The sequence below is a fragment of the Mastigoproctus giganteus genome, chromosome 13 (genome assembly GCF_048544385.1).
Source record: "Mastigoproctus giganteus isolate SK-2022 chromosome 13, ASM4854438v1, whole genome shotgun sequence".
Taxonomy (NCBI): domain Eukaryota; kingdom Metazoa; phylum Arthropoda; class Arachnida; order Uropygi; family Thelyphonidae; genus Mastigoproctus; species Mastigoproctus giganteus.
The window spans coordinates 170372176-170444264 of NC_143587.1; the positions used below are offsets into that span (position 1 = coordinate 170372176).

A 72089-nucleotide genomic window follows, 5' to 3' on the forward strand; every position below is an offset into this window, starting at 1 on the left:
AAAAGCTGCACAAAACGTCTTAACAATTTTAAATCTTTTCATCAACAGCATGGGGTAGAGGACAGATTTTCCTTATTAAACATATACAAAGCACTGATTAGATCAAGGTTGGACTATGAAGCCCCAGTGGATTCCACACGGGAAAAAAGCTCTGAAATGGCTGGACCCAGTTCATCACAATGCACTATCTATAACCACTGCCGATCGGGCTAGCCGGGTGGGTAAAGTGGCTGCCTGGCAACCCAAAGGTCGCGGGTTCGAATCCCGCCTCGGGTTTGGATATCACGATGGTGCCGCACTATCCGGTTGGATCTCACGGCCACGATACACGAAGGAAGCAGGAAGAAACTGGTTCCTTCTTGTATTGCTCACATCATACGATAAAAAAAAAAAAAATCTATAACCACTGGCACCAATCATACCTCTCCCATATATAGTCTCTGCCGTAGCCAACGAACCACCCCTAACTCTTAGGCGGCAACAACTGGCGTTGGATTATGCATTTAAAATAAAATCTATTCCTAGATACCCTGCTTGAGAGACCCTCTTTGATCCACTTTGTAGAAATATCTACCAGAATCGTCTACAAGCAAATCGACCTCTGGAGATTAGAATGCAAGACGTTTTAGCAGTACATAACCTTAATATAGACAGTGTAGTGCACTTACCAGTTCACACCCCTCCACCATGAGATTCGCATATCCCAATATCTGACTTCTCCTTTCAGAAATGGGATAAAAAAGCGATACCTGCAACAATCTGTCAATGGTTACAAGCAGCCCATAGACTTCAATTTTCTGACTATATTCCATATACAGAGATGGCTCGAAAACAGATGCTTTAGTGGGAATAGCAGTTCAATTTCCAGAAATTGCTTTAAAGCAATGACTACCGATATACACGCCAGAATTGTACGCAACAAAAATAGCCTTCACTCGTTTAAGAGATAAGTGTTACACGAGAAGAGTAATATATACAGATTCCTTGAGTTCTTTACAAGCCATTAAAAACATAGGTACACCCAAACACACAATCCTTTGGAACAGCGGTTCCCAAACGGTGGTTGGCGAAAGAGTTCCAGGGGGTTCGCACTAAAAATTCTATAATGGCGTCTGCTTAGATTTACATAGGTACATTATTGTAAACTACAAAATATAAGTAATAATAAACAATAAAGTAAAATCAAATTAAATTGCCAAAGAAAGGGCGCCTCCATAGCCAGGTGGGAAGGAGCAGCACTGCGTAGCACGCGCTTCTTGATTAGATCGGGGTTCGAGCCCATCACCACCAAATACGAAGGATGCGGAAAGGTCAGGGAATGACCACCGCATATCCCGGAGCAATATAGCCTTAGTTGCTAATTCTCCTAAAAACCAAAGAAAGAAACCATCCCATAATTCCTTATAATTAGTTTACTATCTTACAGTATATCACGTTAAATAAATATGTTTTCCATACTATTTTTTTTTTCTTTGATTCTCAAGGACGATTGTTAAGTACAGGTACTTTTTTTTTTCTTTTTTTTTTTTTTAGAACCTATAGTACTTAGTACCGTGCATGGGTTGCAGATTGAGAAGATAGGAGAAGATATTTGTTGACATTAAATGTGAACTTCTGTTGATTTTAATTTTCGGGAAATACGTATGAAGGAAGGTTGTTCCAGAAAATGGAAATTGAATGAATAAATGAAGAAGAAGAAAACTTGGTTCTGTGAGTTTCAACTTGGACAGTAAAAGGATGTTGGCTGGTTGCGGCACGTGTTCGGATTGCTTTGAAAGAGAGAGCGGGAATTATAGAAGCCAATTCAGAAGAACAGTGCCCATGGAAGTATCTATACTAAGGTCTATGAGAGAGAGAGAGAGAGAGAGAGAGAGAGTGGAGATATCAGTGGTATCGTCACGGTCCTCCCCACACCTGGTGGAAAAGATCCCTTTCGATAACGCGAAGAATTTTAATGGGCTTTTTTCACTTCGTAGCTGAGTTAGTCAGTTTTAAACACAATCAATATATATGGGGAGATGTAATCATTTACGGATGATCCTAATATCATAATTTTTTTTTTTTTGGTAGAGATGAGACATTAATAATAAGGTTGTAATAAGGATGTAAAAGACTGTATTAAGGATTACAATCTTTAAGGATTTGAATTAACGTTAATCTTAATCATTTTGCAAGCTTTTGTAATTTCCAAGGATTACGTTAAGGATTAAGATAAAGTTTATACGAAAAATATTGCCGAAGTTCGTTTGTAGTAGATAAGCAGAAATCCAAAGGTAAAACTAGTATATGTGCTGTATTTTTTTTTTTTTTTCTTTTTGTAAATTGGAGATACCTGTATCCGCAGTATACAGAAACCATTTGGCATATTTTCTGAGAAGGTTTCAAGGACTTTAAGCAGAGAGTGCGCCTCGATTTTTCATTGCAGTCTTTTACCAAGTTGAAAGGGAATGAAGAAAAGCACAACTTCATGTAAATAGATGAAGCACATTTCAATTATCAGCTGACATGAATAGACAAATTGTTTATTTTTCAGAATCAAACCCACATTCCACTCATGTAAACCCCTTTTATGATGCGAAAAATAGTTTCGTGTCGATTGGCCGTCCTTTTCACCCTCAGTCCATACTTCTTTGAGGACCTAACGGAGCAAGGAAGGAGTTCGTGAATCATCCAGTGACAACGCCATGTAATCGGCTATTTTCACTGGTTATACCCAACGATGGACAATCAGAAAACCTCTAGTCATGCAAGGCGGTACTACATCATACGTTGTTAATCAAATCAAGGAGATTCTTAAAGAACACTTTCCTCTCAGTAATTTCCCGTCACCTTTCATGCACATAGACTTACAGAACTATCTCCAGGATAGGAGTGTTACAGTGAGAAATGCCTATCGACAAGTCTTCAGAAATGTCTACAGAGGCTTCCCCCAGGACTCTATCCTTGGCCCATTCCTATGGAATGTGGTCATGGACGAGTTCCTGAACTTAGACCTGGGCCGTGTTTCCAACCAGGCCATCGCAGACAACTTGACCCTGACAGTCACTGAAAACTCTAGGGCTTCTCTGGAATCGACTACAACACAGGGATAGCAACCAACGTGCTAACTTGTCATAAGATTTCCCCTTAAATGCTTCTACCAAAATCTACAAATAATCGTGTTACTATCTGAATATCAGTTCATCTGCTTGCCTGGTTATCTCATGGAAGGCAACTGGATGTAATAGGACAGCCTCTCGATTATATCAGCCTCCATAGCTCCAGGGATAGCAGAAGCGGCGGAGGTGTTGCGTTGCTCTACTCATCCAGTTATAAGAAATCCAAATTCCAGGTGACAAAATCAGATAACTTCGAAGCCCTATGTACCACATTTAGAAAGGATATCATACAACTACAAAATAATCTGGTTTATTTGTCACCTCCCCAGACCATACAAAAGACTTCCTGAGGGAACTGCTAGCATGGATAGCAGCCAGTCTTGTCCTCAATACCCCGACCTTCATTATAGGCAATTTTAACATGCCTACGCCTATAACTGGATTTCTTATAACTGAAGATCTCAGAACAGTCATTGGCACATTTGGCTTAGTTCACCAAACCACACCTCTTCTTCCACTTTCGCCTAGGTGGAAGAAATCCCACCCAACCTGGGGAGGATTCCTTCCCTTACATCCTCCGTCGCTCTATCTATATTCCGTTTTCCTTTCCTTCCTTTTCTCCAGTACATTCTGTATTCCCTGTACTCTGTCTCCTCTCTCTCTCTCTCTCTCTCTCTCTCTCTCTCTCTCTCTCTCTCTCTCTCTCTCTCTCCTTTTTTTTTTACTTCTCTTTCCAGGAAGCTCAGGCGACCCTGACGGAGACTAGCTAGAGAATTATTAGCAGCCTGGCCATCTCCTAGCGGTGTGTGAAGGCAAAGCGTGGTCCTACCAGGGGTCCTGCAGCCCCGAACACCAGGCCCACAACAGAACTCAACACAATATGGCATGTATAACCCACAACACTTTCTGGCTTTCACAGTGATACTGTTTGTTTCCACAGAGTTCATATGGCATAGGTGAAGGAACCACTGGAGGCGCCTTTCGTCTAACACTATTCACATAGACTTACCAGGTTTGCTTTAAGCGAATTTCTCCTTAAGGGAAATACCTGAAGTCCAGGGTTTATAAAATGTCCCCCACAATAGTACAAAAACTGATAGCTGCTTTAATTAAAGAGATAACAAGCACCCAGTCGAAATGCTTTCATTAGCAGTTTTATTTATTTTATTTTTTTGTGGGGCATTTATTTGTCGTGATAATAGCCAATCCTACATATGACGGAACTCACTCAAACTATTTTCTTTAACAAATCTAATATTGGACGTGTTGAGCCTAATATGCAAATATTCAGCAAACCTCAACCTTTTTTTTCCCCATGATTCCGGCATGCTCTTTGGTTCTGGCCAAGTAGGTGGCGCTCTGTCATAAGATGATGATGGTATCATGTTCCATTAGGACAATCATCAGTGTAGAGTTACAAGTGGGTTTTATGTTGGAATAGTTTATACTAACAGTATGCGGGAATACAGGGGCTGCGACTGAACTCTGATAGCATTAATAATTAGTGCAGTTATACCAGATCAATCTTCGAAAACGATGTACTGAAGAATCTATCCCGTGACGAAAAATCCGTTTTTGTACCTATTAGCAGATTTTTCTCAGGTAAGATTTTATTATCATTTATACGCTCGACTGCTTTAATGTGACATGAGACTCAGGTAGTCAGATTTCAGAACACCCATGAGTGAATTGCATCCATTCTCCTCAAGGTCCGCTAAGGATCGCATAAACTTTTCAAACTGTGGGTTGAAACCCGTCGGCTCAACTTTTCCCGTTGTCTAAACAGCTCTGTTTGATTTATTTCGGCTGATGGGATGAAATGTTATTAGTTTCTACAGGTGGATGTTATTTAGCGAGTATTTTATAATTAATAAATGCATTTGATCAACTGGAATATTTCTTAAATAATAACTGGAAGGGGTGAAACCTGTTACTGCCGAAGTGTCACAATTTGTGATTGACCCCTAAACATTCAATCGGGAAAATAAAATACTTACTTTTTTGAGCATTTATTGTATTTCCTACCTACTGTAGCCCTAAAGGTAAGTCGCACATATTTAATTTGCTAAATAATTGCGCTGAACTCCAGTATTTGGGTACCCCTTGTCTTCGCGTCGTGGGCCTGGTGGTAGAACGGAGTGACTCTACGGTCGCGGTCTGTGATTGGGTGATTAGTACGAATGTGTAATTTCTCGTTTTGATTGGTTGTCGATTTCCTTCTGATTTGGTAGAAAAATGTGAAATTATTATTTTCACTTGTGTTATTCTTGTTAGACGTTGCCATTGTGCTGGTGGTGTTGGATATTTTTCTGTGCTGACATGTGCTATTATTCTTTTGCTTAGAGTGTTATTTGCTGTTCCCATTGCGTTTCTATTCGGTATTTGTGATTGCTGCGATTTCGCGAGGGATTCAGGCAAAAATTGGTCGATGGCCACGGCCAGGACTCATGAGATGAGTTTTCTTTGTATTGAAGTCGCCTTTGTTGTTTAGTGAAAAAAGGTTAAGTTTTTACGCAAAGTTGCGTAAAAACCTAACCTAAAGGGATATTGAAGTAGTTATTTTTGTTTAGTGACAAAACGTTAGGTTTTTCGCAACTTCGGAAGGGATTCAAACAAAAATCCGGTCGTTGGCCATGGCTAGGAATTGAGTTTCATTTGTATTGAATTTGCCGTTTTTGTTTAGTGACAAAAGGTTAGATTTTTACGTGACTTCGGGATTGATTCAAGCAAAAATGGAGTTGCATTTATTATCACGTATTTTAGTTCCGTATTGCCGTTTCTCTTTTCTCTTTATTTAGACTGCGACGTATTTTATTACATTGCAGTGTTATTACATTGCAGTGTCACATGCTAGCAAGGAGGATAGGGTGAAGAGAAAGCAGTGAGTGGCACCTGTCAATCTTCTTCCTGTCTTTTTGTCGAATTAATGAGGCGTACCCAAATACTGGAGTTACACCTATTTCTATAAATGCTTTAATATATTATTTAATCTTTGTCTTTTCATTTTAGAACCTTACATAGTTTACGGAAGCAAACTATATTTATTAAGCGGATACGTGCTTAATAAATATAGTTTGCTTCTGTGCTTTTCACATTGTGACAACCCACAATTGGGTTGTCATAATGCCAATAAAATAACACAAAACTGCTTCTATAGAGAATGGTTAGTTGCTAAGCGAAGGTTTTGCATAGTGAAGGTTTCTGTTATTCATTACGTGAGTTTTGGAAGGTATGATAAAGATGTAGGGAGGAGAGTTGCGATTACCAGACGTTGAGAAAAGTAGTAGTGGTAATGACAAATTATGCAAAAAAGCAAGTTTGTATGTCGTCAGCGAAAGAAAAAAAAAAAAAAAAACTACAGACAGTTCACCCATCGTTACCCTCCAAGAATTTTTCTAGGCCTTGAATAATGGTAAATCCATCCATCTTTCGCACAACTATCCTATAACCATCCTTCTCCTTCTTCAAGTTGAATTTATGCCCCCTAATGGGTGTAGCTCAGCAGTCAGATCTTTAAACACCTCAATCTGATCTCCCCAAAAGTGCCTTGTCTCGAGACGCAGCAAATTGCAGAACTTTCTAGATAACAGCACCCTCTTGTTGCCTTTCTCTGCACCCGTTCCAGCAGATGTACATCCTTCCTAAACTGAGGCCTCCAGACTTGTATGCAGTACTGAGAATGCGGTACTTTGCTAACAGGGATAATCATTTCCTTATCCCTGTTAGCAAAGTTACTGTTTATCATTGACAAAATCCCATGAACCGTCCTGGCAACATGTCTGCACTGTTCACAGAATTTTATATCTGACTGCACTCCTACCCAGGTCTTTCTCAATCTCCACTACCCTAAGTATACCCTCCACTGCACCACACGATTGATAAGTTATTCTAGGTTTCTGCTACCCATGTGCAGTACCTTGGGATTTGTTGATGTTAAACACTAACTGCCATTTCTCAGCCCATGTACGAATTTTTCCTAGATGTTGTTGCAGTAGCTCACCCTAATGACTGTCTTTAACTACCCTGTCAACCTTTGTATCATCTGAAAACTTAAACATTAAAAAACTTAAACCTGATATACCTTCATCAATATCATTGATAAATACATGTATTGAAAACAACAATGGACTCAGCACTGAACACTGGGGAACTCCACCGATAACATTATTCCATGAAGAGCAGTGCCCATTGATAACCATTCTATGTCTTCTTTGCTTAATCATCCATTTATCCATAACAGTAACTTGCCCTTAATGCCACATTGTTCTAATCTGTACAGCAGCCTTTTATGTGCAATAGTGTCAAAAGTCTTTCTGAAATCTAAATACTGTATATGATGTCAACATTTTTTCTGCATCCAGTTCCTTGGTCACTGCATCAAAATAACATATCACTTTGGTTACACAAGACCACAACTTGAATTCGATGCTGTGATTGCAGTATAATTGCATGCCTGTCCAAATGGTTCTGCATTACTTCTTTAAACAGTGATTCCATTATTTTCCTTGGAAGAGACGTTAAGCTAACAAGTCTGTAATTATTCATGACGCCTTTTGATACACATTCTGAATTAGAATTATATTCGCACATTCATAGGCCCTTCCCTGAATCCAAGGATGCTCTCATAATTATTTCTAAGGGTTTGCTTACCTCATTTGCTCCTTTATAGATTTGGATAGATTACATCCATCCCATGTGTTTCTTATGTTCATCCTTAACATTATCTCTTCCACTTCCTTTCAGTTATAAAAAGTCATTTAGCTCCTCGTTTGAGTTTTTAATAAACATCTGGCATTCCCTTCCTTAAAGAATTCTTTTATTCCTTATGTGCGAATGTAGATGCAAAACACCTATTCAATTTGTCAGCAATCTGGGCAGGATCATCAACACTTAACCCATAGACATGAATTAGCCAACTAATGTGGCAACATGTATATGAACACAACAGGCAACTGCTGTGTTCATATACATGTTCAGCGTCTGTATAGTACTTATTGTGTATAGTACTAACTAACTTCTACTATAATAACTAGATTACAGACTGATGTAATGTATAGTACTTATTGTGCTTTTACTATAATAACTATATATATATGACGTAGGTAACTATCCAGTTTACCTCTGAATTTCTTGAAAATGTCGGCCTCAACTATTTGCAAAGGCAACTTGTTCCAGTAATTAACAACTCACTGCCTAAAAGAAAACTTTATAAAATCTATTTTAAACCTCTTCCCCTGTAATTTGAATTTATAGCCCCTAGTTCTTCAATTCATTATAACAGTAAAAATTTAGCTATCGTTCATTTTACTAACTCTTCTCAAAGCCCTATCAACCTCAATCAGGTCCTAAAGTGCCTGTTTGCCAAGCTCTATAGCACACATAATCTAAGTATTTCTTCGTACGGCCGATCTTTTAGAGAGTTGCCCCTCTCTGGACCGTTTCAAGAAGCTCAATGACTTTTTTTTTTTTCAAATGAGGTGTCCATACTTGGATATAGTTTTCCAAATGCAGTCTAACAGTCACCTTATACAGTTGGATTATGACCTTGCTATCTCTACAATATAATACAGCATTATATAAGTGATCGATCGCCACCATGGGCTTTTCTGGCTGCCTGTTTACACTGCTCACCTAACTTCATATCTGCCTGTATCGTAACTCCCAGATCTTTTTCCTCTACAACTTTTAATTCAGTCCCATGAAGTATGTAATTTATTTTGGGGTTGCTGTTCTCTAACTGTAACACTTCTGAGTTCCTTCACTTTGTGTTCTTTTTATTACACCAGATTTGGAACTACCTTTTGCTGCATTACACTGAGCGGACAGAAATCATGGAATACCTACCCAGTAACAGGTAGGCCCACCTTTCACCCGGATAAGGGCAGTCACACGGCGAGGCATCGAGTCCACTATTTCGCGAATGCGTTTCACAGGTATTTCCATTTTGTAATAAAAAGTGTACAATTTATCTGATTCTTTATCAGCCCAGTTTTATGAATATTTGAGCAGTGTATATTTTCAGCGGGGCTTGTGTCATTACAAAATCCATCTTAGAGACTAGGTGGCTAAGGTGTAAATTGTTTTACTTCCATACCGTATGAAAGTGAAGCAATTTACAATTTGTCCCTTGGTTCGAATCCCGTCAAGATAAGTGGATTTTTTTTTTCACTGTGGTGAAGTTATTCTTGAACCAGAAAATAAGAAACAAATTGAACACAGAATACAGAAATTAACAATTCTCTGAATTTTCATTAAAGCCGGAAAAATCAAAGTACTGTACATTGTTTTCTAATCGCCTAGAGAAAGAGTATTATCACCGAATACTACATCCCACCAGGCACAGTCCAGCTGATGGTACCTGTGAAATTATTGGAAGTGACATTTGACTTAGGTCTGTTATTCAATTCACTCAATCGGAGGCTAATTGGTCATTCATTAAAATAGACCCGTGACGTTCTTCGATGGTCAGAATATGTTGCATCAGCAACGACTTTTTTGTGAATCCTATTAGATTGATTATAGGATTTGGAAAGAATCCTGAATCATTACCTGCTAACCATTTAGTGTAAATATTGTGCTTGTAGTATCAATAAAAACTTAATTTGCTTTCCTATTTCAAATAGTATAAATAATGTATTTACTTATATGCAATATACATTGTTTAATCTTAATGGTAACCTAAAAGTTATTCGCTTTAATTTTCTTGACAGGGACAGAGCCATAGTTCTTGTCTATTTGAACTTCACCCCAGTAATCATCAATGTTTGAAATTGTTATATCTTTTGTATTTGTAGGATTCCTCTGGTATTGTATTACTTATCGATTTTTCTTAAATATAAAATATTATTTTAAGTTTTATTTTAAAAAGAATTTCTTTAGAAGTAAATAAGATATAAATAAATAAGGCCTTGAGCAGCGTCTGTAATTGCTGTAAAACTGGCTGAGTCGCCTTCTGACAGACTTAAGCGAAAAATTTTGTCTCCAACTTCGGAGTACATCAAATTGTTTTTGTTTCAGGAGAAGAATTTAGGAAAATACAATTAAATAATGCCAATTTAACTGACAAACGTGATTGGTCAACAAGTGAAATAAAGCGCACATCGAAAAGTTCTTTTTTCAAGGTCCAGAAAATGGACTCTAAAGAATTCAGTTCCCGCTGGTTCTTCCATGGGTTCTTCAATGTCCACAACTAAAGTGATGCAGTTTTCAGACCTGCGAGCACAACTTGGCTCAAATCCGAATTTTGCGAAGATTACGCACTAAAATAACCACTTTGAACATGTGATTTTTCAGAAAGAACAGTCAAAATTAAAATAAGAATTTAAGTACATTTTATTCAGCTGACATTTGCTAATTATAACAAAAATTTCGGGGAACTGCAGTTTGCGAATGACAATATCGAAGAGAGAAGGTGCATCCATTGAATTAATTGTTCAATTTTGTACATTTAGGTGCAAAGAACATTCGTATTCCAAGTTCTGAATTCTGAAAAAATAAAAAAAGATAAATAAATGAAAGAAATTCAATAATAATAATAATTAAAAAAAAACTTTCATTGTGATCCGGAGATCACACTTTTTCCACTCAACGCCACACTATTCATTCTGGTATATATGGTTACAAATTATGTGTGTCAGATAATTCAGATATCTAGGAGATAGAAGACCCTAAAAAAAATTCATAAAACAACTACCAGAAAAAATTTCATATCACTGTCCCTTGCTAATGAATGAAGTGTAAATGATGTTTATTGTCTGCACAATTGTCCATTACAACCTGATCTCCGATATTCAGGGATCAGGTGGTAATTTGCGAAATATGGTGCGTATATATATATATATATATATATATATATATATATATATATAATAAATGCCAATGCAAGTAACATTAAAGGTCACAAGGAAAAGAATAGATTAACTATAGATTAAAGATTGAAGCCAGCATATGGCAACGCGGAGTTACAAACAAGACCATCTAAAGACTGAAAAACAGAAATGGGTGTATTTTAAAGAATAGTATCGCGCAAAACAGCAGATAACTAATTTTTAAATTGATATAAGCTATAAGAGATTATATTAAAGAGTAAAAGCAGATAAAACATCAGAAAATTAAATTAACTGGATATGGCAAATGCACCGAAACTCGCAATGGATGCAAATGTAAATATATGCATATTATAATAAATATGACAAATAAAAATAAAGAAGATGTTAGTTCGAAATATATATATATATACTTACATTACACAGGCAGAGACAGCTAATACATTTTCGAAAATAAATCTAACCCAAGCGTTTTTTTTTTTTATTTTTATAAATCATATACGATTTATCTTCAAAAGGCATACCTTATTTCAAATCTACACACTGAATGACTGGATAGATCTGCTTTGAAAACTTGATGTAAGTTCAAGCTATCTGTATTCATTACATCAAAATATACTAATCTTTAAAATACACCCATTTCTTATTGGGAAATTTATGCTGAATTTCACAAAGAGCTTTGGAAAGAATTTCTAAAAATATTTATATTTATCCTTTGGTACGAGTTAAAGGCGCGGCTAAAACAGGGTTTAGTTATTCTTGGTGAACGATTACGTATTCTCAGACAAACTTAACTCGTTTATCATTTGTAAAGGGGTGACTAAGTTATAACATCTTCATTGATTGAATGCTTTATTTTTATTGAACATAAATTATACATAAATGCTGGGGCGGAAAAAAAAAACAGTTACCTGTTTTAAAAGAGGCGTGATTTCGTATCGGTCGCAATGCGGCGCTGCTGTTTCTTAGGAGAAAATAAAAGATAATAATAATAAGTTACGCCATACATTGCATTTCAATTTAAATTTTCATATGCAAAAATGAAAATAACTCACCAACTTCTTATTCACGATTTCAATTTGTATTTCTGCAATCTATTCCTAGAGAAGGTGACCGATAATCCGGACTTAATCAGTTCGTTTATGGTGACTTTGTCCACTTCCCTTTGAATGAGTATTTAAATAAACAAAACTTTATACACTGGAAAGCCAAGAATCCGCGTCGCCTTCATGAACAATCAAAACGTTACAGCTTGGTGTGGAGTGTTTGCTATTAGCATCATGGGTCCACACTTTTATGGAGATGTTAATGGTTCGGCTGTCGCGGTAACTTCAGCCCTAAATGTAAATATGCAGCAAGAACTTGCAAGAGAGGTTTCTCACCAAAAAGGAGTCAACTTACGAAATGTCTGGTTTCAGTTGGAGGGTGCCAGGGTACATATTGCAAGACACTTCCGGCATGTACCTTGATTTCCTGATCATATTATGTCTCGTTTTGGTAACATAAATTGTTCACCACGATCGCAAAACCTACCTTTTTATGTGGTTTCTTAAAATCCAGTGTCTATGTAAATCATCGGAGGACTCTTGAGCAATTAAAACAAATCATCCATGTTTAAACCTTTTTCATCCATGTTTAAATCATCCATGTTTTAAACCTCCACTGAAACCTTTCCTCCCATGGCGGAAAGGTTTCAGTGGAGACGTCAGACGAAACCCGTTTCAAAAGGTCCACACACGACCTTTTCAACTAAATTGTGATCCAAGAAAGCAACGGGAAACTACTTGGATTATCCTTCCCTTGAAAACTTCAATGATAGCAAGCAAAATAAACCACGGCCCCGAGTTTCGGCGTCCCTTGAATGGGACAGAGGTGCTAAGAATCTCCGAGCTTGCCTCGAAGAATTTTCTGAAACTAGCTACATGGAACGTTAGAAGCCTACTACAACCAGGAAAACTAGCCAATGCTTTACAAGAAATGGAACGCATTAACATCAACATACTTGGGCTAAGTGAAACCAAATGGCCTGGAACAAAGAAGTTTATATCAAACGACCACCACGTCTTCTGTTCCGGAGGAGAAGAGAACACCAAGCAGACTTACGGCGTCGCTTTCGTTGTCCACAAACAACTGGCCAACAAAGTCACCAGTTTCACCAATATCGGAACGAATCGCACTACTACAGTTAGCAGGCAACAAGATCAACCTGAATGTGCTCCAGGTCTACGCACCAACAGCGGACAAAGACGATCAAGAAATTGAATTGTTCTACGACAAGCTAAGCAACACTTTAAAGTCGCTGAAGAAGCACGACATTACGGTCATCCTCGGTGACTTTAATGTCAAAATCGGTCAAGAAAAGCTACAAAACATTGTCGGAGAACATGGCTTGGGGACACGGAATGAACGAGGCGACAGACTCGTCCAGTTCTGCCAAGAAGAAAAATTTAGCATTGCCAACACTTGGTTTAAACTACCACCTCAACGACTATACACCTGGACCTCACCACAAGACTCTGACAACAATATCGTCAGGAACCAAATTGACTACATCTTAATTAACATCAGATATAAGTCAAGTGTCCTCAAGGCAAAAACTTACCCTGGAGCTGACATATCATCAGACCATAACCCAGTAATAGCAACGCGACGTCTCAAACTACGAGCAGTGAAACGCACAAGCACAACAAAAAGAATCGACCTGGAGAAACTGAAGAACAACGCAAACAGGCGACAAGTACAGCTTCATCTCAACACTACAATCAGATCGATCGAAGCAGTAACAACAGATGTGCAAGCGTTCGGGCGTTCACTCAAACAGTGCATCAATGAAACAGCAGAAACCCTGCTAGGACATCAGGCGTCGAAAAAGAAACAACGGTGGATGACCCAGCACATACTAGACCTAATGGATGAACGGAGAACATTCAAAAGCAACAACAACCGAGAAAAATACAAAGAAATACAACAAAAGATCAAACAGGAAATCCGGAAGGCGAAGGAAAAATGGATGGAAGATCAGTGTGCAGAAATCGAAGACCTAATCAAGAAAAATGACAACTATAACCTGCACAAGAAGCTTAAAGAAGCTGGAAACATCTACAAACCGGCTCCTATCCCAAGCTTATATACGGACAACAATCAACCTATACTAAGCAAACAAGCCAAACTCGACACCTGGAAGAGCTATATATACAATCTGTTCGGCACCAACAGAAAACCGGCAGAAACGCAACAACAAACACAGGAAGACAATCTCCACATATTAACATCTGAAGTGGAACATGCCATCCGAATAACAAAGCCAGGCAAGGCCTGTGGACCTGATCAGATTCATGTGGAACTGCTGAAACAACTAGACTACAGCAACATCCAACAACTAACGAAATGGTTCAATCAAATCAACAACAACAACGACATTCCATCCGAATGGCTCCAATCCATCTTCGTGGCCCTACCAAAAAAGGCTACCAGCCGGAAATGCGAAGACTTCAGGCTGATCAGTCTAATGAGCCAGGTGCTAAAAGTCTTCCTCAAGGTGATTCAGCAAAGGATAAGATGTAAGTGCGAAAGTGCACTAGGAAACACTTCGGAAAGTGCACAGTTCGGATTCTGCAGGGGACTAGGCACCAGAGAAGCAATTTTCTGTTTACAAATATTGCTACAAAGGTGATATGAACATCAAAAAGACGTGTATATATGTTTTATTGATTACGAGAAAGCCTTCCATTCAGTAGACCACGACCGTCTAATTGACCGACTGAGAAAACTTGGGCTTGAAAACAACGATATCAACTTTATTACAACTCTCTACTGGAATCAAACAGCTCGGCTTCGCTATGACAACGACCTGACAGACCCAATTCCAATAAAAAAAAGGCGTCCGGCAAGGCTGCCCATTATCTCCCATTCTTTTTAACATCTATTCGGAAATGATCTTCGACCAAACACTGGCTGACAAGAACATCGGCATAAAAGTTAACGGACACTACATCAATAACTTAAGATATGCCGATGACACAGCACTAATAGCGGATTCAGAACAAGATTTACAGACCATCTTGATCGAAGTGGACATAGAAAGCCAAGCATGGGGGCTACGAATCAACAAAAAGAAAACAAAGGTGATGAAGGTCAGCAGGACTGCAAGCAAAATCACGATCAAACTAAACAATGAAAAATTAGAGCAAATACACCGCTTCAAGTATCTCGGAGTACTCATTGATGACCAGCTGAACCATGAGGCCGAAATCAAAAGCAGAATTGAACAAGCCAGGCAGGCATTCACCAAGTGGAAAACCCTCCTCACAGACAGAAGCTTGAACATCATGCTCAAATTACGCACATTGAAATGCTACATCTGGCCAATACTGCTCTACGGTGTAGAAACCTGGACTCTAACATCAGCCACTACAAAAAAGCTCCAGGCCTTCGAAATGTGGCTCTACCGAAGAATGCTGAAAATCCCATGGACAGCCAAGATAACCAACGTAGAGGTCCTGCAGGACATGCACACGGAACGGGACCTGCTCAAAACCATCATCATCAGGAAATGCAAATACCTAGGTCACATCGCTAGGAACCAACAAAAATATCACCTACTACCACTCATCCTGGAGGGAAAGATCGAAGGCAAGAAACGCCCAGGCAAACCGAAAATGGCATGGCTAGATAACATCAACACCTGGCTTCACATGACAACAGCACAAATTCTACACGCAGCGCTAGACAGAGAACAATATCAAAACGAAGTCGCAAACGCCATTCGGCAGCATTAAAAGAAGAAGATCCATGTTTAAATTGGAAGAATACCGCCACAGACATTACACAGAGCAGTGGATAATATGAGAATATGAATGGAGTACTGTGTTTACGATGGTGGTGGCCATGTAAGAGATCAACATTTTCAAACATTGAGTAAGGTAATATAACGTTTTGATGTATATTATTAAACTGTAATAACAGTAAATCTCTTTCCGATTTGCACAGTAATCATTTCATTTTTAAAATGGTTAGTTGTTTTTGTCCGACCCTGTGAGTGTTTTTTTTTTTTTTACTTAAATCAGATTTAGGCGTATTTCTAACCACAGAAATGGCCTGCAAGCCAGGGAGTTGCAGGTAGTTCACAGGTGATGTGAAATAAGTTCACATTTTTTTAAATAACATAAGTTACTGAACTCAACGAATTTCTTTCTTCCTACGTGCCTTGACGTGTGTGGGAATCAGTTCTGCTTTCTCCTAAATATCTAATTATCTCTTCCCCTTCCGTAAAATAGAGACATTTGCTCTGATCATCTATTTGGTCTCCAATAAATTCTAATTAAAATGTTTACTGTTTACAACTGTAAGCACTAAACATGGAAAACAAAATGTACAATTCTGTCGTAAAGGAAACAAAATGATCTGCGCTACAGCACTGTTTCCAATGAAAATGGATTACTCTACAACAGTTCTTTCATTTTAAACAGTTTTGACAAGAATTTTGCCAGCAGAGATTAGGAGATGATAGTTATCATGTTATATAAAGCACATCTTGAGTACTGCATTAACGAGTATGAAAGCCTCACGTTGGGAAGGATGTGGATCTGCTGGGAACTGGTGCAAAGAATGGCGACGAGATTGGTGAGGGGAATAAAAGGGTGGTCTTAACTTCAAGACGAGCTAATCTGATTGAGATGTTTAAGGCTTTCAGTGGATACTAAATTAAATGGTGATGGCATCCTTACAGAATGCTATGGGATGATATAAATTCAAATTGAGGATGGATGGTTGCAGGATGGATGTACGGAAAATTGCCTTCAGCCATTAGGTGGTTCACTGCTGGAACAAACCTCCAGCCGGCTTAATTGCCTCATTTTCCACTGCCAGCCGATACTAATTTTCCTTCAGTTTTCCTAAGTTCGCCAAAAACTTGTAAGTCTCAAGAATCACTGTTAATTCAAACAAATAATGAAATTAGGAATAAAATTATTATCTTTATTTAGAAAAAAAATTACGTATTTATAATTTCATTATAAATAAGTAACGATAATTTTGTATCGAGCAGTTAGTTTCTAGACATTTCGGAAGATCTGGTTTTATAACAGGAATTGAAATCTCAGCTACTGAAATTTGAATTCCCGTTATATATTATCATAAGGAAAATTTTCAATCCAGAAAATACAATAGCATTATATACTGCAGCTATATCACTAGAATAATTACAAAAATAAAAAAAAACTAAAAAAAAAAAACAATTTTATTTTCCATGGTGGGTGTTTTGGTAGGTAAAAATCACTGCTAATTCAAACAAATATATCTTCGGAAGTACTTGTTTAATTTAATAAACCCGTGATCAAGCGAGATAAAAATGATAAGAAAAATCTAAAATTTGGATTAAGAATAAATGATAAACATCCACAAATTTCGGAAATATGATTACTTAAAATGATCATTAAAATTAAAATAACATTATGTATAACTTTTACAGAACATCAGAGTAAAATTGAGAACATCTCAATATTACCTACCTTGAGATTCCTTAACGATCCCAGCTAGATTACACACAAAAGTGTTATTTTCACAATCTAACTGCGGAAAAGAAGAAAAAAATGATATATATCATTTAGTCTAAAATATGGGCAGTGATGAAAATATTGCTTAATAATGTTTTTCAGTCTATATTGAGTATAATAAGAACTGGAACACCCAGCCTGCTGCCCAAGAAATTTGATTATATACAACTTATTTTTTTCGGGCTCTGTTATTCGGCGAATTTACTTCCAAAATTGCTGGGGAATATCATAATCTAACCTTATCTCAATTTTTTTTTTTTTAAGGGAAATTTCATTAAAGAATTAGGACAAAGGTAGGGGACATTGGCGATTTCACGAGAGAAATGATATTAGGGTTCGTTCAGTGAAGCATCGCTGCAGACAGTAACAGTGCTCTTCCAAACAATGTCACAATCGCTGTCTACTTTGAGACAACACAAACAATGAAAAGACAAAGTCCGGCCTGAAGGGATTCCACATCCAGGACGACAGGTATCTAAGGTCCTGGTAGAGGAGCCAGCTAGGGCGCTTTGGAAAATCGGAAAACAAATTTCAGGGCAATATAAAAATCTTGGAAATCGAGTGATCAGATCAATTTCCGTTAATATGGCACGCATAGTATTCGGGCAATCAGTTTATACAACTGTATGGAAATTTACGAGCTGCTTGGTATGAGTGGAACAAGTGAGTTTTTCAGTGAGTATCGGGAAAGATGACGAAGCCCTAGAAATATTCGTTGGTGAACCCCTGGAAACATTCGTTGGTTAAACCCTGAAAATATGTATATGCGGTTCTCGTTGTTTAACATTGACTGACGCATTGGATTTTGGAGGAATCGAATGAAGCAAATGATCACTAATACAACCTGTGCGATGATGTTCACGTGTGAGAGCAGCATTCGTTGTATTGCATAGGTCCTCTTGTTATTCAGTAGAGCACTGCCATCTGAAGGAGATACCCGAACATCCTTGTGAGTCAGGTTAATCCCGCAATTCTTCACTGTACCGAGATGGTGTCGAACTGTTTCAAGAAGATTCCGATGTTTCAAACAAATCAACTTGGATTCATTCTGAGCAGTTTTGCACTGACAAAGCATACAGGAAGCAATCTCTAGTTGAAAAGCATGCACTTGTTCAAATATATAACTGATGTTTTTCCTCTCTGCATTACCACTCGCGATTAAGAGTGCCCTTAAATAGTCAGATTCGCCTAATTTAAACTGTTATATATTGTTTGAGATCAACCTCAATGTAGTTACTGTTCTCTTTATTTATAACAAGTTATTCAAAGCTGTGTAAAATTTTAAATAAGTTTATGAAATCTACATTTAATTTTCCTCTTTAATGTGAACCCTCTGTCCGTGTAGATATTTAGGGGTAAAACCATTAGTGTTAAATTGATATAAATAAAAGAAATAAATCTATAGGTGAGGTGACTGAAACAATCTCTGAAGGGTTGCAGCCATAGCCTTCAACCCTAAGTAAAAGACAGAATGAAAAGAACTAAATTCTAAAAAAAAAATAAAGGCAAAAACTAAAAGGACTTAAACCCAATATTTAACTGTCGTATTTCTGAAATTATTCTGTAAGACGCAAATCTTACATGTGAATAAGTATATGGTGTATGTACAGTATATATATGAGGGCTAAAGATATTCATGGAAATGGAATCTGTAAAGAAGTCTATTCTTGGAGAAAAAGAACAATCGTGACGAAGTAGATTAACGGGAAGCGTTGCTGTAAGTGGAGGAAACAATGGATAGAAAAACTACAGGGGGGTGGGGTTGGACAGCTCACATGGAGTAGAAGGGTCACGGAGCTTGAAGAGAGAGAACTTAGTAAAAGTAATACAGAAATAAATGAACCGTCATGATTGTTAAGGACACAGCCAGGAATAGAGTTATAGTAGTGACATGTAAGGGGGAAGGCACTGTTTAGCTGCGCCTGTATGAATTTTAAAGATGGTTAATGCAATAGGCATGACTAACGGAAACAGGTGGGTCGTCGGATTGCTGGCCAGACCATGCTGGAAACTTTGGAACAGAATGACGTCCTCCGCTACGAACATAGTACCGTCCAATCGGAACGAATCTAAGAAAGGGGTACAAGGGCCAGCGACCGAATTAGGAGGAAGTTGCTGAGAATTGTCAGAGAGTAAGGTTGAGAGGAACAAATAAAAGGCGCGACAAGAAAACGAGAGAGGGATAAAAGAGTTGGGTTGAAGAGAGAAAGAAAGCGGCCTTGGTGGAGTGCGGTAGCAGAAGAAAAGGGCGGTCAGGTTAGCTATGTAAGTGGGATTAACCTTGGGAAAAGGGTATGATCAAAAATGCAGCAACGTGAAGCAGGGAAAAGAAAAGAAACGGCGAGAAAAGGAAGGAATAAGCATTAGAGTGAAGCAATGGAAAGCCTGAGAAAATCTACTTGTGTGAGGAAGAGAAATTCTGAACAAGAGAAGCCCAACCCGTACCAGTCCGTTTTTATGTTTACAGAAACGTAAAATATGGGAAAAGACTGATGGACCTTTCCGTTCCTGGAATTTGTACCGAACAAAGGAATAAGTAATGATAACTAACAGATTTAAAGCCAGGGAGCAAATTAAAAAAAAAAAAAAATTAATGGTAGAGAGTGATATAATGGGATGTGTAAGCCCCTTTGAACTGAAGACATTGGTTAGTTAAGGATTTGTAATTCTGAATCATCATCAGGGAAGTTTAGAGACAATGAGAAAGTTATGCCACCCTAGAAATAAACTGTATACGAATATGTGTAGATTCTAAAGTACCAACCGTAGGTATAAGTGACCGAGAGAGAGAGAGATTGGGTCACTTTAACCTTGTAATTGTAAGGTCATAACCATAATTGCACGTCCATTAGGGCCATATATGCATGCTAGTGAATTTATAGCATTCAGAGGTGTAGTGAATTTGATTTGAGAGGTTTGTGTTCCAAAACCATAAGTCTGCATAGTAGATCTAAAGGGCCATATGTATGTGTATACTTTGTAAGTATTATAAATATTAATCACATGTGTAAGGAAGCTAGATGAAGAATCAACCATCTGTGGCGATATTTTTATTCCAGGACAGAAATGTACTCGTGTAGAAGGTATAGAACGAATTGTAAGTAAATTGCATATATGTATGTTCAATGAACACTTTTTTGTTGCAATCGAAATTAAATCTTTGTTTTACTTTTGATTACCTTGTCCATGGAGTCCTTTTACTCAAAGAGAACAACGCACAGTCCGAAAACACTATGCTGATACCACATTGATTGGGAAACAAAAAAGAAAAAAAAAACTCAGAAACTGGAAACTTTTGATCTAAGTCAGGTTGCATGTGGACCTATCTTTGAATTTGAAAAAAAAAAAAAAAAAATTGGCTTTGAACACACAGTGGCACAATTGGCAATAGTAAAACTAGGATCCTCCCCACAATTCGAAAATGTGTAAGTACAAATATAATGTGATGTCATACAGTGATATTGGAAGAAATCCGAAATAAAATTTAATTATAATATTACAAGGTTTTGTACAAAGGACACTTGTGTTATAAAGTGCTGCAGTTTTATTAAAGAATTAAGCTGTAAGAGTAGTTTTTGTCACAGAATGTCCAGTTTGCCCTTTTCGTTCTTTTAACTTTAATTTGAGCGCCGTTTATTCTTCAAATATCAGACTGACTGTGATATTCAATTTCCTTCCATACTCAGCCAGCCTGTTTGTTGAACGGCTTCAGGGATTCTTTCCTGCATGTGTTGTCAATCACTGATTTTTACAAAATAAAAATGCTTTTAATGCCCTCCGAAGCAATCAGATCAGGATTTCTATTGAGTAGGATATTGGTCCATTTCTGACAAGCTAACAATTTATATTTGTCATTTAAATGTGTTTGGACATGTTCGCTAAAATGTGGAGAGTTCAGTCTTGTTGAAAGAAAAGTGATGTTCCAAATTTATTAATCTGCAGAAAGGCAGCCCCTGTGAAATCCCGTGAATGACGATGAATTTTTTTTTTCCCTTCACAACGTGTCCAAGTTTGTAGGTCTCAGGCGAGACGGGGGTTATATGACTTTATATGCCGAAAGTGTCGGTTTTTCGTTCACTAAAACAGGCAAGACGACCACAAAGTATGTACAATTTACAGATCACATATACTGATGCCTCACAGCCTCAGTTGCTAGATATTTCGGCTAAAAGGAAAGGTCCAATAACGCAATCATGCATCATTCCACACCACGCATTAACCTTTGACTGTCGTGCTCATGTTCCATTAAAAAAACGAAATTTTCGAACCCTAAAATGCGGTAGTTGTACCAGAAGGGATGTTAAGAAATGGTTCAGCTCTAGTTTTTACTCTTCATTCTTAATCACTGGTCACGGATTCCTAAATTCAAAACTATTTCAGTTCGGCATTGTCAACTCACATCTTGCGTTCTTGCATGTCCGAGAAAACTTGGGCTCACATGTGAAGGCTTATTTAAAATCCAAGGTGCTAATTTGGCATTCCAGGTGGGAATATTACATTTAATAAGTCTGAACATAAGTCATGACAGGTGGAGAAATTGTTTTGAGGCGTAGCCGAGTGATCAGGGGTGAGAGTGTAATAATACGTACTCTTTAAGTGGACCAGGGTTCAAGTCCGTGACTGTTAAATACGATTAACGTTTTTTGTATTGATGATTTATTGTAAACTCTACTGACGTGGTGGTCGTGCTGTAGTATAAACAAGAACATGATTTATCATTTCTCCAACTACAGATCAACAATAAAATCATATAATTTTTCTGAAGGAAATGAAGTTATTCTAGTGCAAAATGAAGAATCCTTTCAGGTGTTCCAAAGGTGTAATTTTTTGTAAATACACAAGAAGTATTTACAAAAAAGAAAACAGGTGTTGGTTGCTGCACCCCTTCTTCATTTGTTGGACCTCTGGAAAATACACTTACGTCATCTACAACTATCTCTTAAACTTCCGACCAGTACTTTGCGTATGTTAACTGTTCCACAGGCTTTTGCAATTGTAGAAACACAGCCATGCGTATGCTAAAATGCAGAATTCCCACAGCTTTGAAAATGTATCCTAAACTTTAAACCATAGAAGAAAACTCTTGCTAATACTGTACTTGATTCAGGATTCTACTGAATGGATTTCCTCTTGGATTCTACTGAAATTATTATTTACATATTCTGAATACCTATCATTGTTATTAAAATTATAAAATAGACTACTTACCTGACAGGACATACTCAGAAAAAATAATTGCCAGATTTCTCTTTATTATTATTTTTATTTAAATTTTATAAATCGATAAATTAAAAAATAAATAAATTTATTTTATTATTATTATTATTAGTATTTGTTATTTCTTAAGATATATATATATATATATATATATATTATTATTATTATTTTGTTTTCTTTTTTCCGCTTTTTCACTTTTTTAAATGATCCACACTCGGTTTGGGCATTCGGTGGTGTGAGTTAGTTGAGGTCCGCCACAGTACATGCGCAGTTGTGGCCTACCTCCCAGTCGTGAGTCTGTAGACGCCTGGCAGGCTTTCCAGGTGATCGCGTCGGTGACAAAATGGCCAGAAACAACTAAACAAGACACACTGCACTAACATAGCATTACTCACATTTCTGGCGTTTTACAGAGTCCTGTTTTCACAGGGTACTAAGGCGGAGTTGAACTGACCTTCAGGTGCTGCCCTGCATAAGATACTATATATTCTTACATGGCAAAGACGATGAACTTTTTTTCCTTCATAACGTGGCCTAGTTCGTTCGTCTCAGGCGAGACGAGGATTCCATGGCTTAATATATGCCGGAAGATTTTTTATTATTTTTTTCCCAACAAAACAGGCAAGACTAGCATAAAGTGCATGATAATATATACTGATGCCTCACAGCCTCAGTTGTTTAAGCGCTAAATAAACATCAACACACTCTGAGGAAACTTATTTCTTCATGTTGATATATACTGAGTGATCACCGAATTATGACCACCCCTATGAAAACTGAATGCGACCCGTTGACCACGTGAGGTACGAGAGTGCGGGGTTAGTCGACCTACGTAGCATAGATAAGGTGTCAGTGGGTCAGTAGGTAGTAAAATCCCGAGGTTGATGGGTAAGAGGAAGGATTTATCCGACATTGAAAAAGGACAGATTGCGGGTGCTCGACGAGCTGCTGCGTCGATTTCCCAAACGGCTGAACTGGTGGGGTGTACGAGAGCTGCCGTTGTTAAAGTGTTCCAGGACTGTCATCAAAATGGTCAAACAACGACCCGACGGGAAAACTACAAAGGTCAGCGAAAGGTTGATGTTAAAGGCGAGCGCCGGGTCCGACGACTCGTACAGGCGAACAGGGGCAGCACTGTTGAAGAGTTGACTATCCAATAAAACATGGGCCAACCCGAGACAATATCTGGCATGACCATGCGTCTCACGCTCGCACGTATGGGATATACCAACAGACGATCCCTACTGGGCATTCTCTCCTAACCAAGATTCATCGGCGTAAAGGACTCGCATGGTATAAAGAGCATGCAAGTTAGACTTTAGAAGACTGGATGAAGGCGTACTAGTGGGATGAGTCACGTTATTTACTCCACACCGTGGATGGTCGTGTACGTATTTGCCGTCAACAACTTGGTATCAAAAATGCAGGCTGGTGGAGGCTGTTTTATGGGGTGGAGCATGTTTCACTGGTGGCAGGAACTTGGACCCCTGGTGCATGTGGAACAACGTATCACTGGTCTCCGCTATCGTCAACTGCTTGCTGACTGTGTACACCCCGCTGTGTTACATTTTTTTCCCTAATGGCGGTGGTATCTTCCAAGATGACAATACGCCGAGCCATCGGGCACTTGACTTCCAGTTCTGACTTCCAGCATATCGATTGGCCTCTCCGAAATCCTCCGATATGAATCGCATAGAGCACTTTTACGATACTATGGTAAGGCATATCAGGCGATTGGATACCAACCAATCACCTCCATATCTGCATTGCTAGCCGCATTACACACAGTTTGTTTGGCCATACCTCCCGAACGCTTCCGATATCTTGTTGAATCAATGCCACGTCGGAAAGCTGCTGTACTGAAGACCTACGAAGTATTGGGTAGTGGCTATAATTCCGTGATCACTCAGTCAGGCCAGTTATAGATTTTTTCAGCGAAAAAGAAAGGTCCAAGAATGCAATCGTTCATCAGTCCATACCACACATTAATCTTTAGTTTACAGTATCGTGCACAAGTTCCATTTAAAAACGAAATTTTGAGAAATACTACTTTTCGGCGTAGATCACGTGAAATGTGGCTTCATCAGAAAACAAAACCTGATTAAAGACTCTTTCAGTTTTTCTCTAAGCAGAGCCACGCATTCTGCTCGCCTAGCCCTCTCAACTGGTTTAGTTTCATTCTTCAGCTGCATTTTGCGTGAAGTTTCAGTGGTTTACGTAACACAGTTTGGACAGTTGGTTTTGGTACTCTGAGTACCAAACTATGACGTGCAGTTGACGTTTACCCGGAAAGTGCTTCCACATGTGATGATATTCCCTTTTCAACATTGCCACCTTCTCTGAATTATATCAATGATGAAAAACAGCTTTGTGATCGAGATTACTTCTTTATTCATAACGTGGCCAAATTCGTTGGTCTCAGGTGACATCACCAGGTTTCTATGGCTTTATATGACGGAAGGTTGTCACAAAAAGATGTGTTTCGCATAAAACGTTCTGAACTTTATCTTGTATAAATATGCCCTTTTGTGTCCAAGTCTTGCTTTTAATTTACTTATTGTTGTTTTGGTTTAATTATTTAATATAGTACAGCAATACCAGTACAGTATTTTACGTAATGATCGTGAATATGAAATATAATACAGTTCGAAAACTGATAGACATATAACAAAAATATTGTAAAACGTCACTGCCTTACTAGCCCGCTGGCTCTCCTGGGGATCAAAGTCGAATAAACTGATTTAATAACAATTGTGTACTAAGTCTTTTGGATATACTTGCTTCTGAAACAGTAACTTTGACAGCATCCTGGACAACAGTACCCGTCAGGTGGTTTACAGTCTTCATTCACCAGACACTCGGATGCCCTATTTTCAAGAGGGCATTCTACTGCCGGACAGTCCAGTCGAGGACAAACGTCTGCAGGAGAAAGGATAAAGCATTATTCGTGATTATTGGTGGAATATACTGATAAGCAACAAATTAGCCCAGATTTTAAAATTATAAATTAATTATAGTGGATCTTCGATTATCCGAGTTCTATTAACCGATTTAATTACAATCGGATAAATAATAGTACAAAAAAGGTTAATATGTTATTTTTTTTAATTCCAAAAAATATATACAACGGACAGTGGCGCCTGGAACGAGAAGAGGCGCGAGATTTGAGATATTTTATGAACGGAAGAACAGTTTAAGAGAAATAAAGTTTCGCAGGAGATCAGATAATATTAATAAAGTAGAACGGTCCATAGCACTCATCCACGCTATACGGTCTAGAATGCGCTGGTTTGCAGCAGTAGAACAGAAAACACATACTGGAAATTCTTCCAGGCGTTGAGAACTCTTTTGCTGTATTTCAACCTGCGCTGGTGAAGGACTGGTGTGTCCGAAGCCGACACACCAGTCCTCCGTGACTGTATAATGATTTTGCCACTGTGTATGTAGTGGATCGCTTACGAAGCTCTGTCAAGAATTTTTACAAAGTCTTTTGTTTTTGGAAATGCACAATACGAAGTCTTCGTACGTGTATTTATAAATACAATAAAATGTTTGCCCACCATTTATTTAACCATTTAACCAAAACATGCTGGTTAAATTCTATCAATCAGGCCAACTGACTGAGTCCGAACAAATGAACGAACCCATTATATTTATCATCCGATTTACATTCATTACATTTCAACCATTTCCAAATCATAAGTGAAGTGCAACAATTTCTTCATCTTCAGACAGCTTGTTCAAGACTGATCAGGTGATTTTGGCGACTTTTGAGTAGCATTTCTTTTCATATCCTGTCTAATCATATCATACTTGTCTGAAGTTGTCTTGTATAATCGTACCTTACTTGCCTGATATTTCATGTCTTAATCGATGTCCAGCTAGCCTTAGTATATTTTTCTCTTTTACCAATTGAGTTTTGAGCCTTTGCCATCCGACATGCCTGGCTTACTGCCTTCAACAGTGTAAATGACTTACTAAAATCTCCGAGTTGTTTAAAGAAACTAATTCGCATGAAGTGTATTCACCGAAAGTCAACCAAATTATTATCATGAATTAATGATACTAATTTGGACTAATGTTATTAGTGGAGTTCCTCAGGGTTCAGTGTTGGGTCCGTTGTTGTTTTCGGTGTTTATGAATGATATTGATGATGGGATATCAAGTTTAATGTCCAAGTTTGCAGATGATACAAAGGTTGGCAGGGTTGTTAAGGACACTACTGACGCTATGCTGCTGCAACAGGATCTGGAAAGGTTGAACAGATGGGCTGAGAGGTGGCAAATGAAGTTTAACATTGACAAATGTAAAGTACTACATATGGGAAACAGTAACCCCAGAGCAACGTATCAACTCTGCGGTACTATACTGACAGTGGTGGAGAATGAAAAGGACCTGGGGGTAATTGTGCAGGCAGATATGAAGTTCTCTGAGCAGTGCAGACGAGCTGCAAGAGTAGCTCATGGTGTCTTGTCAATGATATACAGGAATTTTTCTAGCAGGGATAAGGAGGTGATTATTCCCTTGTATAAGGCAATGGTTAGGCCACATCTTGAGTACTGTATACAGGTCTGGAGGCCTCATTTCAAGAAGGATGTAGAGCTGCTGGAACGGGTACAGAGAAGGGCAACAAGATTAGTGAATGGAACAAAGGGTTGCTCTTACGAAGAAAGGCTTAAGTTTTGCAAATTACAGAGTCTGGAGACTAGGCACCGGCGAGGTGATCTGATAGAGGTGTATCTGATAAAGGCTTAAGTTTTGCAAATTACAGAGTCTGGAGACTAGGCACCGGCGAGGTGATCTGATAGAGGTGTATAAGGCTTTGAATGGGTTGAGCATGCTCAATGCCAATGGGATTCTTCATCTTGCTGAGAATAATCACCTCAGAGGGCATAAATTCAAATTGAGGAAGGACGGATGTCGGATAGATGTGCGGAAATTTGCCTTTGGCCAGCGGGTGGTTGGTTGGTGGAACCGACTTCCATCACTTGTTGTTGAAGTTGATAGCCTAAACAAATTTAAAGCTCAACTGGACAGGTATTTCGAACGAACGGAGGGGTGAAATGGGAGTGGTGTGTGTTTTTTTTTTTTTTTTTTTTTGGCTGATGCTGAATAAGCTTGCTTTCTTGCATCATATGCCTCTACTAATGCTAATGCTAATGCTAATTAAGATACCTTTTCAACAGTGAAAGACTAATTTTGGAAACTGGTGATATCTGAATAAGGTATTTTTGATTTTTCTGTTCTCTTATTCTTCCAAATTATCGTAACGGAATTGCCAAAATTACGTAACTTGTTTAATATGTAATTCATACAAATTACGTATTCAGCTTAAAAAAAATCTCCAGTCCCTTTAGTACAGAAGTGACCATGTATTTAAGAATATTCTACAAGCAGTCAGCTTCTCCGAAGCCTGGAAATAATATAAAGCAAAATCAGTCCAATGAAACAGAAAACCCAAATGAAACAGATCATAGCCTTCATAGGCAATGAAGAATCATAGCCTTCATAGGCAATGAAGGATCATAGAAAAAAAAAAAAAAGAAAGGAAAAAACTGCAAAAATCATTTTTACAAACGAACAGAAGATAAACATTGTAAATATCCTTCTGGAGGGGGACAATGATATAAAAAAAAGTGAAATACCATAAAGATAGAATTTATGTGCAACTGTAGACTTTTCTTTAAAAAAAAAAATTCCTCTGTTAGTTTCGACACCCTGAAACTAACAGAGCAATACATCTCAAGATGTGCTTCATCCCCCCCCTCCCTGAGAGCATCCTCCGTTTGATTTTGTGCCCTGATAACGCACCTCAACAACTTTTTGTATGTTGAACAGAAGGATAACGAATTGCTACAAGACACTTCGAAAGTCATTCACTATCTTTAAAGATATTCTATCCTAGAATATTCTATTCTATCCTTTAAAGATATTCAATCCTAGTTTGAAAAAGAAGACTCCATTAATGGAGTCTTCTTTTTCAAACTAGGATTGAAAGTCTTATGAACAATCCTAGAAGAAACAGAGTGTAGAGAGTAGTGAGAGTAGAGTGTAAAAACCACCTTTTAAAACTACTCTTTGGAATGCTAGACAGTCATGACCATTTCCTTTCCTTTTTCATTTCCTTTTTTTGCGTTGCTGAAGAAGGATTTGTAATCCTTAAACTGCAACGTAAATAGTGAACTGTGCAGTGATATTGGAAGAAGGAATGTTTATAAGAAGTAACCCAAAAATATCTAAGATGAACTAAATCATATCAAGCCTGTTCTCAGCACTGGAAATTTCGGGCGATGACCTGTGCACATATGGCAACGCGAACTATGAGCATGCTGGACAATATAGATCTGTTTTAAGAAAATTAATCTGCTCATTCGTGATCTGTTTTCTGAATGAATGATAAACTATGCGGCAGCTGGACATAAGTCACGATCGGCTAGCGTTTGGGTTGAAAAAGGCCAGGTCACTGTGGCTGCTTTTTTGGTAAGTTGTCAACATTTTCGCAAATGGGAAAAGGCGAAAATGGCTGTCCTGGGAGACGATGGAAAGGATTGGGCTACCCTGAGAACAAAACAAGAAAGTGGCTTGGTTTGCACACGGGGCAAAGAGTTATGGTAAGTTTTTTTAACGAATAGAAAAGAGGGAACGATTAGGTAAATTCCTGTGATTGGTAGAGAGTCCTGGGGAAGGAGGGTCAAACGACGGAGAAAAAGTTGGGGTCGTCAGTGAGGAGGGACAGAAGTGACGAGAAGAGGAGTGTGGCTAAAGGGGTGATTGTGGAGACGGAGAGTGAGAAAAGTAAGTCGGGCAGTGCAGAAATGTATGCAGTGCAAAATGGGCCCTAGACTTTCTAGTGGAGGAAAATAGTTAAGAGTATAAAAGTAACGGGAAGGCTAAGGATGATAAGCAAAAAGGTTATGAAAGACAGTTAAGCGAACCAGAAAAGGTAATGACCCCTTGTAGAAAGGTACATCTGAATGATCCTTAGTAAAGGAGGAGTTATATATTCAAAGCAGGAGAGAGGACGCAAGACCCGATTTTGCGGAACTCTTGGCCAAGAGTTCCGGAAAATTATCTGAAGCAGATTCAGGAGAAAGCAGATGAAGGAAAGCCTTAGACGATAGTCTGGAGAGCCTAAGATGGAAACCTGAAACCTCACTGGAAAAGAAAAGAAAGATAGAAGTAGGTGAGCAATATATTAAGTACACTAAGTTAACAAGAAGGACTGTTAGGAAAATAGTATAGTAATTAATGAAAACGGGGTAGCACTAGAAAGTAAAGTGAAAGATAAATTATCTCTGAGGTAGATATACTAACAGAGTTTATTATGTTAATAGGGGTTAGTGTATAATGCAAGGAATCCGAAGGAATGAGTAATAGATGAAATTGATATAAATAGATATCATGTGTTAGAAGGGAAGTAAAGCTTATAAAGGAGGATCCTGAATATGTTTTAAAATTACAGATAATTAAGTTATATGAGCAACTCTGAATATAGTGTTTTAATTGATGGACGTTTTGTTGGTTTATTTGAACGACTAATAACAAGTAAGGACTTTAGGATACTGAAGATTGGTTAACAAGTATATTGTAACAGTGTGGTGAGAATACAGAGCTGAATGCTGATTGTAGCATATTTGATTGTTAATATATGAAACAGAATTGTATCCAGGAGTAAATGGAAGAGGTATAGTGAATGTACAAGTGTTAGGAGTTAGTTAGGGCAAGAAGAATGAATCAGGTGTTTTCATATAATGGTCAACTCAGATTAGCTAGTGAAGGGAAACAGTAATAAGAATAATATATGCAAGGTATCTCTGATTTAACTTTGTATGTCATATTATATGCCATCTAGTCCAGTTGTATATTATGTAATATATATGCATGTAATAAATTTCATGTTTTATTTTCACTTTGAGTCTTGTTATTCTAAATAACACACGCCTTGCTTGATTAGTTAAGAATTTGCTCTCCCACAATTTGGCGAGAGAATCCTGGAAATTGATAAAGGGGAAACAAAAAAAATTCCCTCAAGGTCTTGAGAATCTTCTGTGATATATACAGAGTATAGCAGTCAGGTGGCAAAAGGTGGGACCTTGTAGATGTGAGGGCACCTAAGAAAAATCTAAATAAATATAAATAAGGGTAGAAATCTTGTGTGAGATATAAGGTACATAAAAAAGGATAATAAATAACATTTAAAATAATCCCCGCTCCCACAGGGTAATGACCTGTGCACATATGGCAAAGTGAATATGAGCATGCTGGGACAATATGGATCTGTTTCAAGAAAATTAATCTGCTCATTCGCGATCTGTTTACTGAATGATAAACTTGCAAGATCTTCTATGGTAAGTTCTAAATTTCGATCTTGGCATTAAAAAAAGTTAGCAGAATTATTAATTTTTGTAACTTCCCACAGTATTGCATCGGGAAAGAATTTTGTTGCGAAAAGTGCTTGTAATATATCATCGCAAGGAAATATTTGTACAGGTTGTAGCATGAATAAATAACTCCTCGTTATGTTGTTTAAGGCTGAGAGCACAAGAGAGAAAAAAACCAAGGACACGACAGCTTTAGATACCTCAGTCGTGAACGGCCAAAGTTCAAAATTCTTGATTTCGCTAAAATAAAAAAAAAAAATAATAAATTCTCTGTTTATACACCGGGACAACCACACGGTTAGAAGAGATCACAAGATGGAGAGAATACAACAAATTTATCAGTCACTGAATTTAGCAGTCATGGGCTTGCACCACGGTCACTCAAGGTAAGTGTACTTATGCCCCCTCGCTATGACCACTCGGCTACTGCGGCCTAACAGATGTTTACTGAAGAACGTCGATAAGCAGCACATTATTGGTCTAACCTACGGAAGATACGGATTAATTTCAGCATCTTCCGTAATGTTCTATGTCCAGAAACACTGTAGAAGATCAAATAACATGGAAAACTATTAACGAGAGGAAGGCAATGAAGATTGTTAGTTTTGATGGGATTTTTTTATTTTTTGGAAACCAGCGTTTTCCCTCTTTCATAGTCATTGTCTTAAAATAGACATTAAAAGTATGTCCGAAATTAATCCGCCCGAAGGGACTAAAATAATTTATTCCCAAAAGCTGCTGTTAATTTCTAAAATTACTACTATTTTACAAGTGGAATCACTTACCAATTCCTTGCATTATCTCAATTGAAGCAGCGAAGAAAATGGCTGCTATCCAAATGGAATTCTGCATGAATGCCTAAAGTAAAAGACAGAAAAGCAAAGGAAAAATTATGCTTTCATCCTACTCTTAGATAATTTATTAATTTAAATTAATAAATTCTATCATAGTGCTATCAAATACGGTTTTGTTTATTTTCTGGTAGGAATCAAAAAATTCGGGGTATCATTTAAATATTCATTCACGACGAAGCTGGATTATTAAGATTGTTATTTATTGTATAAATAACTATACATGAATATTTAGGATCTGTCACACTGATCAATAAAAAAAAAAAAAGATCCGCTGATGCCAAAAATATCAAAACTTCTCGTATGTCTCAGTCAATGCATTTCAAGCTAGAATGAAATTTTAGTAACTTAATGACGACATTTTCAATACTTTAGAAATGTATAGGCTATCGGAATAATGAGCTTTATTCATTTTAAAATACTTTAATAATGCATATAATGTACTGCATATATTCTATTTTCTTAGAAATGCGTGCGTAGAAAAAATGCACTCAGAGCTTTTATTATAGTCCATTTTGTTTATAGTGAATCCACTTAGAAATCAGCAATAATCTCCCAACGACCTTTGTACCGCGTTTCCATTGTGAATGAAATCATTTCCCTTGCTCATCACTTAACATCTCCCAAATTTTCAGTTCACTGAAATGGGAATGAATAAGGAGGCAGATTACATCTTTATTCCATTGCAGTTATTCCAGAAGCAGAGGTGCACTGTCAATAATTCGTACAAATAATGTCAAAACTACGAGTCTGCTGATTTAAGTGGAGCTCGTAATGGCACATATAGCCCTAGTACAACTCAGAGAGTGTTTTTAATAGTCCATTTTGCTTATAGTCCATCATCTTAAGAAACGTCATGATTCGTAATGGCACATAAAGATTTGCTATTCAATCTTATTATATCAACAGACTCACCAGTAACACAAGCTAACCATCCCACAACATAAAACTAGATGACTTGGTACATATAAAACAATTATGAGGTGTTTAGTTCATACAAATTAAGTAAGTGAGTGGTAATTCAATATGATTATCACTCTCTAAGTTTAGTGGTCCTAATGAAGTCCCTCCTGCAGAGATGCTTTATTGATTTGATACATATAATTTGCAAAATATGAAGGGTTGTTGTTTTGGTTTTTTTTAGGATCATTAGCAAATAAGGCCGCATTGCTCCGGGGATATGCGGTGGTCATTCCCTAACCTTTCCGCATCCTCCGTATTTGGTGGGCACGGGCTCGAACCCCGGTCTAATCAAGAAGCTTGTGTTACGCACTGCTGCTCTTTCCAATATGGAGCGATTTTATTTTTAAAGTCCTAGTTTAAGGAATCTGATATAAAACTTTTGGTTACGTTAGTTGATAATTTAATTTTAAAAGGGTCTGTCTGGGTAGCCGCTGGTCAAAGGAAGTGACTCTACACCAAATTAGAGCGGCATTGGTAAATTTGGCTTCACGATCTTATCAAAAAACATGATCTTATGAAATTGTCGAAGAAACGACTTAAAGATATGAGTCTAAATTGCTTTCGTGAAGTTCTTTAGCAATAATATAAGTACGAACTGTGAAGGAGAATTAACTGAACAAAAAACAGTTCTGCGTTAGTTTCGAACTAGAATAGAAAAAAAAAAAATAATAAATCCGATTTAACAAAAAGTGCAGATATAAATTTCTACACCTCGTATTAAAGCACTTTTTGTAACTGTGTTCTGACGATTTCGCATATTCTCTTATACGAACCTTTGGTATGATATCCTAACGAGTTTATGTATGATATAAAGTTGTTAGGAATGGATTATATCTGAAATCATGCTGCGGTATGCAAAGTGGTTTAGAAGTAATCTTGTTGGGTACAATATGGGATTCTTTCCCCTTTCTTTTCTCGCTTAATCGGCACCACTCGCATTAAGAAACATCTTACAGAATCGATGAAATGTGTGCATGCAGAATCCCTGGGAATTTAAATTGCATTTAAATTTACAGTAATTTGCCTCGCTTTGTTTTAGGATATTTTCTTCCAGACCTTATTTTGCCATATTGTTTGATGAAATTTTTCAATATCAATTTAAAAATTAGTATTTTGTTTCGATTTTACAATTTCTAACTTTAAGTTTTGTTTGATATAACAAAAAAGATCTAGACGCCAAATCTAAAGTCAACATTGGAAATTTAAATTGTAACACCCTGTATATGAATTACATATGAATTGTAATATTAACATTCACATCTGATAAATATCAAACACGAATTCCTTAACAGTGGATTTTTCTTCATCAGTGGCGGTTATCTTTTTAGAGTGGCTGTTTCCAGCAGAAAAGTTCGATGGCATACAAGTGGGATGAGGAGAGATGTTATATTGCTCTAATTCAGTCCGCATGCCACGCAAGAGTAAAGATTGCTATTGCGAAATTATCTCTCGTTCAAATAATTGCAACACCATCATGAAATTTCAAAGCACTAAAATATCCTATCAACAGCATAGTGTTTGCATCCTTTTGCGCGTTCTGTGCAACATCCTGCTAGGGCCTGGCAGTCCTTTCACTGGTGTTTTCCTCCGTTATTTCGTAACTCATAACACAAGCTTATGTGGACAAAGGCTTAAAATGTGGGAGTAAAAAAAAAAATCAAATTATTATTTTAGGGTTGCCCGTAATTAAATACATTAACCCGTATTTGTGTCTGTAAATTGCGTATGTTCTATGGTTGATTTGCCTGTTTTGCTGGACGAAAAAACCCCAGTTACTGGGGAGAAAAACCTTGCTAGCTACGCCTGAGACCAACTAACTCAGCCACGGAGTGAAAAAAGCCCACTAAAGTTCCTCGCGTCATCGACGGGATTCGAACCCAGGCCTTTTCCACCCTTTGTGGGGAGGACGGTAACACAATACCACTGTGCTACCGCGCAGACAAAAATGTGGGAGTAGCCGAAACGTCACTTCTCAGCTGAGCAGGTGTGTTTGTACGTGCTTAATATTGCCACGTCGCATTTTACAGACTCTTAGCGACTGCCAAAAGGAATGTCTTATCGATGTCTGAGTTTAAAATTACTGAGTGTTTCTAATTTGATAGCTACTTATTTATAGGGCGTTCCTAAATAACGACGACACATGTTTAAAATTCCTAAAAATACAAAACAACAGGACGATTTTTAAAGCAATATCTGAGCATTGCAACTATCTTGTGATGGTGTTCTACTTAATGTCAGTTTTGAACATAAATAATCTTTATTTTCTAGTAACACAATACGAGAAACATACCAAGTATTGTTCATCGTGTTGATACGGCCATAAATATTACGATTAAAGAATAATAGTAGTAGTAGTAGTAGTAGTAGTAATGGCATGTGATGCAAGAAAGCAAGTGTATGAGCTTATGCAGCATCAGCAAGAAAAAAAAAAAAAAAATCACACCATTCCCTCCAAATGCCTGTCCAGTTCCTCCTTAAATTTATTCAACCTATCAACTTCCACAACGACAGATGGAAGTTTGTTCCAGCAATTAACCACCCGCTGGCTAAAGGCAAATTTCCGCACATCTATTCTACATCTGTCTTTTCTTAATTTAAATGTATGCCCCCTTAGGTTCGTAATCTGAACAAGTGGAAAGATCCCATCAGAATTCAGCGTGCTCAACCCATTCAAGGCCTTATACACCTCAATCAGATCACCGCGCAGGTGCCTAGTCTCCAGCCACTGCTATTTGCAGAACTTAAGCCTCTCTTGGTAAGAGGATCCCTTCATTCCCCTCATCAATCTTGTTGCCCTTCTCTGCACACGCTCAAGTAAATCTACATCCTTCCTAAAATGAGGCCTCCAGACGTGTACGCAGTACTCAAGGCGTGGCCTGACCATTGCCTTATACAGAGGGATAATCACCTCCTTTTCCCTGCTAGCAAAATTCCTATATATCATTGACAAAACCCCATGACCTGCCCTGGCAGCCTGTCTGCATTGCTCAGAAAACTTCATATCTGACTGCACAATTACTCCCAGGTCTTTTTCATTTTCTACCACCTTAAGTGTAGTACCACACAGTTGGTACGTTTCTCTGGAGTTACTTCTACCCATATGCAGTACTTTGCATTTGTCAAGGTTAAACTTCAGTTGCCACTTCTTAGCCCATCTGCCCAAATTATCTAGATCCTGTTGCAGTAGCACACTGCCATTACTGTCATTAACAACCCTGCCAACCTTTGTATCATCTGCAAACTTCGACATTCAGCCTGATATACCTTCATCAATATCATTGATAAATATACAAAACAACAGTGGACCTAACACCGAACCCTATGGGACTCGGTGTTAAAGAACATACTGTATAATGAAGAACATACAGTACTCTCTAAAAAAGTATCATTAACCTCACTTCAATGGCGCTTGTAGGTCTCCTTCTGGCTATTATAGCGCACCCTGTTCTCCTAACCAAGGTTGGGCGTCCAACCAACAAAAGATAGACTGTAATGGGCATAGTTCATTCCCATGCAGAGCATTGACTAGTTGACCTATCGATATGGGACGTATTGGGTTGGCCCACACCCATGTGGACATGTGTATAGGTAAGGGCGGCACCTAGAACGTTAGTTCAACTCCGCCTCGTATCTCTGTGAAGAACAGTATCACTACAAATGGGCCAGATATGTGTGTGACGTACGTTTGTGTGTATTCTGTGTGTGTTCTGTTGTTATGTTCTGGCCACTTGGCTACCCAGAAGCATCAGTCACCTGGACAGATGATTCTGGGTACTCGTCCACACCCAGGGAAGGTGGGCCAGTCCCAGCAAAACACGTACTGTCTCAAGAGAGACTCTGACCCACCTAGTGTTGCCAGAAGGTGGGACAGATTCCTCTGGGGGCCCATTCCAGAGGGAGGAGATAAAGAAAGAAGAGACAAAAATAATAATAATAAATAAATAAAAAATAAAATAAAATAAAATAAAAAACCACCCGTGGTTCAGTTAGGGGGAAGATAAAAAATAAAAATAATAAATTAATTAATAAAAATATATATATATATTAAATAATAATCAAGAATATATTAAATAACAATGATAAAAAAAAATAATAAAAAATAAAGAAATAATAAGAAAAAAACAATGAAATAAATTTTGGCTGCACTAGAGTGGGAACTCAAGGCAGAGCGCGTGGGAAAAAAAATAGAAATAAACATAAAAATAATGAAATAAATAAATAAATTGGCTGCACTAGGAGTGGGAATTCAAGGCAGAGCGCGTGGGAAAAAAATAGGTATAAAATAAGTAAATAAATTGGCTGTGCTAGAGTGGGAACTCAGGGCAGAGCGGGTGAAGAACATATTAAATAAATAAGAAAAATAATAATTTAATAAAGGAAAAGAAAAGGAAAAAATATAACAAAATAAAATAAATAAATGAACGAAATGAAAATAAATGAATAAATAAACTGGCTTCACTAGAGTGGGAACTCCAGACAGTACGTGAAAAAAAAAAAAATAAAATAATAAGGAGAAGAAGATGGTGGCATGCGAATATAGAACACTTAAGTCACTGAAGAGGTATTGTTAGGTGCAGTTACAACTATGTAGCTCTGCTTCCTGCGTTCAAAGACTTGGGATGCATAGGATTGGAATGTCTTTAGATTTTCAGCTGTGTGTAGTAGAAGCTCTGGCTGCTGTTCTGAGATACCTGGCACAGCCTGCAGCAGGGTCGTTCTTAAGTCATAGTACAACCTGCATTCGAAAAGATGTTTCCAATTCTCTGACCTTCCGCAGAAACGAGGGCTGGAGAGTTGACCCACACCCAACTCTCCAGCCCTCGTGAGTATCACAGTTGGTATACAACTCAGGTCCTCTACACTCAGGGCGGAAAGGACCTGAGTTAGTATCCCGCCAATGAAGCGAGGAATTTTTATGGGTCTTTTCCACAACGTGGCTGATTTGGACGGTCTCAGGTGAGCGAAACTCGGGTTTTTCCCCCAGAAAACATCAATTCGACCACAGAACACGCGCTATTTACAGACATATTATATACGGCCCAATATGGCCTAAGTTTCTGTGATCCTTAAAACACCCTACACCAACCAACCAATCATTCAACTTTCCATTATTCTCATAGATGTTCCATGAAATTCAAAGCGAAATTCTGTGTAGGCCATTCCAACCCTTGTATGTTCATGCGCATGAACTATTGTCAAACGTCACCAGCGGGATGGTAAAATATTGTACTGTCGAAACAGACAGTCTGCGGCAATTTAAGGAGCAGGAAATTTCCGAAATGTTAAGGTAGGCATTGGCATTCATTGTTCTTCGCCCAATCTCCACATCAAAGGTTATAGGATATGCCAGGAGAAACAGTGGCAGGATAACTCCAACTCTTCGAAAATTCATTGTTAGCCTAATGCACTCCAATAGCAGATTATGCCACTGGAGTGCATTAAGTTCTCAAGGTGTTCTTCGCATCCATCTGATCTGAATAGGGTGATTCGAAATTTCATCTTTCCGTATCAGGTGTTATCAGACACCTGAAGCTCTACTTCTCTATGAAACAATACAGCGTTTGTTGCACTATGAAAACAAAACCGCTGATCACCGTCGTAAAGGGAAGGGCATGATGACCAGACGACCAGGGTTTTGAGTGTTTTTTTATACTCGTGGTTAACAGAGGGCGTATTCCCTCTCTTCCCTCCCCTGAACACGCCCCTACCGCAGCCCCGGGTGCTAAGCGATTTCCAGTGAGCGAAGTCTATATTTCGTGTGCAAAGCGAATAATTTTCTTTTGGCTTTAAATACAGTTTTTACATTATTTAGTTGTATTGCGTAACTTCTTTCACTTCAAGAACTAGGCAGAATTCCAGAAAGGAAACTCACCTTTCTGTTTCTTTAATAGTACTAACCAAACTAACTCAGCCACTTAGTTACCCTTGTGGCACTGCTTCTGCCTCCTCGTGGGGGGGTCGGTAACCTGGAAAGAAGATCTCCCCTACAGGACCTAAGGATCCTAACATGGCTACTCATGAGATAATAAATAAATAAATATTAATTTATTGCAAATACAGCAACCCCATCACAGCACTAGGCTAAGGGCATACATTCAGTACAAAGGAGACAAATATTAAAATAAATACATAGCATATTCTATACATACATTAACAACGAATATGAATTATAATGATCAAAAATATATATTGCAGAACATCACATTTGGCTCTCGGATGGGTTGCAGGCAGGCAGCTGTTTGTATTTCTCATAATTTGATTGGAAATGAGACTCTTGTAGGCTTCAGAGTTGAGCAACCTCTTACAATCAATGTTGTGTGGTAGTTTACGAGATGAAGGGATGCATTGGGGGACATCCTGTCCATTTGTTTTAGTCTCGAGGGTTTGGATTTGAATTGTTGTTGATTTCTTGAGTATTCTCTGTTGGTGGGAACTATTATGTTGGCTAAATTTGGTGAATTGGTTGCAGAGGTAATTAACTTTGTAAGAAGCATGTTGTTGTTGTTTGGTTTTTTGGAGCATTAGCAACTAAGGCCATATTGCTCCGAGGATATGCGGTGGTCATTCCCTGACCTTTCCGCATCCTCCGTATTTGGTGGTCACGGGCTCGACCCCCGGTCTAATCAAGAAGGGTGTGCTACGCATTTCCGCTCCTGCCCACCTGGCTACGGAGGCGCCTGTAAGAAGCATGACTCCAGACTCGTTGATCATATGTTGCAGAGGCTTAGTTTTTAAGTTTTTATAAAGCTGTTGCCTGGATATTGTATGGGGAAAACGACGTTTACTGTTCAGCCATCTAAGAACCCAATTTCTTGACGGTAACTTGAGGAGCACCAGACCAGATTTCGGAGGCATAAGACAGAATGGGAAAAATGCATCTCTGAACATGGTTTATGACTGTTTTTCTATCTTGAATCGCCACCGTTTCTTGCTTGATCAGCCATTTTGCTTTTTGAATTTTTTTAGCAACGTATACATAGTGAGAATTAATGGAAAGATTTTTGTCAAAAACGACTCCTAGGTCTTTGTGAGCATATACATTTGGAAATGAAACATCTGAAATTTTAATTTCTGTGTGGTTTGGTTGTTTCTGTAAGGAATAAGTTAATTGAGCAGATTTGTTTGCATTTATAATCAGATTGAGATTCTTTAGATACTTGATGATTCTGCACATCTGTAAATTGGCATCATGGCTAACCTTGGCAATGTCATCACAGAATTTGGAATTAATAAACAACTTTAAATCATCGGCATAAGAAAGCAAATTTGGATTTTCTTGTAGAAGTGGTTGTAGAGAAGCTGAAAATATAACACTGGAGAGAACACCTCCTTGAGGAATAACCATTGTGTCAATGAGGAAATGATTTTTTAGTACTCAATGGCTTTCTTGTGATCAATGTTGTCGAAAGCACCTTTCATGTCTAAGTAAAAGACATCGCATTGTGCTTTATCCTGAAACGCCGTTTGGATGCGCACAATGGTGTCAGTTAGGCTTGTTGTTGTAGAGAGCCCTCTAGGACCAAAATGCATATTGTCGGGTGCATTAGCAAACATCGCATCCTGAAGATATGGCAGCATGATCTTATCAATAATTTTAGCGATTATTGACGATACAGCAATTGGACGATAGCTTCTATGGTTATTACTACTAGCCTGTTTTGGAATCAGGGTAATTCTAAAAGTCTTCCATAGTCATGGAGGAATAGCTGGAATAAAACTAGGGATGCCCTCAGGGCCTTCACTACTATCAATTCGTAATTGGTTAATAATTTTCTGAACTGCATTCTTGTTTACAAGCTGGTTGATTAGCAGGGCTTGATTAGGAAGCATTTTATGTTGCACGCTGTTTGTGTGTTTATAAGAATTGAATTCTTTAAACCTGCTTTGCATATCTTCAGTGCAGATGTCAAAATTGCATGTTTCAATAGTGAATTTTATCCATTCCAAAGTCTGGTCATGCTGCAAGGTAGCTCTTGTTTTTGAAGAAATTGCTCTTTTATTATGCTTCAAGCCTGAATTTTTGTACGCCTGAATATTTTTGAGCTGAAACTATGCTCTGCTCTTTTTATACTTTGTATGTTGATGAAGTGCCGTACTTCTTCCATTGCCTGTGGCATTTTTGTTTCCTTTTAAATTATAGTTTTAGATGGGATTTGAACCAAGGTTTGGATTGAAAAGAAAGCCTTACGAGCTTGGATGCTGACTCTGTTTTTAATTGATTCAACCATTTTATTAGTAGAAACGTGGCGTCCTGAATAGGTATATTTTTGAGAAACTCCCACGGGTAATATTTCAAGAGTTGTAAAAACTTTTCTTTCCGAAGGAATTTAATTGATGATATTCTTTTGGTGATTTACAGAGGGGGGAGCGAGGATTCCCACAACAAATTGCTGTTTGCAGTTGTATACTTTTGTGGTCAGCTCTAAATGTAATGTTGCTTCTACATTTTTCTTGAAGTTGAAGATTAGAGTAAACAAGATCAAGCGCTTGGATTACCTCTTGTAACAGGGACGTTGATATTTTTAGCTCCTAGAACTAAGAAGGAGTCAGACAGCAACTTCATTTGTAAATTATATTTGGGCAGGGGGAGATTAAAGTCGCCCATTATAATTATGTTAGACTGAGGCTTATGAACAATGGTGATGCAGGTTATTACTTCATTAATAATATCATCAGTAGGTCCAGGCGGAATATAAATATTATATATCTGAAGCAGTGAATATTTAACTTGGATCAGAAGAGAAATTCCTTCAAAGTTGCAGGAACAGGTGTTGTAGGTGTTAATAACTTTAATGTTGGATTTTAAAATAATTGCTGACCCTCCACCTCTTCGATTAATCCTAGATGTCATGCATGGCGTGTAGTTGAGATTTTTCGGCAGTATAAAAACATCCTGAAGAGGTTCCTGCATCCATGTTTCAACTAAACAAATTATGTCACGAGTTTCTTCAACCAAAAGTGCTATAAGCGTAGACAGTTTATTTTTTACACTTCTTACATTCTGAAGAAAAATGCTGAGATTAACATAGGTGTTAGAAGGATGTTCGCAAGTATTAGGGGGAAGGATAAATGATAAACTATGATGCGAACCCGGACTGGTATTCTATAGCTAGGCAGACAGTTCAACAGATTGAGAGTTAGACATTACCTTCTCACTAGAGTATAAAGCGTTTTGGACTAAAGCCTGGAGCTATGAAAAAGTCTAGACTATGTATAAGTATAGTGCAAAAGCATCAATAATACATAGCCAAATCTGAATAAACAGAATATTAGCAAAGCGGCATCGTTTTAAGTTATATCTCATATTGTGAATACCTTCACAATGAGTTGCCACGATATTGCACTACTTCGAATAAGCAACGCTTCACCTGAGGAGAAGACTAATGTTACTTATTCTCAGATGGATACCACCACCCAGATGGCACCGTTTCAGGGCTATTTTGTATTTGTGTGGGTAATAACTCGACTGTCCACTTGTCCCTGTTAGACTTATATACGTCTTACGTTATTCATATATTATATATATGAATAACGTAAGAAAAAACGTCTGAACTCAAAGGGAAAAACTTATCTCTCTAATATAATCACAGGGAAGATCGCTTGGCCTCAAGATTCGCTTGGCACCAGGGTCCGCAAGAGTAGTAGGCTCTTATGTGAGTTATAAGACCAAGTTTAAGAAGAACTGAAAGCCTATCATTTAAAGAATTGGTGGAGGATATTCGAGAAGTTGAAGCTGTTTGTGCAGCTGTTTCTCAAACTGAAAGGTGGAATTCAATGTGTTATAATCTGAAAAATTTGGATCTCCATTCAAGTATGATTTTTTTTTTTTGATTGTGCTAGGGGCAGCAGATAACCATACCTCTGCAGCATATAAAAGCGGAAAGTATACTGTGGTTTTATAAATTTTCTAGTAATTGTGACTTTATTAATATAACGCAAATGCTGTTTGGCAATTCATCAGAGTCGAGCTGCCTGGGTGAGCAGCTTATCTATGTGGTAACTGAAGCAGAGCTTAGGATCAAACACAACCCCGAGATCAGTATGCGTATTGACGATGGGAATAGAAGCATTACACAGAATTGGCTAAATTATGAGAAGCAGTTTTCTTTAAGGAGAATATCATAAATTGAGATTTCTCTGGGTTTATTTTTAATCCGAACAATTTTCAAATTCAATGAGTGTATGATTAATTGATGCTGTTATCACGAGAAGATCATCATAGGGAGAAATTGGTGTGAGGAGCTTCATATCATCTGCATAACATAAAGTATCATGGCTGGACTCAACAAGTGGGAAAATAAGTGCTGTAAACAAAAGTCCAGACAAGACACCACCCTGTGACACGCCTGAAGAGATACTTCGCTTGTATATGTGCCGTGCCCATGAACAGTAAGTTGGATTTTTTTTTTGAAGGAGTGACATAAGGAACTGTAGATTGTCTCCCTTGATCTGATAGTGGTCTGAAAGTAGCTTCAGTATTGCAGGAACGTTTACAGAGACGAAAGCTGCTTCAAGGTCTACATAGGTGAATGCAAACTCTGCTTGAGATTCAAACGCAGAGAGGATAGAGAGCTGGTGGTGGCTAAAAGATTAGTAACAGTGGATCTATGAGGAAGGGAGTAATGGATTTGAGAAGGCTGATGTGGAAGAAGTTGTTTAGTTAGAATGGGGAAGATTACCTTCTCAAGGAGTTTGAGAAGCCTTGCGGCATTGGAGATTGGCCAGCAATGCTTAAGAAGCGTAGGAGATAAAATTTTGGGTATAGGCTTCACAAAGTAGATGTTCCACTGCTGGGGAAAGAAATGGCTTGAAAAAACAACATTAAAATAGTTAGAAAGGGATCCAAAATATATCGGCTAGGACATTTGATAATGAATTGGCGGATTCCTTCCGCACCTGCCATAGCAGAAGCTGGTGTGGAATTAATGGCAGCAATAAGCTGTTTCCTGGAGATTGATACTGCAGACAATGTCAGGCGTGATTCCAGTTGTTGGTCTATGAAGATCAGGACATTGTTCCGTGTCTGAGGGAAATCTAGATATGAAGTCTAGATTTCCCTCAGACACGGAACAATGGAACACGGAACTGCTCAGGTTCAAGATTTACTGGGAAATCAAAAGGCCGCAATGAGTAGGGGCGTTTTTCTCTACGAAGGGTTATATCCATATAATGCTTAATTCCTTTAAATTTCTGATTGTTAAATGTTGCGCACGCTCTAGAATAAGCTATCCTGTAATAAGTTTCTGGCGGGTAATCAGGTGTGCAAGGAAAAGAGGCAAGAATGAGATCTAGTTGGTTGTTATCTCTGGTTGGAAGATCGTTGATCATTTTTAGCCCTGTACAAGATAAGTTTGATAGGAGATTTGCTGAAGTTTAACTTGTCTCTTGTATATTAATGACTGAGGTAAAGGGCTGAAGAAAGAACTGAACCTTTGGGAACAGCTGCATTCGTGTAGAAGTTAGAAGGTTACTCACTGCCATACTGAAAAGTTAGTATGCCATCTTCGTATCAGATGGTATTATTGGCTTGCGGCATTAAGACGAGCTTCGAGGAGAAGGACCAGGGACAAGGAAGTAGAATTGCTATCATTCACGTTCTTCATTCCCCCCCCCCTTTTTTTTTTTTTTTTGGCTTGCTCAGCGCGATACCCACACCTCTAGTGCACAGAATATCAAGCCTTCATCGTTTGGATGATTCTTTGAGTTGCGAGCCGTTGGAAGACTTTGAAGCAAAACCGGCACGTTATTTTAGTGTGTCACGAAGCATCGTCTCAGCACTGAGAGCAGTTTCAGGAGAGTACAAGAAGAGTTGACCAAGGTCCCCGAAGACTACGTCAACCAGAAAAGACCGTCATCTGGCTCTAACAACAAGATAGAAACCTACTATATCCTGTCATCAACTGTCTCTGAAGGTTGCTGTGGCTACAGGCGAAAACATTTTCAACGGGATTCTGTTAAGAAGGAAGATTCAAGTGGACTCTACGGAAGGAAGACACTGGTTTTTATCCCATTAAACTCAGACCAACGCAGAGCTTTGTCAAAACTTGTGCCATGAACATGTCCCATTTAAGCTTACAAACAGTTTCTAGATGTCAGTTCAGCTGGAGACAACAAGGAATCTCTCCGACATTAGAGAAAGGGACACTTTCGGTGCTGGCGGAATTCTCGTGTGGGGCGGAATAATCATCAACTGCGGAACCCGTCTTCATGTTTTTGATAAGGGTCCCGTAATTGCGCAGAGGTACCGACAACAGATCTTCGAACCCTATGTGTCACTTTTTAGGGATGCGGTTGGCCCAGATTTTATTTTCATGCACGTCAACACCACTGCATATGCAGCTCAAGTGGTGGAAGAATGTCTTGAAACAGAAGTTATCCAACGTCAGCCGTGGCCAGTGCGATCACTAGACTTAAATCTGATGGAACATGTGCGAGACGCTCTTGGTGATTCATTGCCACAGAATCTTATAGACACCCTTATATCGAGCATGGTTCACCGCTGTCAGGCCTGTTTTACAGTTGGACTCATTTTATGGTGGAGTACCTCATTCTATGGTACTCGACCATGCTAAATTTTGTTCTGCTTCATCGCAAGCTGCACGAGTTACACCAGGTTTTCTGCGTGTTCTGTTCATTTTGTTGAGCAGTGTATTAGTTTGACGTTTCATGATGCATTCATCAAATAAAGTGAAAGTAGAGGTGAGACATATTGTATGAAGTAATGAACATTTTAGCTATGTTGCGTCCACATAGCAAGAATATGCCCAGTTTCTCAACATAACATGCCGTGGACAATGTTCCCCCATACACACTGGTCGAATTCCTTTCAGTCATTAGCTGCGTATAATCTTTCCTAGAGATTATACACTGGATCAGCCTAGCCTGGTTTTGCCATCGAAATGTAAGGAAAATTGAATCTTGCCATGCCCACCCATCATAACCTCAAAAGCTATCCATCATACTTCATTATAGGAAAGATGGGTATTGCTGGAGCTTTGCTCTGGAGAATAAACATGATTTCCACCAATTCAAGCCTTCGATAAGCAGAATGGTTCTATTGCATCGGTTGATGATATTCATCTACCACCTAGTATTTCCTAGAGACACAGAGGGGCGGCATTCTTCTGTGGTGTAGATGTCACGCCTTGACCCCTGCTTCCGTTGGTACATACCTAGATGGTCACCTCCAGTATACCAGGTGCAGTAATTCAGAAATTTCACACATTTATAATAGTCCCACCACAGCGAAGGTGCAAGCAGAGGATTGGTTACAGCAGAACGTCCGAACTTCTCCAAAATTCAGTCCACTTAACTTACAAGTTGTTATAGCGTTAATTCAGCCACCCCCCTGTTTTTTCTAATTACGGTTAAGTAATGACCGAAATTACCATACCTTTCAAAATTTCAATTTATTAATAACCTAGAGAGGTTATTAATATTAATAACATAAGGAGTAAAACGGATTAAATGTCATTAATAAAAGGGTGTATGTTTTTGTAAAAAAGATGGAAAATTATTCGCTATAACTGTGCAATACAGATGTGTTTTAAAAATCTACACTTGTTAGCCAGCAACAGCTATTTCGGCTCGGCACTTACAGGTCCAAAGGGTTAGATTCTATAAACATCGGAAGGGCTGGAATGTGAATTTAGGACTAAGAGATGGGATAAGAAACCGTGATTTTCACGTGAATAGATATCTGAAATACCTCAAAGCCTATGTAAGCTCTGCACAGATGTATGCTATAGCTGTACATTTACCTAAAACGTAGATATGGAAAAGTGGCTACATACGTTTCAGGGATATTCGATACATGACGTGATGAGGGGTAACTAGTTAAGTAATGACTGAAACCCTTTGACTAAGATTCCATCATGTGACGACCGAGTGTCTTAAGACTTGGATCTCCCCAATGAGAGCGTAGTGTTGAATAAACAGTTTGGGAGAACTTGGTACATATAAATGGATGCTCGTGAGTCAGTTGGGGTTGAAGGGAAGAGAAAGTTAAGAGTGAGAAAAGGTGTGGTAAAGACTACGAGATCGTGACAAGGAGATCCAGTGAGCCCCACCCAAGGAAGAAGCCGACTTCTGATGAGAACGCCCAGAGTCGTCCAAATTGACTGAGGAATCAGGAATCGTTTGCTGATTGGGCCAGTGCGATAACTTAAGCTGGTAAGTCGAAATGATACAAGTATGAAAGTGTCTGTAAGCACAATGATGATGATAAAATGGTTTCTTTCTAGTTCATAGAAGTTATATTTTAAGTGTAAAAACACACAACTTTGTCTATAGATTACTTGAATATTTTGGCGAGCATGAAGTGTTATATTAAGCCTATACTAATGGAAAGAGTGAAGTGTGTATATTGTTTCTTGTAATAAATCATGTTATGTTTTGTGTTATAAATGTTTCTCTTTTCTCTGTCAAAACCTCTCATTCAACCAGAGAGCGATAGAGTTAGTGTTAAAGTATGATTAAAAGTTCATTGCGGCGTCGAGTAAATTATTTGCATAATTTCTCGATGTTAATATCACAACGCTAAAATCCAACCTGCAGGATGAAGAAGGGAAGTGGACTTCTCTTTCTCTATTCTGAGGGTATACGAGATTTTGTCCTATAATACTACTAGAGAAAACAGAAGAGTGAAAATTGACACCAGACCAAAAAAATACCATTAGGCGAACATGTTAAGGTAAAATAAGATTAGCAAAAACGTCTTAACTACACTAAGAACAAAAAGTATTAGTTACGCCTAGTCTAAGTATAGTTTTACGGCCACGCCCTACAGCACCACGAACTGTAAAGGAGTTCGTGGCGGACAAAGTGTCACTTAAATATTAGTTCCCAAAGCGTGTTTGAATCCCAAGTTGCCCTATCTTATCATAAGTGTGATAAACTATCTGTTCAAAACTCAAGCTGGTAATGATAATCCTTGGGGTCTTATTTATAACATAGCTCGTAATAAGATTCACTCTTTAGATGTATACGGCACTGTGAAAGAAGATTTCCTGGAGACTTTTGGATGAATACAGTTATTGGATGAATACAGTTAATGTTATTCTTGACAGACTATTCCCGGTGAATGATCTAATCACTGATTCTGTTGTACATTCAAATATTCGAGTTGCAAATTCGCTTTATACCACCAATATTCAGACAGAAGAATTAACATTGATGAGTTAACCTCTGTTGCTAAAAAGATTAATATTAAGGAATGTCCAGGGATAGACCTGGTTGAAAATACATTTATTTTGCTATTTTTCAAATTGCGTCCAGAAGTACTGCTTTTACTTTTTAACAAATGTCTTCAAGAAGGTCTCTTTCCTGATATGTGGAAAATTGCGCTTTTAAAACTGATTAAAAAACCAGATAAACCAGCATTAAATCCTAGATCTTATAGGCCTATTGCACTTTTGCCAAATCTTGGAAAGTTTCTAGAACGTCTAATGACTCTGCGTGTTACTGATCTTCTTCAGTCGAAAAATATGGTGTCCTCTAATCAATACGGGTTCTGTGTAGGGAAGTCCTGTGAAGATGCACTTGTTGAATTTGCTGGCAGCATTGAGAGTTCAACATCAAAGTACACGTTAGCTACCTTTGTTGATTTCGAGGGCGCTTTTGACTCTCTATGGTGGCAGAGTGCTCTCGAACGGTTACGATCAGCTGGATGCTCTCAGCAACTATACCACCTGTTCACAAGCTATTTCAGTAATCGTCACATTTTAGTGAAATCTAAATTTCAGGAGGTGTCTAGAGAAGTTTCACGAGGGTGTCCCCAGGAGTCTATCCTAGGGCCTCTTATATGGAATATGGTATTACAGGATTGGATTTCCCATAGTTTCAGTAGTACCAAAATCATCGCTTATGCCGACGATCTTACTATCTTAATTCATGGTTCATCTAGATCTGCTATCGAAAGTAATGCCAATGATGTCTTACAAAATTTATTCCAATGGACAGTGGATTATAAATTGACAATAAGTTCGTCTAAGACTAAAATGATGATCTTTGGATCACATTTAAACCCTTAACGACCCCCTTTAGTGAAGATTAATAATAACATGATTCCACTTGTCTCTGAAACTAAATTACTTGGGATTACAATCGACTCAAAGCTTAATTTTGTCTCTCATTTAAATAATGTAACAACAAAGATCAGAAGATTCACTGGTGCTATTGTAAAACTTTCTCGTTCAGACTGGGGACTTTCTAGACGTACCATGAGAATCTATTATAACGCCGTATTCCTTCCTATGGCTACTTATGCTGCAGGTGTATGGTTTCACAGGCTTAGAACTGTTAAATTTCGATTGAAGTTGGCTACTATGCAACGCACAATATTATTATGTATGTTAAGAGCTTGTCGAACTGTTTCAACTTCTGCACTGCAGGTTCTTGCAGGTGTATTGCCATTGGACCTTCACGTAGCTTACAGAGGTCTTTGTTATAGGTTAAAAAAACAACTATCAACTGAATTTATGGGTTTGGTTCTGAATATTAATTCAGATATTAAGCAAGAACGTAATCGTTTGTGGAATGAAATGATAAATCTGTGGCAGACCCGCTGGGATACGTCATCTGTCGGATCTGCTACTAGGACTTTTTTCCCTGAGGTGACCTTTCGTGTAAAGCAGAAACCTGTTTAGTTCTCTTTAGACTTATATACACATCCTTCCTCTTAACGGGGCATGGATCTCTTAACGAAAAACTATGTCGTTTTGGTCTTTCTAGAACGGAAGCTTGTCAATGCGGGGAAAATGAAAATTGGAGCCACATTTTATTTGAATGTCCGCTCTATAATGACTTTAGAGATGTTCTTCGTTCATCAGTTTCTACACTCTCTCATGGGCATGAAACTTTGCTGGTGGGAGACAAGAATTCTTATGTTGCTCTTCAGCAGTTTGCATCTAATGTTTTCACAAGAAGAAGAATTAGTTATACGGCTACGAATAATTCTACTCCTTTGTCTGGTGGAGCTGCTCAATAGGGAGCAACATTCCCTTTTTTTTTTTTTATTATTATTATTTTATATTATTTTATTTATTATTATTTTATATTATTTTATTTATTATTATTTATTTATTTTATTTTATTATTATTATTATTATTATTATTTTATATATATATATATATATATTTTTTTTTTTAACACCACGGGGAATTTTTTTTTTCCATCCTCTGGAGTGGGCCCCCAGAGGAATCTGGCCCATCTTTTGCCAACATTAGGTGGGTCAGAGCCTCGAATTGAGACAGTGCGAGCTCCATTGAGACTAGCCCACCTTCCCGTGGTGTGGACGAGTACCCAGAATCATCTGTTCAGGTGACTGATGATTCTGGGTAGCCAAGCGGTCAGACACAACAACAGAACACACACAGAATACACACAAACATACACTACTAATTTCTGGCCCTTCTACAGTGGTACTGTTCTTCACAGAGATACGAGGCGGAGATGAACTGACGTTCTAGGTGCCGCCCATTACAAAAACACATGTCCACATGTTCAAAACTCAGTTTTTTCTTTATGAATTTCATTTTAAAATATCCATCTGAGAAACTAATATTAAATGAAAATTACTCCACATCGAACGTCAGAACATCATCGATAAAATTGTCTTTATGATCTTATAAAATGTTCCTTCCTCTCATTCTTAATTATCAATGATTTATTGATAATTTTGATAATTAAGAATGAGAGGAAGGAACCAGTTGAAGTATGAATATTATATTATGATTTTGTGAATTTTTAGCAACAAAATATAATCCTTACCGTTAATTTTTTTCTTCGGCAGAGGGGGTTATTTTTCTAGCGTGGATTTTCCAGCAATAAAAAGGATGAGATGAGATGAGATGTCCGACTACAATTCACCCGTATAAGTCAAGGTGAAATTTAACGCCTTTTCCTCTGCGCAACGTATTGCTAGCCTCAATACCTGTAGAGTACTCTGTTGTTTCAGAATGCATGCGTGGATAATGTAATGTAGAAACAATCCGAAGCGCCATCTGCTTCACGAATAGGGCAGAATTTTCTGCACGTACTTAACACTGACACACTCTCAGCGAATGCAAAAGTAATACGTCCTTCCTGTATCCGAGTTTTAAAACAGTCTGCATTTAACATATTAACCGCTGATTGTTTAAAACGAAAAACTGTACGTGGGATGACTTCTGTGACAACGAGAAGCACTTGTTTTATTATTATTCTCAATTTCTCTCCTGTCCTGGGAAGAATACCCGCAATTACGGACGCAATAATAACACCTCATAGCCTTAGTTGCTTTGGAACTTAGAACATGCCTAACCTGATAGAACTACCAGTGTTTCAGATTGAAAGCTTTAATACTGAGAGAAAGAGTAATTTGTGAAATTCTTGCAAAAGTGGCAAGCAAGATAGGAAGAAGAAGGACGTAAAGAAAGTTAAAATGTTGTTTTTTTGCCGAAAGTAAATCAATAGATGGTAAATCAGTCTCAAATGAGAACCGAGGGAAATGAGAACAACTTCGAATAAAAGTGTACTACAGATGAGTCTTTATTCTCTCACGTCAATTAATTTGCCACCAAACAATCTTAAATTACCGCCATCGTGATCACAACATAACTGAGCATGTACGATAGGGTGCGATAATTACTGTTTCTTGACATAGCTCCTCTCTACTGAGTGCCATGTTCCTCTACTGGTTGTTGCGCATGCGCATTTGTAATTTTACAGATTATCGGTAATGGAGAATTATGAAATTAATCTGGTCGATCATTAACTCAAACTGATTTAATAATTGACCACACTTGATTATGATTGAATACTGGATGGTATTCAATCATAAAAATAAAAATAAATGTCGCATATTCATCAGACTATCCTATTTGAATTTTTCCACCTCATATTGCTAAATGGAAGTAAGTCTAGTTTCTCGCTTGCTCCAATCTAAACAACTTTTTGTTCCTTAACTTAATAAAAAAAACCAAAAAAACATTGTTATATTATTATCCATGAATATTTTTATCTGAAAATTAAAACGTTTTTAACGACTGCCAATTATTCTTAAATGTAAAACACATTAAATATGCTAGCGGCAGGACACATTATGTACCCGGTACAGAACTGTTCTGTTTTTATTTTATTTTTATAAAGTCAAAGAGTGTAAAAGGAAGTCCTCGCCTTCTCAAAAGTAACGAATTACAGTTCTAATGAGTTTCTGTGAACTGACGTGCTGTATACAATTTAAGAAAAGTTATTATGACGATAGCTGAAAGCTAAAAAAAATCAAAACGTTAATATCATATCAAACAATGCATCGAGTTTATTATACACCAAGAAATAAAGCAAAAATTGCAATCTGAAATTCCTTAAATACAGGTGGCAGCAGAATTTTCACAAATACACATGCAAAGAAAAAAAGAAGAAATAAGTTTGGGAAAGTGTAAGAAAATTTTTCGAAAGCCAACCCGATTTTATAGATTACATGGCTGATTGGACAATTCAAACCCCAAACACCAGAACTTTTCAAGCGTGCAGTACATCGGAATATATTCAACAGTCCTTGTGTTTTCAGTACAGGCGATCTCCTGCAGTTCACATCCTGTCATTTGCAATGCGTTATTTATAGTTAGGTCAGACGTGCAAAGGAGAAAACAGCGCAGAACAACCTTCCTCCTGGACAAAGAGTGGAGTATAGGTAAACCTGATATTTCATATTTTCCCTAAAGGTTTCAATTTTTACGCTTACAGTCCTAATACGCTAAAATGGAAACACGGCAGCAAGCTGAAATCCAGGACACAGCCGCAAAGATCGGGCGGTTTAGCAGAAAATGGAAAACTCGTCAAAGCAATGCCTCGAGATTTTTATAACAATTGTCCATATTTACTAAATCTTCCTTCTTAAATTCCAAGTATTTATGTTTTGGTTTCAAAAGCGAGCAAGCTAAAAGGTGTGTGTACATATATATATATATATATATATATATATTGCAGTCAGTGATATTATGTGAATATAACATCACATAACATAAACCAGCATGCAAATAGCCGGTTTACAGAAAATTTTTAAACTTTAACTGATTAGCACAATATGTTTCGTGAGAGAATAAACTGAAGAAATTAACTCATTTTATTTCATAGAGGTATACACTCAGTACTTTGGCACAAATATGCACAGGTGCTCTTAGGGTAGTTTCCGCGTTGTGCGATAGGAAAATGGCCGCCCCTCACAATGAATGTTATCATTGGTAAACGTTGATGTCAAATTGTTTTCCACAAGATATTTTAAATCATCTTGGGCAGTATATTCCTTCCTCAGATAATTTTTTTCTATAGAAATAAATTACAGCATCATTTCTTACTTCTTAATTTTTTTTTCAAATTATAAAGTGATTCTAAGGTAGTGTTCATACTAACTTCGGGATCTTCAAGCATGCTGCTAACAATAGGAATTCTTGACACGATGTCGTGCCAAATTAATGTCAAACAAAGAAATTTGAACGATCGTATTTTGCCCGCTAATGACTTTGCCTGCACACGTGCGACAGCATCTTTGGATTTATTTTCACTTATTTCAAGCAACGCATCATAAATGTCACCAATCTGATATTTAAAAGGTTTGAATGCTTTCCCATCTGGTGTAAGGCAGAGGCTTAAAAGTAAATTGAGGAACATATTCAACAAGAATTGGCTAACGTCGTCGAATTAAAGCTGAAAAAATTCGGATAAATCTTGTACATTGAATATCTAATTGCCTCCAGCGAAATTTTTGTTTACAACTAAGTTTAAAATATGGGGCGAACAGGGCACAATATATATACATATACTGTGTTTGTTTACGTCTATATATATATATATATATATATATATATATATATATATATATATATATATATATATATATATATATATATATATATATATATATATATATATATATATATATATATATATATATATATATATATATATATATATATATATATATATGATGGCCGCCGTAGACGAGTGGTCATGCGTGCGGGTGCATAAGTACACGTGCCTTGATTGACCGGGGTTCGAACCCCTGACTGTTAAAATACGGTGCTGTTACTTCTATTCTGTCTATCTTGTGAACTCCTCAGACCATTTGGTCGTCCAGGAGTATAAACAGAAAATATATTTATTTATTTATATATATATTAGGAGAAAAAAAATCATTAGTTGCATCCTGAAATGTCGCACTCACGCAGAGCTAGCGAGTTATGTGGGGAAACGTTGTGTAGTTTGTTCATCACAGAAATAGTTTATGAATAATTCCGGCATAGAAATCATACAAAAATTTTTATTAAAAAATAAAAATTTACATTTGGCTTAGCAATGTCTTAATCAATAAATGTTTTTTTTTTCGTTATAACTGATTCCTCACCGAAATATGTTGTGACCTACTTTTCCACTGCTTTAATCAATAAATGCTGACGCATTAAAATAATAATTTACATTTGGCTTAACATTGCCTTAGCATGTTGAATATGTATCAACCAGAAAAAATATATATATACTCTTTCCCGAAAAACCGCCAATCAAAAACACTTTAATATCCCTCTCTGTGACAGTTATAAACATCGACCTAATGTGATTGAGGAAAAAAACACAAGGAAACATAAAAACCCAAGCCAACCGAGCCGGCTTGGGTGTTTAAAACTCAAACCGGCTTGGGTTTTTAAAACGGCATTCCAAGCCGGTCCACGACCATATCTGCTATCCCATTACGTCACTTAACTGGTTGGACCAATTTGTTCAATTAACATAAGAACGAACACGTGGTCAAGCAACATAGTTGTATAGTCATCCTCCATGCGCCCATCACCCGTCAAAGAGGTAATAGGGGAATAGGCGGGAGAGGGGGGCTGTACATATCGCCAGTTGCCTACCCTATCTACTAACTTACTAAAAGCTTTATTTACCCTGTCTTGAGGAGCAAGCCGTAAATTTTTGCTGTTGTTATATAGAGCATTGATCAGATTGCGTTTGGGTTATGGTGCTCCTCTCTATGATTCTGCCCAGAGGAGTACACTGCGCTGGCTAGATTCTATACAGTACAGCGCTTTGCGGATTGCACTTGGTGCTTTCAGAGCATTTCCGACCCATAGTCTAAATGGGTCGGAAATTGAAGCTCATGTACCTCCGCAGAAAAAAACTACTACTTAAGTATGAAGCCAAAATACAAAGTTTCTGCACGCATCCTATTGAGCTATATCTCTTTAATCCACCAATGCTAGGGCTATATATAAATAATCTTAGCAAAATACGATCAGTAGGCCTACGCCTTCTTGAACTAACACAGAGTTGGAATGTTCCTATTTTCAAAATCTACCAACTCAATGTGAAACAACTCCATGCAAGTCATATTCAGAACCATGCTAATTTCTTGTCAATGATGGTTCCAGCTGATAGTTCCATATCATATTTAGCCTTTGGAGCAGCGGAAGCCTTTCCATCAACTATCCTTTCGGCTACCCTTCCGCCTGAGTATAGTAGTTTCTCAGTGGAACTACATGCAGTAAAATTAGATTTAGAAAATATGAATCGATACCCATCTTAAAAATACATAGTATACGGACTCTCTCAGCTCGCTCCATTAGAGCAATGCAGAATTCTTTCTGCATGATTCGTCTTGCGTTAAACCAAATCAGAAGACTCCTATTGCAAATTGAATAACGTCATTAAACAGTGACTCAGGGCATTCGTGGAAAAGGGGCATGAACTCGATGACAAAACAGCTAAAAATCCTTCAACTTTTGATTTAACCCACCTCTGTTCCAGACTCTCACATGATACAAACAGCACGGAAAGAGTGGATAGAGCTGCAAGAATAGGATATACATATCTGACTTACCTCCATCTACTCAGCTGAGAAGATCCTCCTCAGTGTCAGAGTCGGACTAAGGTATTTCCGCGTCCCGGGCGAAAAGGTTTTTCGGCGCCCTCTTTCTACGGACATATAAATTTCTTGCCTCGTCGTTCTTCTGTTTTTTGGCACAGCTTCAAGATTGGCGCCCCGTGTAAGGGCCCTACTAGCCAGTGCCTTAATCTGGCACTGCTAAATGTCTACACTGTTCATCATATTTAACAGTGGAATATTTTCTGCTGCGGGGCACTTGCTGTATATATAAATACATGCAAAAAAGAAATAAATAAATAAAAAATGTACACTCATCTGAAATATCTGTGGTACAATTAAGTCTGTAAACTCTTCTGGCCAGGTTCAAACGAAACACAAATTTAATTATAATGGCAGAACCGCAGATGACAAATAAACGTTTTTTTAATATATATATATATATATATATATATTCTTAAATATATATATATATAAAGGGGCTTAAAGGGGAAAAAAAATATATATAAAGGGGCTTAAAGGGGAACAGGTATCCTGTGTGTTATTAGACACTCAGCCTAAAACACTGATGGATCCAATATCTCTCTATTACAGAAGATTTAGGAGAAGTCCGGTTGACCTGCCTCCCTAAAATCCACTCATGCACACCTTCTCGATGGTAAGCCCTGTTACGTCACTTAGGTGGCAACGAACGTGTAGAGTGGTTCTCTTCAAGACGCCTGGTCAGCGTGAAGAGGAAAAGACCAAACCCTCCAGCACATGAAAGCACGACGAAACAAATGGCCCTCAGTCCCCAGCAGCTTTCACTCTCCCTCTTACGGCAGCGAGAGGATCAGAGTGGAAGCAGAGGGTGCTAAGAATCTCTGGGTACGACCAGGCTGCCATGCACGGAAAATGAACTTGGCCTGTTATAACGTAAGAACACTCATCGGTGAAGACAGGATATTAGAGCTGGAAAAGGAATTGGAAAATGTGAATTGGAATATCATCGGTTTGGCTGAAACAAGAAGAAGAAATGAATCACTTATAAGTTTACCAAGTGGAAATCTGCTGTACACCAATGGAAACAGTGAAAGAAGTGAAGGTGGAGTTGGGTTTCTGGTCCATAAAGATTTTAAAAACAACATTTTGGAATTCAAAAGTACATCACCAAGAGTGTCAAGACTAATACTCAAGATTTCCAAGAGATACAAGCTAAAGATTATAATGATTTATGCACCAACATCGAGCCATGATGATGAAGAGGTTGAAGAAATGTATACAGAAATGGAGAGTCTTCTAGATGAGCAGAAAACCCACTACACTATTATTATGGGAGACTTCAATGCTAAGGTTGGAAAAAGACAAAACAGCGCAGAAAGGGGAACAATAGGAAATTTTGGAATTGGTGAAAGAAATGAAAGAGGTGAAAGACTTGTGGAATTTGCAGAATCTCAAGGATTGTCAGTAATGAACACTTTTTTCAAGAAAAGGGTGAACAGAAAGTGGACATGGAAGAGTCCAAATGGATTAACTACTAATGAAATCGACTTCATCCTCACTAACAGAAGATATATTGTGAATGATGTTACTGTCCTGAATAAGGTAAATGTTGGAAGTGATCACAGAATGGTAAGATGTACACTTGATATAGATGTAGGAAAGGAAAGGAAAAAACTGACCCTAGTAAATAATACAAAGGTCTTTGAGATAACAGAAGAGGAGAAAAAGCAGTATGTACTGGAACTTAAGAACAAGTATGAGCTTCTGCAGACTGCTGAGGACCAAGATATCGACGAGGAATATTACAACTTTTTGAAAGTGATAAAGCCCAAGAAACCTATAGGGAAAAAGAAATCCAAAGAAGAAAAAATTAGTCAAGAAACACTTGTCATGATGAACCGAAGACGACAAATGAAAAGCAAGAAAAACACTGACAGGGAGAAAATTGAGTATACTGAGTTATGCAAAGCCATTAGAAAGAGACTCAGAGAGGACATAAGAAGATTTAACACAAGAAAAGTAGAACAAGCATTAAGGGAAAACAAAGGAATTAAATCAGCAGCCATGAGCAGTAATACAGAAAGACAAATGATACTGAAACTGAAGAATAGCGATGGTGTACTTATAAACAGCAGAAAAGGCATAATTCAAATAGCAGAAGACTACTATAGAGAATTATACAAGGAGCAGGGGAATGATGCCAGCAGTGGGGAAGATGATTTGCAAAGTAGCAACACATACGACATACCCAATATTCTTCCTGATGAGGTAGAACATGCATTGAAGAAAATGAAGAACCAGAAAGCCCCGGGGGAAGATGAAGTTACTGTAGAGTTGTTAAAATTGGGAGGAAGAGACATAACACAAAAACTGGCAAGGCTCTTCACAAAGTGCATTAGAAAAGGTGTGACACCTAAGCAGTGGAATAATGCAATCATAGTTTTGCTGCATAAGAAAGGAGATAAATCAGAAATTGGAAATTATAGACCAATTAGCTTGCTATCCCACATCTACAAGTTGTTCACAAGGGTCATTACTAACAGATTAGACAGAATACTTGTTGAGAATCAACCGAAAGAGCAAGCTGGCTTTAGGACAGGATTCTCAACTATGGATCACCTTCATGTAATATCACAGCTAATGGAGAAAGCAAATGAATATAAAACACCATTATGCCTGGCATTTGTGGATTATGAAAAGGCATTTGACTCCATACAGCATAAGGCAATGTTTCGGGCACTGGAAAGACAAGGCATTGATACCCCATATATTATGATTTTGAAGAAAATATATGAGAGTGCTACCTCCTTTATTAGACTAGACAAAGACAGTAGGAAATTCAAAATTGAGAAAGGAGTTCGACAAGGAGACACAATATCTCCGAAGCTGTTTACTGCTGCCCTTGAGGAAGCTTTCAGAAGATTAGACTGGTCGCAGAAAGGAGTCAATGTGAACGGAGAGTACCTAAACCATTTACGATTTGCAGTGACATTGTGGTTATTAGCCACGATCCCAACGAATTAGAGGAAAATCTTAATCAGTTATGCACAGCTAGTAAGGATTTTGGACTAAAGATGAATATGGCTAAAACAAAAGTAATGATGAACAAGTATGCCACAGAAAGGGAAATAAAGATTGAAGGAGCAGTAATTGAAAAGGTGGAGTCATATACCTATCTGGGACAAGTCATTAGCTGTAATAATGATAAATGGCTGGAAGTCAAGAGAAGAATAAATTTTGGATGGATAGCATTCAGGAAATATAGTCACATACTGAAGAGCAATATCCCAGTTTGTCTGAAACGTAAAATAATGAACCAATGTATACTCCCCACCATGACTTATGGAAGTGAAACTTGGGCACTCACCAAAAGAATGGAAGAGAAGCTGAGAACTACACAGCGAAGAATGGAACGGATCATATTGGGAATCAGACTGTTAGATAAGAAGAGAAACACATGGATTAGGCAACAAACTCAAGTAAAGGACATTCTTATCAAAACTAAAGAACTAAAATGGTCCTGGGCAGGACACATAGCTCGAAGACATGATGACAGATGGACTAAGAAAATAACAGAATGGTATCCAAGAGGAGCTAGAAGAAAACCTGGAAGACAAAGGCGGAGATGGATAGATGAAATTCATGAGTTTGTGGGTAGTAAATGGATGGCCAGTGCTCAAAACAGAAGGAACTGGAAAGTTGCTGGAGAGGCCTTCATCCTGCAGTGGATTGAAAATGGCTGATGATGATGATGATGATATATATATTCACACCGTACTACATCCTCACAAGGGGTCCTAGAACTAGTAGACGAACTATTTTTAATATTTTTCCCATGCATGAAAAGTTAAGAAACTAAAAAATATTTAACTTTCCGAAAGGAAGGTGAACTTGCTTTAATTTTGTAATATGAGGTGTCAAAACTCAAATATGGAATATTTTATTATATTTATTTTCATTTTTAGGATTTACCAACTATCTCGTTAATCAAATTTTATTCTGAAGGCCCACTCTATTAATTAATGAAGTACAATTAATTAATCATTTATTAATTAAGTAGAACTTTTAAAATTCCTGCATTTTGTGGATTGGAATCGAATTAAAACATAAACACATTTTCCAGCACAATTTTCATTCAGTCATTTCTATAACTCCTTGAACATAGCATTAAACATAGAGAAGCCTTCAACAATAATTAGTCTATTTTCAAAGAATTGCAAAGCAACAGACTGTTTTGAATTTATAAAATTCAAAAGTGAAGTTAACCATGTTGTAACGTTGTATGTTATCTGTCCCCCACCCCAAATTCCCAGTTTTCAAGATGGTGTTTACTGAATCACATAAATTACCGATTTCATGAAAAATAAATAAAAATAGCTTAAAATAACGCTTTTCCCAAGTAACTGTCTATTTTCATTCATTAACCAAGTGTTTTTTTTTAAATATCCCAAATTTCATAATGAGATATATTTTTATACTCAGATATTTTAGAAGATATTTTAGACTGTGTGCGGGCGCCTCCGTAGCCAGGTGGGAAGGAGCAGCAGTGCGTAGCATACGCTTCTTGATCAGACCGTGGTTCGAGCCCGTCACCACCAAATACGTATGATGCGGAAAGGTCAGGGAATGACCACCGCATATTCCTGGAACAATATGGCCTTAGTTGCTAATGCTCCTAAAAACCAAATAACAAACAAACGAACAGAATGTGTGCTATTAAATGTTAGGTATTATTACTATAATAATGATAAAGAAACAGCCAAAAAAAATTATCCGTGTCACCAGTTCATTTCCCAAGAATTTGTCTAGTTTTTCCTTGAATTTATTTAAAATAAACACCTCTACAACAATGTATTGAAGCCCCTTTCAGGAATGAACCACCGTTGACTGAAGGCAGACTTCCGCGCATCAATTCAAGCATCCTTTCTGAATTTGAATTTATGCCTCCTCATGCGTACAGTCTGAGAAAGTGGAAGAATCCAATCAGCATTTAACATGCGCAAGAATTTTAAAGCCTTAAACACCTCAATCAGATTACCTCATCTCCAGATGGTGCAATTTGCAGAATTGAAGCCTTTCTTGTTAAGAGAATCCCCTTTCTTCCCTTCACTATTCTCGTTGCCCTTCTCTGCACCGTTCTAGCAGATTTACATCTTTCCCAAAGTGAAGCCTCCAGACCTGTATACAGTAGTTAAGATGCGACCTAACCATGGCCTTCTACAAGGCAATATTCACCACCTAAATATGTTAACAAGTTTTCTGTACTTCTTTGAGAAAACCTGAGCTGTTCTGGCAACCTGTCTGCACTGCTCAAAAAACTTCATATCTCACTGCGCAATTACTTCCAGTTTTTTTCGGTTTCCACTACGCTGGGTGCCACAATTAGTATTCAAGTCTGGGATTGCTGATATCCTTATGCAGTACCTCACATTTGTCAATTTCTTCCACTGCTATTTATCAGCCCAACGGTCTAATTTTTTTAGATCTTGTTGCAGTAGCTGACCTTGATTATTGTCATTAACCATCCTGCCAATCCTTATATCACTTGAAAACTTAGACATTAAGCCCGATATACCTTCATCCACTGAAAAAATCCATCAATAATATTGAAAAAACAATGGGCTCAGAACTGAACCCTTGGGGAATCCGCTACTAACATTAGAAAAGGATATCACAGAAGATATGTCATTCATCCAGTTTTAATAACGTATTTCTTTAAATAAATTACTAATATTACAATAAAACAAACTCGATTCCTCCTCAAGATTTTCCGAATGATATATATTTGAGCCACTAAACTCGAGTCCAATTTATTCAAAGCTATTCAAATAAATAAACGTTGCATCTTAACGTTCTATCTCCAAAGAAAAAGTATCTTATTTATATTACTTCACTCATTTTTGTTGAGATGATTGGCTTAGAAAAAAATAATAAAAACACTGAACGTCCGCAGATGGACCGATTGCTTATTAGAATACATGTTACACTGTGCGGAACTCAATTATCTAACATTATTCTAATGTCCTCACATTGCTTACAATAGTGAGCATCCCAAATGCGAAATTGATTATTAAATTGCGTAATTTTCTAATTAAGTATTAATCAGTTTAATTTTGGTTAATATTGCGCTCTCGATTCCTCCCTGGGTTTTCCGAATGATATATATTTGGAGACACAAAACTCCACGGTCAAAATCTTGGACCTCCAATTATTCCGGCCATATTCAAGAACGGTTTGTTATTTTATAACAAATGAAATGCACGTGTAAATAAAAATATGAAAAATGGTGAATAGAACTTAGAATTTGTGAAAACACTATTCATAAATTAATGTAACCAACCACATTACATTCGGCTAAGGCTAGCTAAAGACTAACAGATTGAATCATATTTGTAACGGCGCAAATATAAACTTTATTATCCTTCAGAAAACCTTAAAATAAGAAGTACTGGATCTAAATATCTATTCCTTACTATTTGGTGGCATTTTATATTTTGCTTATGTTGCTAGCCTACTGACCTGGATATGAAATTGAAGGCTCAAATATATGGCTCAATTTTGCTTTCATCAGATCCAGAGTTTAACGCACAACGAATAAAAGCAAAAGAATCCATTATACATTAAATGTATGCCAATTCCCTCGTTATTTGCAATATCTGCTAATATCATTTTCTCTCAAAAGGCCCCTTTATTCAAACTTTAACAATATCTTCGAACTTACTTGCAGGGGACTATTTGGATAGTTAAATTTGAAACTGAAAAACGATGATACAGGATTGAGGCAGAAAATAAAATCTGACAGATTTCAGGCGCATAATTGCAATAGGTACACGAGCATGGGGAGCTTTTCGCTGCCTTGAAAGATCGATGCCAAGAACTGGGTGTTTTTAAGTCTTCTTATTTCCAAATTAAGGACAAATTCCGTTATCAACCGTTCCGTCAAACTCGTTAATGTTTTTAAATTTAATAGCATCATTAAACGGACGAATCCGCTATGCATTTAAATATGTGAGTGCACTGCAGGTTGTTTCCAAGCTTATTAAGAGCAGAACTGTGTTAGGCCATAATCCTGCTGAAATGAATGAATGAGTTATCTTGCTTTGGTGAAGAGACAACCAGGGCGGTGCATGGAAGATAACTTCCATGTTATCTTCCACACACACAACAACAACAACAGCTATGAACATTCCCCTTTAAAATGGGCTGCAGAGTCTGTCTTTTATTGTTTATAAGCCGTGTGTGTGTGCGTGTGTGTGCGCTTTTTGAAAAGTTGAGTGTCTAGAAATAACAGCTTATTTTGATCTGCAATTGAAATCGTGTTATTTCAAAGAAAAAGAAAAAATACTATTTTTTTACACTTCCATTCGGTTTATGCTACTTTATCTCAGAAATTTTACTAAAATGTAAAGTTTTGATTTTAAGAAGTTTGAAACAGAAGTTATTTAACAGAATTCACTAAAATATAAAACTGTACAGCTTCCTGTAAACTTGAGCTTATAGGAAGCGTGAATTTGGACAAATGAAAGAGGCAAGAAGTGTTAGAAAACTCCTTTACTTTAATTTTAATGAGTAATAAATGCTCTCAAAAATGAGAATTTATTATGTGCACAGAAAAGGGTGACACTTTTGAAAGATATTTGAAAACCAAGCAGATTTTAGAGAATACTTAGCTGAACGGATAGGTGAAACTTTAAACATCACAGTTTTGTAACGTATATTCAACAGTCGTTGTAATTTCAAAACAAGTGACCTCCTGCAGTTCACATCCTGTTATCCGAAGGGCATTTTTCATAGTTAGACCAACGTGGAAAAGAGAAATCGCACAGAACAGCGGATCTTCCTCGTCAGAGTATAGGCTAACCTGTACTTTCATATTTTAGAGGAATGTTTCAATTTTGCGCTTATATTTTAGCATGCTATAATAAGCGTAAAACACATATCCAGGACATAAACATAAAGCGTGGGGAGGGGAGAATGGAAAGGTTATATTTCTCTAAAAAAAATATGTTTCTCAGACGTTAGGATGCATTTACACGTCTGCTTTATTATAAACAATCATTTTAGCACGTTTTAGTTTTAAAAGAGGAAATTAAAAGTATATAACATCACATGAAAAGCATACACACAGACGAAATGAGGAGGTTTAACAGTTTTAAAACGTTCGCTAATTAATATGATATGTTTAGTGAGACAACAAATACATCAATTAGAATTATTTTATTTCACAGAAGGTATACACTCAGTGGTTTGGTGCAAATGTCTTATAAATATCATGTCTGTACCGAAATTACAGTTTTGATGAAACAAAAAAAAAATTACATGGTTTTTACATTTCACCGAAATTGATCTGTTTGGCGAATACATCAGCAGTGGCAAATATCTCAACAGACAGGGTGTGCATTCATTCAGGCGTTTTATTATTATTATTATTTTCTTCAGAGCACCAGTGTCGCAAGCTGTGCATAGGAAAACATCACAGAATCCTGAAGAAAAGAAATGAACGAAAAATTTATGAAAAATCGGCATTGAAAAATTTCTTTAGTTATTTATTGCCAATCAACTTGACTGGATATTACCACCCCACTCCCACTAAATGTTAGACTTGTCTTCACACCCACAGAGTATATATGTATTTCACAGTATGAGGGACATTTCAATGTCCCTCATACTGTGAAATACAACGTTCTCTGAGCAGTACTGTATTGTGAACCTTACTCTTTAAATTAAGGAAGTGGAGAAACTTTACATTGAGCAATAGTTGGTGCGATAGCTATGTAGTAGTATCACCCTTTTTTTTATTCTGTTCGATTAGAAGAAATAAATTCGCCGTGCGGGTCCCAGCCTTGTTCTGCATTTTGCTGGGTACTAGGATAATCTGCGGGTTTTCCGGAGCGTTATGCTCTTTATAAAGTTCAATTAACCTTGAATATCTGGTTATCTTGGCTCATTGCCTTTCTAACAGTAGATGCGGTATTTTCTGAATATGGAATTTGATTATACGAGTATTTCACAGCTGTAAAACACAGCTAGTCCTCACATTGATACTATTTTCATCAGTTTGATCTCTTACTTCTTTTAGGCTCAGTTTACAGAGTTGGTTGAAATGTCCTTCTTTATATACAGAGCAGTTTTAATTAAGACCATGTCTAATTACCGCTGAAACAGAAGTGTGTGCTTCAAAACTTCAGACATATTGGACCATATTTTCCAAAGTTTCTTAATTTCTAATTCCTAAATATTAATTTCTTTTTCCCTGAAAGGACCAAGACCAACGCTTGAACATATTAGTGATGAGTCAATGATTATCATCTTAAGATTTCGAAAAATTTAATTCAGAATTTCAAAAATGAACTTCTCAATTTAAATTAAGCGCTTTAGCATAATTTAAATTGGTATCCTTGTCAAGTAAAATTAGCACTAACAAATAAGAGAAGAAAGCGAGCGTATACAGCAACAGCCAAAAAAGTTCATTTCACCCATCCACCCCCTCCCAATAGTTTGTCTAGTTAACCACTTGGTTGAAAGCAAACTTTCATGCAGGCTGCGACCATTCTTCCGCAATTTGAATTTATGCCCCCTCATGTGCATAGTCTGAGGAATAAGAAAAACATGAAAAATAAAATGACATGAGGCATAAGAGAAAGAATCTGATCAGCACTGAGTTTGCTAAAGTCATTAAAACCTTAACTAATAATCAATCAGATCACATTGCAGGTGCCTAGTCTCCGAATGCTGCAATTTGCAGAACTGAAGCCTTTCTTGGTAAGAGCACCCCTTTGTTGCCCTCATCAATATCATTGCCCTTCTCTGTACCCGTTCCAGCAGTTCGACATTCTTCCGAAAATGATGCTTCCTAACCTGTATGAATTACCCAAGATGTGACATAACCAATTCCACCAAAAGTCTTGTATATCATTGACACAACCACATATGCTGTTCCGGTAGCCTGTCTGCACTGCTCAGAGAATTTCATATCTGACGGCACAATCACTCCCTGCTCTTATTTATCCTCCACTAACCTGAGTGTAGTATCACACAGTTGGTACATCATTCTGGGGTTACTGCTACCCACATGCAGTACTTTGCATTTGTCAATGCTAAACCTCAATTGCCACTTCTCATTCCATCTTGTCAGCCTAGTACTGCCATCCACACTGCCAATCTTTGTATCATTTGCAAGCTTGAACATTAATTCTGATATACCTTCCTCATCATCATTGATAAATATTGAAAATGTCAATGGGCCTAACACCGAACCCTGGGAGGCATCACAAATAACATTGTTCTACGAAAGGCAGTGTCCATTGATTACCACAGTCTGTTTTCTGTCACCCAACCATCCCTTTATCCATAGAAGCAACTAGCCCTTAATGCCACACTGCTTCAATGATGACGTAATTTTACATATAGTGTGATTTAATAAGGAAATATTAATCTTTAAGGGGGTGATGCAATTTATGCAGCTGACACTGTGCACACACAGAGAGAGAGAGAAAGAGATATTTACTTACCATAACCATAATTTCTATATGAAAATCAAGTTGAGGCAATCCAGATTTTATCACTGTACTGCAAAAATAAAATTATAATATAAATGCTTTCGTATAAACAATTTCCATTAGTTAAAAAATCAATTCAAATTTATTGTCAAAGTAGAATAACAGCTATTTTGTTAATTTATTTAAATGAAAATATTTTTGTCTGAAAACGGTTTTACAACTATTTCTCTAAAATAACTTCTATCGAAGTTACTTTATATTGCAATCGTATCAGAACTACAGACAAATTCTGAAGGCAGACCTTCAGGATTTTTTGACCGTAGTCAGTTCGAAATTTACAAAGAAATAAGAATACGTACAGTGCAGTTACTCAACCTAATTCATGTTAATTAACAGTCCAGTATTGAGATCGAGCTGCTCTATTATATAAGCGACTGTCTGTAAAAATATATTTAAGTGAAGACGATATTTAGTTAAATATGCTTCATCGTTGATTCACTATTTTTAACGAATACCTCCACACAATTTCCTTAGATATTTAAACAAGTTAATGAGTGTATTCAATAGTCCTGATAGTATTCATTTGCGCAGTCTCCTCCAGAAGGATCAATTCGTAATTCATATAAGGATTTAAGGGTGGAGGATGACATTGTATCATCGAACTTAGCATTAGAAGTGGAAAGCGATGTAAGAAAACCAAGTTATACGCTACTATATATAGAGAATCAGCCAGAAAAATAAAAATTCTGGTATTATCTCTCATCTGACCATCTCCTCTAATAGTTTGTTTTCTTCGTCCCTGAATTTATTCAGAAATTACCCACTTCCATAACACCAGATGGAAGTTTGTTCCAACAATTAACTGCCAGCTGGCCGAAGGCAATTTCCGCACATCTATCCTGCAACGATCCTTTCTCTATTTCAATTTATGTTCCCTCAACTCAGCAAGAGAAACAATGCCATCAGCACTGAGCTTATTCAATCCTTTAAAAGCGTTAAACACCCCTCACTCAGATCTTCTCGCAATTATATTGCTGGATATCTGTCCTCCAGGCCTTTGTTATATTGGAATTCGTTTGGTATCTACAAAGAGCAAACATGCGAATTTTTTTTTGACACTTTCAACTTTGGATACGGTGGAATACCATACCTATAAATGAGATAAGTACAACGATAACATACGGCTCGCCTCCACGGGGCAAAGACGGTAACTAACAGAGTGCAACTTCTATATCCTGCTTGGCTAAGAGGCCGATCACTCAACACGAACAACATAACCCTAAACTACACAACAGAATAATTTCTCCACTGCACTGATCGGCGAGTTTAGCAAAGTACTCTACAAAAAACTGCAGGGTTGCCATAATTTAGCTCGGTACCGCATCCACAATCAGTAACAAAAATGTTCTTTCTCTACACACATATTCAAATTCTGCATCCCTTCGGTCTGAGTGACACCAATTCTCCAATACCCCAACAAGGTCTGCCTTCAACACACCAAACGGGATTTCAGATTCATCAAATTAATTTATACATGCATCGTTTTTACTCCTATAACCCAAAACAGCTCACGTACATTTCTTCTTATGCTGGAGTTAAAACTCAGGTTGGGTCTTAGCCTTCTCAACGATATTCCACCAATAAGCCCTCCTAGAAATCAAACTAATCCAACTTCTTATTCGCATGATATTTAAGTCCTATTCTACGTCATCCAGCCGTCTTTTCCGCGGGTATTTTTCTCTCGCCCTCCTACCGGTAGGTTTCCATTTCATTGTACTCTTAGTAGTTCTGCTGTCATCCATGCTCATAACATGCCCACCCAGGCAAGTCTTTGGCTCTTCACAAATCTGACGATGTCTCCAACCTAAATAAGGTGGTCAAGTTCATGGTGTATTGTGATCCTCCACGATCCATCAACGTCTTGTACGGGTCAAAAACTTTTCGTAAAATTCGATGCTCGAACTCTCTCAAGAACTGCTCATTTTTACTCGTTAATGTTCAAGTTTCACAACCGTATTGGTCTAATGAAACTTTTGTATATTCTTAATTTTATATGTCTGTTCAATACTCTGGACTTCATTAGTTTTTTACGTGCATAGAAACACCTCTTTTCACTCAGGATACGGGTCTTAATTTCATTAGTAACAGAGTTGGACTGCTTTATCTGCGAAATTCTGAACATGCTCGAACGAGAAGCCGCTGGTTCTTAAATTTTCCATGTTATCTGCCGTTCTCCGGACTTCCATATATTTTGATTTCTCTTCGTTTATCCTAAGTCCTCTTCTTTGTGCTTCACTATTCAGGCATTGTTTCCTCCAGTGCTCCTTTAGTTCAACTGATAATAGCAACATCATCAGCATATGCTCAGATCTGCACTGTCTTTGTGCCTGGGTCCAATCACTTGTAATTTTCTGACAGCCACATCTAAAACCAAGTTAAATAACACAGTAGAAAGTGCATAGCCTTGTCTAACACCAGCGTTAATGTCAAAGGGAGTCGTAAACTGGTTGTCAATTCTCACCAGTGCTTCGGAGCCAGCCAGGGTTGCTCTTAAACCTAACTTTCGCTTGAACTATTTTTGGATATTTTGACTGGTGCTTTCATATCAGATTTTTCGAAATGTTATCTAGAAGGAACTTTGTAGCACCTGTATTTTATTATATAATTAAAGTAGTACATTTAATCGCGCTTCTCAACCAAACAAAGAAACGTCATTTAACATATCATTCGCATTGTTCTAACCATTTGTAAAGCAGTTCTTCTGTCCACAGCAGAGAGGACAGCATACATTTCCTGCGCCACAATCTCTGTCTTCAGAACACTCGGGAGGCGTCGGTGTGCTGGGACACCCATTTGGATAACACCCAGGCAGAGGACATATTCCTAAGAAATAAATAACTTTATGTAAATAATTTCTTATTTATTCTTTAAACTTGATAATATAATTTTCCCTTCAAAATGAGCAAAATCGACATTTGCATTCAGGAAACAAATTTAATGGAAAGAGCGCACACTCGGTTTATTTAAAGTCCATTGTGTTTATTTTTTTATGTAAACATCATTGGCGGCACCTACTAAATTTCGGACGGAAGTAATATCAATTCATCACGATTTTGCGACGTGGAAATGACGTTTCATAACATATAAAACGGAGTGGGGAGAGGATATCGTGCAAAGGATCATGGGAGCGATCTTGGATGTACTCAGACCTGGCATAAACCAGCTGGTTGCGGAAAAACATCTATGATTTGGGGCATACCATTTAGTTGCTTTGGTGTAACCATTGTCATCCATGGCAGAAACCTTTTGGTAACCAGAGAAATGGATATTTTGAAGGCAGTGATCCTGGATGAGCTCAGAGCTGATATAAACTAGCTCTGAGCACATCTGAGCTGGGCCGGTCAAGAATACCTGTATGAGAGTAGAATCTTTTGCTTGTCATTGGCCATCCTCATTAAGTTGCAGAAGTCCTCGTTGGTCGTCAAGTTGTTGCATTTCTTTGCAATTGCGCTGAATCGGTTGAGCGAGGCGAGCTTTCAAAATTAATAGAATCAAAACAATAACGCGTAGTTAATTTAGTTTTAATTGAAGGAAGTATCTGCTTTAGATCGTCATTCATCTCGCTGTTTGGATGATTGTAAAAATTTCTAAAGAGGTTTCTTCTCGCAGTCGCTCTACAACGCTATGCAGGTCATTACCGCATGCTTCGTCAGGGTCAACGTAGTCGTTGTTTTGACACCCGTTTTATATATTTCAATAGTTTTGCGAATGTCCAAGTCTGATTCATACAATTTGCGATCTAATATGAGATCTTCATTGTGGTCGTAGATCTTGACATATTTCATCTGAGACAGTATCTCTGTTTCCTGATTGCTAAATGGAATGTGCAGGGTTACCATCTCCCGCTTGTACTCGTTGAGATCGTCAGCCGTCATAGTTTAGATAACGTATTATGCGTGGATACCGTCGTTTCTTGCAGATCTCTTAGCGCTTCATGTGTAACATGATCATGTGTATGACAAAGTAACAAGATCCAACACGATAGAATGACTGTAACAATACAAATACTTGTATTGTTGCAATCCTACTATTAAACAAATGGCTACGATCAAATGGTTTCCCGTTAACCTCTTCCAAACATTGATTTGATAGAGTTAGCAGCGGGAATATGTATCCTATTTATCACTAACATTGATTCGGTAGAGTAAGTAGCGGGCGTGAGCATAAATTACATCGTTCATAATTTCGATTCTACCTGTTCGAAATTTAGTAGGTGTCGTCAAAGATGTTTTATGTGTAAACATCTTTGACGACAGGGTCAGCGTCGTCGTATATCTACGGAACCAGCTAGTTTATACACACTCTGGATAAAAGGATGGTTAAGTGGGAGAAGACAGAGGGTGGTAATCAATGGGTGCTGCTCTTCGTGGACTAATGTTATTAGTGGAGTCCCACAGGGTTCTGTGTTAGGTCCACTGTTGTTTTGTATATTTATCAATGATATTGATGAAGGTATATCAGGCTTAATGTCGAAGTTTGCAGATGATACAAAGGTTGGCAGGGTTGTTAATGACAGTAATGGCAGTGTGCTACAGCAACAGGATCTAGATAATTTGGGCAGATGGGCTAAGAAATGACAACTGAAGTTTAACCTTGACAAATGCAAAGTATTGCATATGGGTAGAAGTAACCCCAGAGAAACTACACTTAAGGTGGTAGAAAATGAAAAAGACCTGGGAGTAATTGTGCAGTCAGATATGAAGTTTTCTCAGCAATGCAGACAGGCTGCCAGGGCAGGTCATGGGGTTTTGTCAATGATATATAGGAATTTTGCTAGCAGGGAGAAGGAGGTGATTGTCCCTCTGTATAAGGCAATGGTCAGGCCACGCCTTAAGTACTGTGTACAGGTCTGGAGGCCTCATTTTAGGAAGAATGTAGATTTACTTGAGCGTGTACAGAGAAGGGCAACAAGATTGGTGAGGGGAATGAAGGGATCCTCTTACGAAGAGAGGCTTAAGTTCTGCAAATTGCAGTGACTGGAGACTAGGCACCTGCGCGGTGATCTGATTGAGGTATATAAGGCCTTGAATGGGTTGAGCACGCTGAATTCTGATGGGATCCTTTCACTTGTTCAGATTACGAACCTAAGGGGGCATAAATTCAAATTAAGAAAAGACAGATGTAGAATAGATGTACGGAAATTTGCCTTTAGCCAGGGGGTGGTTAATTGCTGGAACAAACTTCCATCTGTCGTTGTGGAAGTTGACAGGTTAAATAAATTTAATGAGGAACTGGACAGGCATTTGGAGGGAATGGTGTGATTTTTTTTATTTTATTTTATTTTATTTTATTTTTTTGGCTGATGCTGCATAAGCTCATACAGTTGCTTTCTTGCATCACATGCCACTACTACTACTATCTCTGAGTACATTCAAGATCACCTCCCATGATCCTTTGCGTGATCTCCTCTCCCGACTCCGATTTTCTTTTATGAAATGGAAATAACGTCATATGACGTCTTTCTGCGTCGTAAAATTGTGACAAATTGATTTTACTACTATCCGAAATGTAGTAAGTGATCTGCAAGATCACCTCTCATGATCCTTTGCGCATTGCATTGCATTTCTTTGCATCCCTTGGCAAGGGATGCAAAGAAAAACAGCAAAGAGTTCTTTACTTATGTAAACTCTAGAAGGAAGGGGATGAATCAGATTGGTCCACTTGATATTGATGGGTCAACTGTTGATGATCCTGCTCAGGTAGCTAACAAACTAAATGAATATTTTGCATCGACATTCACACATGAGGAGTTATTCAGCAAGGGGAATGCCAGAGGTGTATTCTACTCTAGCAGTAAGCTAC

General features: G+C 37.7%; 2 long non-coding RNA genes across 2 annotated transcripts in view; both read right to left on the reverse strand.

Annotated features, from left to right (window-relative positions):
- Positions 1-25481: 25481 nt before the first annotated feature.
- Positions 25482-50807, reverse strand: LOC150076606 (uncharacterized). The gene is made up of 3 exons (XR_016547830.1): positions 50661-50807; positions 31862-31934; positions 25482-25614 (listed from the first exon to the last, which is right to left on the reverse strand). It is a non-coding gene; the product is annotated as an uncharacterized LOC150076606 (long non-coding RNA).
- Positions 50808-64055: 13248 nt separating this feature from the next.
- The window catches only part of LOC150076607 (uncharacterized), a 10333-nt gene continuing 2299 nt past the window's right edge, over positions 64056-72089 (reverse strand). The window contains exons 2-4 of the long non-coding RNA XR_016547827.1: positions 68970-69110; positions 66240-66297; positions 64056-64211 (exon numbers count right to left, since the gene is read on the reverse strand). This is a non-coding gene — a long non-coding RNA (uncharacterized LOC150076607). The remainder of the gene's footprint in view (positions 64212-66239; positions 66298-68969; positions 69111-72089) is intronic.